The sequence below is a fragment of the Hippopotamus amphibius genome, chromosome 6 (assembly GCF_030028045.1).
Source record: "Hippopotamus amphibius kiboko isolate mHipAmp2 chromosome 6, mHipAmp2.hap2, whole genome shotgun sequence".
Classification (NCBI taxonomy): Eukaryota; Metazoa; Chordata; class Mammalia; order Artiodactyla; family Hippopotamidae; genus Hippopotamus; species Hippopotamus amphibius.
This window is the reverse complement of record NC_080191.1, coordinates 137,946,421-138,018,509: the sequence shown is the minus strand read 5'-3', so window position 1 is coordinate 138,018,509 and position 72,089 is coordinate 137,946,421.

Genomic DNA, 72,089 nt, shown 5'->3' with positions numbered 1-72,089 from the left:
AGGGATGAATCTGACAGATGGAGGTCGGGACATCAGTATGGTGTGTGGTGATGGGTGGTGGTAGATTTGACTAATCAGTGAGGGGGAAAGGGCAATAATTCAGGCCAGAGGTGAGAAGAACCTAAATACGGCAGTGGCAGTGAAGATACATCCATTGGGCTTGGTGATGGAGGGGATAAGGAAGGGTTAGTGAGCAGGGAGGATCTTGGATCACTCCTGGGATTCTGCTTCAGGTGAATTTATAGATGGTGTCTCTTCACTGTAAATTCAGGCTGGTTGGGGGGAAGATATAAAAGGTAATGGCTTATATGGGACGTGAAGACATTTACTAAAGAAGCAGTGAGACAAATAGTGGCTGGATCCTCATACCAATACCACAATGCTTATTTAACCAGGATGTAGCCAAGGAGGCTCAACTCTGAGTCCCAGACGAATTCCTTGAACCCCATCAATCCCTGAACTATTGAGACAAATGCCATATGGTGCCTTGGATCCCCCTGTCTCTTGAAGACTTCAAAATCCTCAGTGAGAAGAGGAATGAAGAAGAAAAAAAGGAAACTAGATGGGAGATGGAGCAGCTGGGTGTGAGAAGCTGGGAGGTAGGGTTGAGATGAAAGTGGGAATCAAGCGGTGATTTATCTGGTAAGAGGAAAGGACATGGAGAATAAGGAAGAGCGGGAACTCTGGAGGAAGGATCAACAGTTGGGCAGGACCTGTGGACGTAAACGAAAGCCTGTAATGGAAGAGGAAAACATGGCAGTGGCTATGCTAAAGTCACATTAAGGGTTTGGTAGCGGAGAATGACTTAAGAGTGGGAACATTTAACAAGGTTCACTTTGCTGTGGGTCCTTTTCAGACCTCCATTCAAGACACTTAAGACAGGGTAATCACAGGGCCTATAGTGCCCACTGCAGCCCCTTGCCAATGGTAGGCACTCTACAAAAATTTGTTGGATGTATTCATAAATGAACACCAAAGTTGCAAATGATGGTTTCCTTTAGGAGGAATTCTTGTCATGGAAAACTGTGAAGCAAGAAGCTCTAGAATTGTTGAGATGGACCTTGTCTTTCACGGTGGAGACAAGTCTTCTAAATAAACTGGTGGCCTCTTAATTGTACTACACAGCAATCAGTCAAGCACTGGGGCCTGCTGTGATAGATACATTTAGCCCAATCGACCAATCTATCAAGAATCACAAAGCAATTGAGGAGCTCAGCTGGAAGGGACTGAAGTGCTGTTGAGTGAACCCCAGATACCTGGTTTCAAGGAAAATTGAGCTGAAATATCCCCTTATTCTATGAGCCTCATTTCTGGGATTAGCAGTGGGCTCAAAAGAAGACTCCTTTCTTGAATCAGTGACAAGTCTCTTGTTCAGTTGTAAATTTAACAGATGGGGGTTATTCAAACATATGATCATTTATTTTTTTAAAAAATATGCAGTAGGTCATAATTCTCTTTACAAAAGTATTTTACTACAATGCCTGGGAAGTGAAAGCCCTGCAAAGGCCCTGTTGATTCCAAGCTTAAAGGTTAAGTATATATCATGACATGATGAAAAGGAAAACGTAGGTCTTATAGAAAAAGCCTTATCTATACATAGGTGTGCGTGAGTGTCTATAGTCACCTACTTGTATTCACCATGCACCTGAATTTACTAGCACAGCCTGAATAAAGCACAGAGTGAGGAGTCAAGTGAGAGCTGTAGTTGCTGTGGAAACCATTGCACTGATCTTCATGACACACGTACCCTGAGCTCTAACACTCCGTAAATGACTTAATAATGGATGGATTCATGTTTAGAAAACAATCTCTAAAACTTATTAAACTGACATCTTAAAAACCGGAAGGTTCTATAGTTTTGTTTTTGTAAATTTCAGCTCTAGGTGAATCTTTCTTTTTGTAGGTAAATCTCTGAAAATGGGAGGATTTTGTTGTTGTTTACTTTAAATGCAGTTGTACAGAATAGAAGCTGATTCCATAGGACTGATGCGGGCTCTATCAGTAGTTACAATCAGAGACATGTTAACAAAATCATGGATATTTCAGTGTATTCTTAATGTGTTTTCCAGTTGGTCTTCGGGAACATTTCAGCTGTAGATGAAAGAGGCACTGTACTCCCTAGTCTAAAACATTAATGGTCAGCATACCAAAAGTGGCAGCTCAATTATGTATGTTGGGACCCAATTAATTCTTTCTGATGACTTTATCTACTTGGTTTATATCCAAGACTGCTGGCAGGAAAATCATCTCTGTATTTCTTTCCAAATATAAAGTTGGCAGATTTCACCTACTTTATGTATATTTTTATCCTCAAAGGAAAGAAAGATCTTAGAATTTGTGTGGAAAAACAGTTTCTGCTTCAATGAAACCCAAATTATTTTTAATAATGTTAAATGTTGTAATAGTTTTAGGTGATGAGCAGAGTCATTTTTGAACTGTTAATTTATGGCGTGAATTCTCATTAAAAAACAAAACCCTCTCTACTGACATTTAGGCGTGACATAATCATGGTAACACTATAGCCTTTTTAATTTTGAGATTAAAAGAAAATGGGACTTTAAAAAAAAACAAATTTATTTATTTATTTATTTATTTATTGGCTGCTTTGGGTCTTCTTTGCTGTGCGTGGGCTTTCTCCAGTTGCGGCGAGCAGGGGCTACTCTTGGTTGTGGTGCGCAGGCTTCTCATTGCAGTGGCTTCTCTTGTTGCGGAGCATGGGCTCTAGGGGTGCAGGCTTCAGTAGTTGTAGCACACAGGCTCCAGTAGTTGTGGCACACGGGCTTAGTTGCTCGGCGGCATGTGGGATCTTCCCAGACCAGGGCTTGAACCCATGTCTCCTGCATTGGCAGGCGGATTCTTAACCACTGAGCCACCAGGGAAGTCCAGAAAATGGGATTCTGTCTTCATAGCTACCAGCCGAAGTAAAATATCTTTGTTCCAAATCTTCAGTTACGTCAATAACACTATTTTTGACCTGTGTTGTGAGAAATGCATGTTAAATTAATACAATTTACCAGTGGCCTGTTCTTGAAACCTATGGGCTGATCGAATCCCTATATAACAAAACTCTATGGCCCACATATTTTTGCCGCAGGATACTTTTGTTACAACAAGTGAATTGTTAAACACGTTTTCTTTTTGTAGAGACTGGATCAGAAAAGTTGTTGATGCAGCAGAATAACATTTTGAAGTATTACTGACTGTCTTTTTCCTTCTCAGTAACTTCCCTTTACTCTCAGCCTGAGAGAAATCTATATCTTAGAGAAGGGAGAACACAAAGAAGCTGCGGAAAACAGAGTCATACTCTTAGCTTTGAGTTTTCAAAGACAGTCTCCAAAGCCAGAGCTTTCAACTTTGACAGCAAGATTCTTGATAACAGAAACATTTTTATTGTTATTATTTCTTTATGGTTTTCATTTCACAAGTTTGACTATCAAGACAAAACATAGAGTTGATACAATAAACATAAAACAGGAAGAATTTTTCAATAAGCACAGAAGAGTTTCCTGCAATGTGAGCGGAGACAGAAGCATGTCTGGGGTGGATGAGAGGCTTGGCGGAGAAGGAGTGGAGAAAAGAGAACTCCCTTTCCCGTTCTGCTTGAGTCTGGGTAGGGAGGGGAGTGGGGTCGTGAAAGACAAAATGTCCAGAAAAGGTTGGACCTGACCGAGAGGAGATTTTTGCCCACTTCCTATCCAGGAAAATAGAGCTCCCTAGGTGAGGTGTCAGGCAGAGAGGACCTGAGGCTGTCCCATGGAGATCATATGGCCCCAGAGGGTGGCTCAGCAGCTGGGAATTTTCCATGTTTTCTAGACGCGCAGGCCAGGACTTATAATGGGGACGAACAAGAGTTATCTGAGGGAACAGAGTGCAGAAGTGAGTGCTGGGGCTGCAAGAGTAGGCACACTGAGGGAGAGAGGCCAGTGGTGCCTCAGCAGGGGAGAGAGCAGGATTAGAATCCGGAAGAGGACAGAATACCTCACAGACCAAACCACCGTCCAAGGACATACAAAGCCCTGGAACTTACATAGTTCTGAGTTACTGAGTACTGATTACTGAATATTTACCCCAAAGAGACTAAGTGTAACCTGGAAATGTCATCAATACATTTGAAATTCCCACATCAGCAGAAATAAGGGCTCAGGAGCTAAGTTCCATTATGAAGAAAAAGACATTGATCTTTTTACATTAATTATTGTATTTTTTAATCTCCAGAGATTCTATTTGACCCTTTTTAGAATCTGCTTTGACAATGTTTATACATTCATGTGCCTTTCAGATATTTTCAAGCTTTAAAAACTTCTTTAACTATACAAGCATTTTCTTTTAATAATCTGAGTATGATAATTCCAATATCTGAAGTTTCTGAGTGCCTGATTCTGCTGTCTGTTCTTCCTACTGGTTCTTGCACCTGCTGCCTTGTTTCTTTGTGTGCTTGGTTACCTTTGATTCTGTGCTGTTCCTACTACTTGAGAAAGTATATGTTGAGGACTCTCAAAGGCCCAATTAGATAAAGTAAGCTTCCTCTGGAGAAGGTCTGCACTTGCTTCTTTTGGGACCTTGGGTAGACAGTCCGGTACCATTTTAAACTAGACTTGGGGCAGTGATACAAATTTGGGGCTGCACATCTTAGGCTTCAAATATTCCTATGATTACAGCCTCTTGGGGCCTGGGTTTCCTCTTCTTTTCTTCCTGCTCTGCTCTGTGCTGGGCTAAAGCAACTCTTTCCATGCCTCTCTGAGGGGGGTGAGAGGGGATGAGCTAACCTCTGGGGTAGCCCATTGTGTTCCACTTTAATATGGCATCCTCCTATTACACTCTCCACATTTGGTGGGCCCTGGGATCTGATTTCCATTCCTTTCACCCCAGGAATCCATTGAAGCCACAGCTCAGTTTCATAGTCCAAATAGGCAAATGCCCTTGGAACAAAAGCAGCTTCTAGTGCTTGGCCTACTTTTCTTTGTTCTCATCTATTCTGGGCCTGGTAATGCCTTACTACGTTTTGGCTTACTGATGTTTTTTAATAAAGATGAAAGCATATTTTATTCAGTACTTTTAGTAATTTTCAATGGGAGGATTGGTGTGAATAAATTAGCTCAGCATTGCTGGACATCAGAAGTCATGCCTGAGTTATGTGAGTGTGAAATTCACACGCACTAGATCTATGGTGAGGTAAGAAAAAAAATGTTCTCAATTCTGGAATGGATCAAGAGAACTGATAGAATAGTACGTTCACTTTTTAAAAGCTCCTTGTAGTTTGGCAAATAAAGCAAATTGGCTGGGTAAGTTTGGGAATTTAAGCAAGCTCTTTTTGCAAGGGTAGTAGAGCTACTTAAGAAAAAAATATGAGAAATATTTAATGGTATCATGATGATTACAGAATTAAAGAATTGCAAATAATTGTCATTTACTTTTCCCCTTAAATTTTGGGCCTTTGATTCTAAACAGAATCTGGAACATAAGTAGGGAACAAATTATTATTCAGAATTAATTTTTAAGTAACTAGAAAATAAAACCCTGAGATTTGGACTTTAAGACATGAAATAGCTTTGTCATGAATTTTGTGTCATGTTTGCTGCAATGGCTTTAATTGAATTATTTTTACTGAGACCAAGTTCCTATTGCAGAACTTGGAATCTGTTTGGGGAGGACATGCACATAAAAATGTAAGCTACACAAGGGGCAGGGACTTTTGTCTGTTTTGTTCACTACTGAATTTCCAGGGCTGAGCACAGATCCTGCTATGTAGCAGTGCCTTGATAAATATTTGTTGAATGAAGGAAATAACAGAGATGTAATTAACAACGAGAAGGAAACTGACCCCACTTGCAGTGAGCCGACCTGAGCTCTGGATGATAGGAACCACCCTGAGGCCGGAAGGTTAGGTGAGACCCAGCTGCATCTTGAGGAAGCTTTTGAAATTTGATAGACCATGGACTGTTGAAAAGGAACTCTGAAGTGGGTGAGATGAGAATGGGTTTTACACAAGAAAGTAAAGTGTTTGCAGACAGGAAAGGGATGTAGTAGATTTAATCTAGGAGGTTTTTTTTTTTTTTAATTTATTCTATCTACCAGAGTCTTATCTCCAAATAAATTCTACGAGGATGCACAAGTGGAGCTCTGGTTGGAGTGGAGATGAAGAGCCCGCGAGCCAATGTTCCACTCTGCCATCCCCTCCCCTCCCCTCCCCCGGAAATGGCAGCCCCTATAGTTCTCGACGGAACTTTGAGAGCTTTGCTGAGTAGTTTGAAGAAAGCTTATTTTGGACCAAGTGGACAACAGGACTGGGGAGGAGGAGTTGGGGACAAGGCCAGTGAGAAGGCACTGGGGAGGCAGAAGGAAGGCCTTTCATCATCAAGGGACAGTTCTAAATATAATGAGGTGATCCAAAGGAACCATGCTACATTCGTGGTAGCATGGTAAATGTAGACCTTTAGGAATGTTCCAAAAATGATCGAAGGAAAACACAGGGCAGGACACCAGCTAAGAGACACCTGCAGTGACCCAGTGTGAGGCTCTGAACTTTAATGTTCGTGTAAATTACCTAGGTAGCTTATTTAAAATGTAGATTCCTAATTCCTACTTCCAGAAATTCTAAATCAATAGGTTTGAGGTGGGGCTCAGAAATATGAATGTTAACAAGCATCCTTGATAATTCTGATGCAAGATCAAACTCAGAGAAATACAGTTATAAGTGATATTCCTCATTTCTACTTTCCTCCTTTCTGTTAATTTTATTGTTAAAAGTATATTAGGGACCTAGGAATTATCATACTGAGTGAAGAAGTCAGACAGAGAATGACAAATATCATCTGAGATCACTTACATGTGGAATCTAAAAACATGATACAAATGAACTTATTTACAAAACAGGAATAGACTCACAGACATAGAAAACAAACTTATGGTTACCAAAATGGAAAAGGGGTGTTGGGACAAATTAGGAGTTTGGGATTAACAGTTACACACTACTATATATAAAATAGATAAACAACAAGGACCTACTGTATAGCACAGGGAACTATATTCAATATCTTATAATAACCTATAATGCAAAAGAATCTGAAAGAGAATATATATACATATATATATGCATATATCTGAATCACTTTGCTGTACACCTGAAACTAACACAACATTGTAAATCAACTATATTTCAATAAAAAAGGTATATTAGGAAAAAGGAGGAAGGAACAACTTAAGTCAGCACCATCTTAAATTGAAGGCATCAATGGAATATACAAATGAAACCATGGTTTGAATGTCAGTTGTGAAACTGAGCCCAAAGGGAATTTTATAAGGATTGTGTTGGTAGAAATAACGCCAGTAGCCAACGGACCCAGCTCCAGTAGGATCATGCTCGGATTCCGTGCTTTGTCTGGTGCGCTTAGATCACCATATGGTCAGTCCATTCCACTCATTTTTCTGTGATAATGTCCTCTGGGGATGTCTAGAAGTACATACTTTCCTTCTAAGATCTAGAGTTGCAAAGATTTAGTATGTATCCCAGCCGTCTATTGTTTTGAATCTATAATCCACAAATTCATTTAAACTCCTCTTGATTTTTTTTTTTTGGTAGTTCATTGACATCACTGTAACCCAGATGTAAACGGGCATGAAGAAATCAAGCAGCTGAGCTCTGTCGAGATGCACCAGCCACTTTCTCATGTTTCTGAGCTGGAGCTGAGGTCTCTCCTGAAGGCATTTCATGCTCAACTGGCTTCCCTGGCAATTATTCAACCTTAGCAGTGTCTTCTTCAGATACTCAGTATTCACTTAAAATGTAAAGGAAAGGCAATAATATTTATTGAGTGCTTCCTAAGTACCAGGTCTTTTAAATATGTCATTGATAGTTTGGATTATTTTTGTTTTAAAGATGAGGAAACTGAGACTCAGAAAGGATAAGTAACTGAAGTTTAGAGACGTGAAGTGAGTTGCTTAAGATCCCTCGCAGCAAGACAACAGAGGAAATTAAGTAGAAAAGGGAATAGAAAAGAGAAAGGTTTGATCACTGGTGGCCATTGAGGATGTCCCTGGCTACTGTGAATAATGTGGTGCGCTCTGCTGGAGGGCTTGGGCTCCTGTGCAAGCTTCTCTGTGAGAGCTCCAGCATCCCCTTCCTGGAGGCTCCATGGGACGCTCAGAGGAGAACGCTTCAAGCTCCTCCCTATCTTCCCACTATTTCCCCAGGCACATGTGCAGACTGTGGGAACTGGCTTCAGCCTTACCCTTCCAAAAACTATCTAGTCTAGACCCTCTCTGAGGATTGAGCAGCAGGACAGAGGTGGTGGTGATTTGCCCAAAGTCACAGAGAAAGATCGTAACGAAGTTGGGAGTAGGAGCCAGACCTCTTAGCCCCTGAGCACCTCCCTGTGCTAAACCAAGACAACGTGGGCTTCCATTTGCTCCTTTGAAAGTCTAGCTATGAAATCAATGGGGAGCATAGAGATGCTTTTGAGCAAGAAAGATGAGGGACATGTCCCCGGAGTAGCAGAACTCTAGATAAAGAGCCGCTGGAGCAGCACTTCTGCACCAGGTTCTAGGGAAGCTGAATGCTCGCTCCCTTAGATGGTCACCTTGTGCTCCAGGAAGAGTTCTTGATGGTCAAAGTTTGGGAAAGCCAGATTAAAGTTAAATAAGTGTCTTTTCTAAGAATACATGCGCGCGCACAAACACACACAGGAATCACTTTGATGTACACCTGAAACTAACACAACATGGTAAATCAACTGTCCTTCCAAAAAAAGTGCTTTTCCTGAAAGATCTCTCAGAGCCTTTAATATATTAATGTGATACTCAAACTCCAAGATACGTCTTGGAGTTTGAGTATCAACACACAATACACAACACATTTGTGGACCGGCTCCCCTTCTCACAGTCTCCCCACCTCCTTTCCCAGCCGCAGCACAGAACACCTATTAGTTGCACATGGCAAGGTCTGTGGAACATGGCTTGACCAAGTTATGCCAAGTCAAGTAACTAAATTGGAAGATATTTTCAAAATCCAGCTGACAAGAGGTCCAGTGAAAAGAAGAGATGAGGAAAGTAGCCCAGAAAGAAGGGAAACTTCCCCTGAACAAGTAAACTGTGGTACATCAGTGACAACGCAATATTCTTCAGGCACAAAAATATGATAATTCTGAGAATGCTAAGATAATGTGGGTAATGTTTACAGACTATAGTTAAGCAGGAAAAAAAACCTAAAAATACAAAATTTTACCTATGTTACGATTGCAACTGTATGAGAAATTACATGTGCTTGTGATCAGGAATTGGAAGAAAATATGAAATAATGAAATCAATCTTTATTAGGGCCATAGACTCACCAAAGGCTTAAAAACATTCTATTTCTTGTGATGATGTTAGTTTTACAATAAGAAGTAAAATAAAGAAACATCTCCTGAGATTTAATTTTCCCCTTCTTTTTCATTAAAAATTTTTTTTCTCCTCCTCATTCTCTGCAAACCGAAATCTTCTGCAGGATTATAGGAAGTTTGGGAAAATGCTGTTATGCTTGCTTCTCCCACCACAGTTAAAATGAAAGTAAGGAAGAAAGTTCTCATTAAATTGTGCAACTTTTGCTTGCTGCAAGGAGGCTATTAACCCCGAGCGCCCAGACCTCGTGTGGCATATGGTTAACATGGCACCCGCAGATCAGGAGATACTGAGGGATCAGTAGCTGTTTCTTAATGTACACAGAACTTTGCCCCTTTCTTTCAGATAAATTAGACAAGTGAGTTATGAGGCCAGAATTCCAAAGTTGATATTTGGAACATACATAGCTATATACTAGCTTCAGGATCTTTAGTTATAATGATAAGAAAATTTTAAAAGATTTCAAAACACATATTTTTAGACTGGACATTTGTGAGAGAACCAGAATGCTATTCCTCCCAGGTCATGGTATTCCTGTTATACTGTGTAAGACCCCAAAGAACATTTACCATTGTAACGAACAGCTTTACTAAGAATAGGAGGCAAGGCAAAGCGTGCACTAAGTATTTTTTTAAATTAATTAATTAATTTTATTTTTTATTTATTAGCTGCATTGGGTCTTCGTTGCAGTGTGTGGGCTTCTTATTGCGGTAGCTTCTCTTGTTGTGGAGCACGGGCTCTAGGTGTGCGGGCTTCAGTAGTTGTGGCGCATGGGCTTCGTTGCTCCACGGCATGTAGGATCTTCTCGGACCAGGGCTGGAACCTGTGTCCCCTGCATTGGCAGATGGATTCTTAACCACCAAGCCACCAGGGAAGCCCTGCACTAAGTGTTTTACCATATCTCATCACAAACATTCATTGCAAGCCTACTACCTGCCAGGTGCTGGGGATACAGTGGTGAAAAATCCCGGTTCTCATGGAGTTTATATTCTAATGAGAAGGCATACAATAAAGTAGGTAAATCAGTAAAGTATTCCGTGCATTCCACAAGGTGAAAAATAAAGAAGAGAGATAGGCAATGTGAGAGGGAAGGTCTCAAAGAAAATGTGGAATTTCAGCAAAATATCTGAAGGAGAATGGCTGGTGGTGGAACACTGCAGGCAGAGGCCAGCAAGGGCAGAGGCCCCTGAGTGAGAGTGGGCGCGGTGTGAGGAAAGAGAGTGAGGCTGGTGAGGGGCGGAGTGAGTGCAAGGATAGGTAGGAAATAGGACAGCAGTGCATTAAGAAAATGCACACCTCTGTAAATGGATGGACAATGTTGAACTTCCCCTGAGCCCTGTACTCCTGAAAAATGGTGACAGTTAAGAAATCTCCCTCCCCTTTTGTGTTCCCAGAAATGGCTCACTGCAAAGGACCAACTTCCCCCATGTGACTTAGACAAGACACATGGATGACTCCCTTGTCTACCTATAACAGGGACAGACACAGATTCTCCCAATGCCCATCTTTGTTTCATAATTGATTAGCCATACTGTTTGCCTCCCTGTTCCTGGCTGATGGAGATTTTCTAATGATAGAACCATCCCAACTGGAAAATCACTCCCTCTGTAACTTGTCTACTCCTCCCTATACAAGTCCAATTTAAAACCACAATGCCAAGATGCTCTGATTTTCAGATCTGGGGTGCTCTCCCGATTGCAGTTGGAAGAATAAAAGCATTTTCTTCCTTGCTCCATTTTTTTGATCTCTGACATGGTATTAGACATATTATAAAACCATAAGAGGGATTTTTTCCCCCCCTCATAACACGTTTGCCAACAAGCCCTTTCTAAATTTAAAATTAACTCTCTTGGGTTGGAATCACCTTCATGCAGGCTTGAAGAGCAGAGACAGTCATGATTCAAATTTAATTACTAAATTCTGAAGTCATACTCTGTGAGAATTAAATTGGGAGTTAGAGGAAATAGTTCATCAATAGAATCCTTTGGGCAATGTTCACTATTGAGAAAGTAAGTTTCTCCTCTGTCAGTCAGCGTTATTGATCCAATAACTAATTCAGTTTAAATTAGTTTATTTTCTTTTACTGGGCTATTTATTATATGGGATATTTTACCATATTGGTCTTAATTATAAATAATTTATAAAATTAAAAATATATTTTGTCACTGTTAATAACTTTTTGCTGATAAAAGGTGTTACCAATAAAAAGGCAAAAATTCTTATCTATGTTTTTCCTAAAATATGTCTATAATAGCTGGCAGCTGAAATTACTCACTTTGTTCAGTTAGAGTTTTTTGAAAGAGTCAGTTGCAATTGAAATGGTGAGAAGGAAACTATCAACCATTCATACTGTAGTATGAATTAGTGTCTGCAGACTCCTTTTCTTTCACTTGGATAAAATCATCTTCAATGAGAAAGTGGGACTTCATAACAAAGTTGTGGGTGAAGGGGATAATAGGACAATTTATGGGGATGCAGACTTGGGTGAGAATGCTGTTTTTCAGCAGAGATGTTGGGTAGGTAGAGACAGCACAAAAGGTATGGGTTCAAAAGAGGAGATGAAATTGACACAAAAGGCAGATAAGATATATTCAGTAATGTTCCTGCTCCAATTCCTAGAGCTTTCATGGGTTTTTGAAATAACTGGAATAACAGGAACACATCTGATAAAGGTCCTTCTTTCAAAGATGGACTTTGAGCAACGCCAGATGTACATACACATTGAGAATTCTCTGTGTTCAGTATAACTGAAGGACTGAGATGTGATTGGGAAGTAGATTAGCAGGGTGTGCAGACCCAGGTGACGCTGTAGAAAGAAGCTCCTCACCAGCACTGGTGATTTCCCTAAGCGCTCCCACTCTGCAGCACTGCTGGGCCCCAGGACAGGAGTACAGATGGAGGCCCACATACCATATGTCTAAATGTTGAGAAGTTGTCAATTAGGCTGGTAAACTGTTAAATAAATATGTTCCATCTTCCTATTTTAACAAATATACCTTCATAACTACCTGGAAGATTAGGTTCAAATGTAGGATTCTGTAGTACAGAAAGAGCTAGCTCACTGGTCCTCAGCCTGCAGTCTGACTCAACTGTTCCTGCCCTGCACCATGGGGCCTTGTGTGTATAACTGTGGACCTCCCCTGGCCTTCCCTCTTACCATACTATATGTACAAATTTTGTCCACATTCCATGTCAACAGCCCCCCTCCACGGGTCATTCCTTGGGCCTCTGAACACACACCCTGATGGCACAGTCAGCCCTTGGGGGAAGGACATGGGGTAAAGACCTGTGTAGGTCAGGGATGTAGGCTTGGAATCATTTGAGCAGGAAATTCTAGGGTCCTGAATACCTGAATCATTGCCTAGAAGGGAGGGCTAGGGTTCCAGGTGGATAAGACCCCTTGGTCCCTTGAATTTCTTGCTGTGGAGGTGGGGGATGTGGCAAGGAATGTGGCTAGAGGATGGACAGAGAAAGACCCTCTAAAGCATGTGGGTCAAAGGCCAATGCTGCTGGTACTGCAATAGACATGGTAGGCATGACCCCACTGCAGTCATGCCTCTACTGTGTGTGTAGTGTGTTTGTTTTATACTTAGTAACTGTTTAATAAATAGATTTCATTCCATCATGTAGATTTAGTTCTTCTCAAGGAATCCATATTATCGACTCTATAAAATCTTCAGTTAAAAGACTTGCTTCGGGTTTTAGGTAGGCTGGATGGCTGAAAGATTTTGGAGCTTGGAGTGCACGGCCCAGGTAGCAGTTGTCTCGGAGAGTGCTGCCTGGTCCTGGTTTATTCCAGCCAGCAGGTTACACCTTTCCATAAGCATCCCTTCTCCACTCCTAACCTCTTGACATGTGGTTTGAGAGTTTAACCACAGCTAGAGATACTGGCAAGGTCTTTCTGCTTTACCCAAGAAACTCCTTGTGCGAAAGAAATGTCTACTTAAAGAACTGAAGTTTCAAAAATGATTTGTATTGTTTATTTGTTTTAAGGGACATAAAAAAAAATCTTTGTCACGGATTTGGGCCAACTAGATAATATTCTACATAATAAAAAAAAGAAGGCTCCTCACCACGGGGGACCCCTAAAGCATTCATTCTGACAGTGAAATAGATATTTCTGAAGTACTCAATGAGTTTAATTTGCTAAATAGTAATTAGCCATGATTTAAATGGAAGATTATTTGAAGAACTGAAAAGAAGAACACTATTTATGTTCAGGATAATCTGAGTAATTGCCTGCTCGCGAACTTTGATGTAGATAGAAGAAACTAACATCTGTTTCCTTGGAAGATTATCTTTGAGAGGAAGAATGGTAAAGGGGAAGGCCTTCTAGAGCCTGGTATCCCCCACTTCCACAGAAGCACTTAGATTCCATATGTAAATATTAACTTACCCTTCTGGGCCCAGACCTGACTCCAAGTTTTCCGACAAGGGCGGGAGTGGGCAGGCCTCACTTCTCTTTGCATGAGTTTTAATTTCCAGATAGAAGGGATTTCTGCTTTCTGTTGGGTGTGCTGGGAAGGATTTTTGTGAAAGTAAAATTGGCACTAGCTCATAAGTGAAGATGTTTAGGGCTGTGAGCATCCCTGAACTGCTCTCAGCAGAGCTGTGAAAACTCATGGTATAGACTAAGTCCAGGCAGGCTCAAGGGAAGTTCCCTGGCTTTGGTGAGACAGTCCTCAAAGATTTCACAGTGATGCACGTTGTGTCCCTTTTACTTCAGGTAACTATTTTTAGAGTGTGAGAAACAAAGACCATGATCTGACATATACTCAAGCTAACGAACTCATCGTGCACAGCTGGGGATGGTGGCATCCTTTGTTATTTTCATATATATGAGTGATTCAGAGAAGCATTGGAATATATCTGCAGTTGTGCTTTTTCTTCACTTACAGACTGTGTAATTTAATATGTGCCATTTTCCCCCTCCCCATTATCATTGGCCATAACAAACACAGGATTTTGCAGAGCACAGAGAAGCTGTGCCCTGTAATCTCCACAGTCTTTCAATCTTGGAGAGGAGATATGCAAGCACGTCCAATCCACAAGTTCAACATTTCTGTCTCTACACATCTAAAGATGTATAAATCAAGCTGCCTCTCTGCTATCTCCTCCAGCTCGACCTCTGCCCTTCTTAAGCCCTGAAGCCAGGCCCTCTGAAGCACAGACTCCCTAAAGCCCAAACCCACATCTGCAGCTGGTCTCCGTTCTGGGCTCTCTGGTCTGATACGGGGTCGCATCAGTGGTGTCCTCCTATTCCCTCTGGCTGCTGCTGGGAAAAAACCGCTTCCACACTTGAGCTCTGCAGGCCATGCTACCACTGTGTGCTCTTCACCTTCTCTCCTGGATCCCTGCTGCCACTGCCTCACGAGTGTGAGTTATCATTGCCAACGAGACCTGGGCATGCCCCGGTGGGCCCAGGCACCCCTGTGGCATATCCTAATTGGAACCTGCCCAGCCTTTGGGACTGAGTCTTCTCCTAGGTTCTCATTTACTGATCTTGCTTGAATGCACCATCCCTCTCTCTCTATCCTGCTTTCAATTCAAATCCAATTTTGTAGAGATAGCTCTTCCCAATTCTTTCTGGAGGTTTGAATCCTGACCCCATACCTAAGGAGAGTGGGCCAGGTCCTGCTACGCATGGACAGGTCTCCTCCAGAGATAACTGCTATGAGTTTGGCCTTGACTTTCAAAGGTCGCCTGGATTCCCAGTTGTTATGTCTCGTTCACATGCTCGATTTGCTAATAGGCCCTGGGAACCAGGCCTGTGAGCACTCTACTTGGGCTGCCCCGCTGCCCTCTCAGGGGCACCGTCTATCACTGGGCCAGTCCTCCTGGGTGCCTCCCCAGCCGGTGAGCAGCTTAGCTCAGTGCCCCTCGCCTCCCCTTCCAGCCCCAGTTTACTAGGAGTCTATGGTTATGCCTTGTGCCAAACTTATGACAGAAAGAGACCAAATTTTACACGAATTTGCAGGTTACATTTAGTACGCATACGAAGGGGATGGCAAGGGGCTGATGAAGAGAGTTAAACTTTGTGGGAGCGTGGAGCATACGCACGACCTGGGGCAGGTTTTGCAAGGAGGTAGATTTGGAACAGACTTTGAAGGACCAAGAAAGCATTTTGATGAAAATATGTGACGAGGATATTTCAGGTAAGCTTGGATTGGTTCCTTGGAAAGGACGTGGCAAATAAGTTCACAGTCCCAGGCGCCAGGGTAGGAGGAACTTCGGGAGGAGCAAGAAGCTCAGCACGAGCATCCTGAGGGCAGGGATGTGGCTCGTGCCCTGCGGCATCCTGTGCCCAGCACAGCGCACTGAGCACGCTTGGCGTGGGGGAACAGACCTTCGCTGAGTGAATGCTAAATGAGACCTGAGCAGGATGTCTCCAATAGTAAAGCCATTTCCTGGTGGGAAACAGCGTATTAGACAGTAAGTAACTCTTCCCCTCAGCTTTCCCTTCTGATAAAGGCCAAGCTGGCTTATGTACTTCTGATGACACACCTTGTTCTCTTCAGGGGACCTAGGAGGATGTGCAGTAAGGTTCATTTGCCTCTCAGAGGAAAATCCTGCCCATGTGGCCTGTTTAGTTGCCCATACGAGAACTTTTTGAAGCTCTTCCCTGCAGGAACCCACAGTTGCCTGACATCACCCACAAGAGATCCAGAATCAGGTGGATACTTACCAAATCAGTCTTAGCGCTGCCTTTTGGATACATTTCATCAATAAAATAGAAAGCAGTGATAATATCTGCATCCTTAAGTTGGGAAATAATCTACAGCAGGATCGAGAAGTCACAGGGAGGTGTATTAGTCGGGAGGGTGGGGGCATGTAGCGTGTTCAGTGTTGAAGGGCTGGGACGGGACCTGGGGCAGGACCACACAGACCGCTCACGGAGGCTCAGCTCCACAGCCTGTGGATGCTTTGTGCCTTATTAATGCCCAGACAAATCATTTTCTCCCTGAAGGCATTACCTTAACTAAGGCAGAGAGACATGGTGTCAATGACAACTGAGTAGTAAATAACGGAACAGAAAAGGTGTTTCAAGTCCACATGGCTGGACTTTTGATCCACACGGGTGTGTGCTCGAGAAGGGAGGGAAAAGCATGAGCACAGAGGAGTGTTCTAGACACATCTAAATGGCTGAAACGAAAAGGAGAAGAGCAGATTCTTGTTACATTTTCCTTCTCTTGGTAATAAAAAAACCTAAATGGGTTCTGAGTCTCTCTCTCTTCTCCCAGGTGTTCGTGGAGAATGAACTGTCCTCATGTTGTACAGGAACCGACAGAACCTACCACCACTTCCACAACTACTGGCGTCAAGGCCAGGTGACTATGTGTCAGAGTTCCTACTGAGGCATTTTTCATTTATATTTATTTCTATTATTTTTAGCAACTGTGCAAGTAGGATGTTATTTCTTTTGTTTCCTGAAGATGAGGAAACTGAGGCTCGGAGAGATTAAATGTCCCACCAAGTTCTCTCACAGAGCAGAGCTGCTCAGCCTTGGCACTCCTGCCATTTGGGACCAGATAATTTTTTGTTGTGAGGGGAGGGGCTGTACTGAGCATTGCAGTTTGTTTAGAAGCATCCTTGGCCTCTATCTACTAAATGCCAGTAGCACCTCCCTGGTTTGTGATAACTAAAAATGCCAAGTGTCCCCTGGGGGGGTAAAATTGCCCCTGGATAAGAATCACTGTTCACAGAGAAACTAGTTAACCTGGGCTTTGAATCCAAACCTGACTCTTTCCTTAGCTAGAAACTAAATTAACATCTAAACATTAGCACTCAGTGAAGAAACTGCCTCGCACAGCAGCAGAATGAGCCGATGTACTCTGGTTGTCACAGCAATTAATGTCATTTCAAAATAAAGGAGCATATAAGAATAACAGCTAACATTTATTGAGTGCTTACTATGTTCCAAGAAGTATGCCAAGTATGCCAAGCACTTTATACACAATTGCCCATTTAATCATCTCCACAACCTTATGAGGAATGATATGCTCGCAGACTCAGCATATAATAAAATAGATTCAGAAAAGGAAATTTTGCCGTTGCAGCAGCATGAGAGAATTCTGCAATGGCTAATAACTTTCCAAAGTTCAACTCCCGAGTCCTTGTGAGATATTAGATTTTAGTGACATCTGCAGTTCCAATTATCTTCAACTATGGAAGGTACCTGGTCAAGCTTGAGCTGTCAAAAAAGGATTGTTTTGAACAATTTTCATGAAGCTGACCAATTAGCTGATAGGATCACACATCCTTTTTGGTACCAGGCACTCTCCTAGTGTGGAACTGCCTGTCACCTCCTCCGTCACCTCCTCCCAGGGAAATGAATGGAGCCTGTTCGGGAAAACGGAATCAGTTCAAAACTAGCCTCTTGCATTTCTTAGACTCTTGGTTCCTTAGCACTTCCTCTCCTAAAAAGCCATCGATTTTGAAAGTGTTTTCTATTTCAAAGTCACAGTCCCATTTGAGCTTCTCCTTGCCCTGGGTTTGTTTATTCCACTTACCTTAAGCAGACCTAATAATTTTAATACTTTGAATGTTCTAATCCAGCTGAAAAGCAGACAGATGCATCTATACAACCAAGATTTTGCCCTCAAGCAGAGCACAAAGTCCCTTCTCCAGATACAAGCTTTCCCTGCATCAGATCATTTTCGTGGAGTTTTGGTCGACATTCTCCCTCAAGGTGAATGCTTCTTTAGCTGTTCAGAATCTATGGCCTGAATAATCTCTCTTCCCCAGAGAGCTAGTTGCTCACAATAGACACTGACTCACACAGGTTCACTTAGGACAAGCTCAGGCACCAGCTTCCTCCCATATGCCTCTTACCAACTCTGACTTGAAAAGATTCACCCACTGGTTCCTCCCAGGGCTGGAGGATATAACGCAACGGGGTTCCTCTGAAAAGGGTCTCAGCATTTGTTCCTGACCCTCAGTCACCACGAATGCACTACTACATAACCTGGGCATCTGAGGCCGTGTCACAGGATTAACATTTGCATCTACCTACCTGACAGAGCTTTGCTAAATCCCTGCTATGTGCAGGGAGCAGAGCAAGGTGAGGGCTTGGGGAGAATCTGAAAACAAATGAAACCGAGGCTTTGACCTAAGGGGAGGTGAGAGGGCTCTTAATCTAGTAGAACAGAAAAGATCTGTGCATAAACATCACAGCTATACCAAGGACGCCAGTCGCCCAGTTCTTGCTTCCTGTGACCTACTCATTTCACGTCATTACACAGAACGTTATCACTTCATACCCGGGTCATCCAGCCTAAAGACCTTCCTATTGGATGGGTACTGGGTCTAACGGCTCTTTATAGAGTGATGTGAGCAGAGGCTGCTTCAGAAATACTCAACAGTGTAATGACGATAGTAAGGATCCATTTCCCTCTGATTTGGTTGTGGTCAAAACGAGCCTAGCTCTCTTTGGGTTCGTTTAAGAAGAAATGTAATACCTGTAGCAATGACAAAAACAACAGCAAAACTACAGCTGCTACCACTCCGAAACTACTTTTCAGTATCTCCATGTGGCTTGCACTATCCTTTGTTTTGCATACTTTGTTTCTTACCTTTATAACAACTCTGCAAGATAGTTTATTATTATCCTAGTTTCCCTGAGGAAGCAATGATATGTCAGAAAGTTGAGTCGCTTGCCCCAAGGGCTGAAGCTGGAGTTCGGGCACCGTTGCCCTTACGATACGCTACCACAGCCTTTCCTTCAGTGAGAACTCTGGTCTTCTGCAGCCCCTCTTCCCAACGGGGGCACCGAGGCAAGATTAAAGCTCAGGTCCTCTGGGAGCACTGAGGAAAAAGCCTGAGGGATGAGCTGGGACTGTCTTGCAAGGAATGGAAGTTGCACATGCTGGGGTAGAACCTATGGTCTCATCAATTTTTTTTTTTCTCTCTCAGGTAAGCATTAGCATTCTGGAACAGCCAAAGCACTTGCTTGCTTGTAAAAAAGCCTTGTAACTTTTTTATTTGAGAAGTCTAATGGCACAGAGGGAGGAAAAGGAAGAAAGAAGTTCTCTACTGCAGAAAGAGGAAATGGAGAAGGAACCAAAGGGAAAATATTCCTAGAAAATTCATTTCGTAGCCTGAACTATTTAAAATAGCTACTCAGCTCTTCTCGGCTGATGGGAACTGCTGGGCTCTGAAGGCCCTGAGGAGAGTATCTTCAGAGAAGGCCAGTGCTCCAGGCCCTCCAGGAGGAGCTGTCAGGTGCAAACTTGACGTCTCTGTTATCAAGGCCCTCGTGCAAGCCCAGGTGAGAAAGGATGTGGTTAAGGAAGATAATGGGACATGCCACCCACCCACACCTCCAGCTATTCCAAGTCCCACCAAGCTGCCAAGTCAGGTCATGAGACGGCTGTGTGCTTGAGGCAGCTACTTTCAGTTAAGACAGGTCAAGTGCGGTTAAGATAACTTTGCTGAAGTCCTGCTGTGTGCAAGGCAGGAGAGATTCAAAGAAGATCCAGTCTGGTGGTGTCTCCCTGATGTTCCCCCGGCAGCCCAACACTGGCAGCCGTACTGCAGCGTGAGGCCCTTTGTCCTCACTAAGCAGCTGTTCCAACGGACCCTCTCTCTCACTATCTTGGGCCCAAGGTCCCCTATAGGGCCCTTCTCTATCCTTTTCCTTAAAGCAGTGCTTTTGAAACTGAAATAAAGTAGCACTAAAAAAAAAAGATAATGGAAACGATAATATCAGAGTGCAGCGTACACGGTAAGAGTAAGAACTGTTTTGTGAAACTTTGTTCTGTTATTTGTGTTCGTGTGTCATGGGGTGTGATATAAAATACATTTCTCACTGTGGGTCATGGTCTGAAAAGTTAGGAAAGCGCTGCCTTATAGGAATCCTCCAATTTCCATCTCCCGCCCCTTCTCTACTTCTAGTCAGACCCCGTTATAGACTCTTCATTTTGAAGGTCACTGTGGCTTTGTGCTTGCCTCTAAGACTCAACATTTCAAACACTCCCTCCTTCCAGAAGGAAGGACTTCTGGAACGCATGACTCACGACTAGGACTTTGGTCCCTGTGTATCCCGTGCCCGCGACCTGTGCCAGCTCAGCCCCTCCCCCTCGGCCCACCACATACGAGGGTCTGTGGCCTCAGGCTCCAGCCTTGCCAGAACACGGGATGCCTTGACCATCCACGTAAGGGTGACTCAGGAACCCACCATATATACACATCCCTTCTGCATTTGCAGCAAAACTATTACTAACCTGATAGCTATTTCTTTCAAACGTCACTCACTGGTTACAAAGAGTCATGCTTTAAAGAAAAGCCAAGGCGTGCCTGAGGGGATGGAACCTGGGCCTTGCAGCAGGTCGACGGCACAAAGGCTGGACATCTTTCAGGATTTCTCCAGAAGGCTCCTCACCCTGGCTTCCCTGACCCCTTTCCTCATGCATCCTGCTTTGGGCATCAGGTATAGCTCTGGTATTTGATCCCAGCCACAAACTCCGGCTCCCCTCCTGGGCTTCAGTAATAACAACTAATATATTGAGGGCTTACTGTGAACCAGACACGGTGCTGAGGAAGCCCGCCATCACCTTATTCCATATACTCTCACAGCAGATCGTGGGTGGGTACGTTGTACCCCCATTTTTACAGGCAAGGAAACTGGAGCCATTCTAAGGGGATGGTCCAAAGTCAGCTGGCATTTGAACCTGGCCAGCAGCTGGCTTCTGTGCCTGCAAGCTCAAGCACTACATCATGCAGGTTTGCTTGTGGTATGTAGCTATCAAAGCACTGCCCTCCCACCCCAGTCTCACCATTGCTGCCTGGCCAACATAGCAAGATTAACTGACTTCATCATCACACATTTCTTTAAGGATTAAGATTCAGGAAAAGAGGTTTTTCTCCTAAATTTGAGGTATATTTTTATCCACCAGCTAAGAACAATGTAATTGTATGTCCCTATTTTGCCTTGGCTTCTAGGAGACTCAGAATTAAGTTTATATATAATATTTATAGTAAGTGTGCTAGTTCTATAGTTGGCATAAATCCTTTCTCTTTTTCACTGCTTTGCTCTTTCACTTCTGTTTATGTGAACATATGTACATGTATATTTGTGAACAGATGTACATGTAAATTTGTAACAAGGAAAGAAATAAACAAATAAGCATTCTATTCTTTCAGAAAAAAATTGAGCATTTGAATTACTTAGGATAAGATTTGATAATATCATTACAGAAAATTATGTATAAGAGGGTCTTGTACTCTAGTTTGCCTTGGAAAAAAATGGATGTACAGTATTATGCTTTACTATTTGCTTTGGCAAAACCTCAGGGATAGTTGGCAGGACTGCCACATAAGGCTGTGCAGATTAGGCATTGCCCAACTCCAGAGGATGCCATTCACATGGTCATCTATGGAGCTGCTCAGTGTGCAACCTGCACCTCTGTGTGTGGCAGCTCAAAGAGTCTAACTGGGTTCATACCACTCTCTGCTTTCCAGCAACTAACTACATACTGACTGGGATTGGGGTTGTTGGAAGAGGAGGTGGCTGCAGAGCAGGAAGGTATTCCACTGCTCCTGTTTGTCTTCCCAGGCGAAGCTATTCCTCTCTGCTTTGGGGTGAAGTCTCAGGAAATGTGGGCAATGAGGAAAGCTCCCTGCTCCCTCTGTGCAATAGCAGGGAGGCGGGGAGGCGGGGGAGGAGAAGAATGGGCCCAGGGAGACGCTAAACTGAGCAGGCAATCAATCATCTCACCACCTCTCTCGAGTTTCTTCTGGCTTTACTTCGGGCACTAATTGGAAACGTCTGCCCCTTCACAGAGTCTGTTTTCTCACCAGAAAAGAAAGAAGGTTCCAGCTGAGCCTGGGGATGCTGAGAAGGATGTAATTCTCCAGTGCTTCTCCCTCCAGAGCCTCCCTTTGGTGCGCTTGTGTGTGTGGTCCGTCAACTACAAGGAAACTCCTTTCATCCTGGGCTCCCCTCTCTGGGGACTACCAAGCAGGGAGTGAAAGGGATTTTATTAGGGTGTCAAATATGTGACCTCTTTTTATTTATTTTTAATTTTAGAAAATATTTTTTTCAACCTTATTGAGGTATGATTGACAAAACTGTAAGATGTTTAAAGTATATACGGTGGTGATCTGATATGTGTATACATTGGGAAAGGATTTCCCCATCGAATTAATTACATATCTATCACCTCACATATTTCTCATCTTTTTTTTTTTTTTTTTAGTGAGAACATTAAAGTTTTGCTCTCTTAGGAAATTTCAATTATACAATACAGTGACATCAACTATAGTCACCGTGTTAGACATTAGATCCTTAGATCTCATACATCTTACAGCTTTTACTAACCTTTTACTAACCTTTCCCTACTTCCCTCACCCACCAGTCACTGGCAACCACTTTTTAATCTCTTTTTTTATGAATTTGACTTTTTTCTTTAGATTTCAGATATAAATGATACTGTGTAGTATTTGTCTTTGTTTGGGTTATTTCACTTACTATAACACCCTCAAGGTCCATCCATATTGTCACACATGGAAGGGTTTTCTTCCTTCTCATGACTGAATAATATCCACTATGTTTATATACCACATCTTCTTTATCCACTCATCCATTGATGGACACTTAGGTTTTTTCCGTATCTTGGCTACTATGAATTTTGCTACAATGAACATGGGAGTGCAGATATCTCTTTGAAATCTTGATTTCAATTTTTTGTATATATACCCGGAAGTGGGATTGCTGGATCATACGTTAATTCTATTTTTAATTTTTTGAGGAACCTCCATACTGTTTTCTACTGGCTGCACCAACTTACATTCCAACTAACAGTGCACGACAGTTCTCTTTGTGGGAGGGAAGGGGCTAGTTCTGCCTTGATCTTATAGCACTGGCCTCGCCAGTCTTGCAGGGATCATAACCAATTACTTATAAAAGGTTTGTTGTTATTGGAAATGATATGAAGGTAAGAAGACCCCATTAAAAGAAAAATAATTTTAAAATCAGCTCTGGTTTAGAGAAGCAGTGGATCTGAGTCCTCGAGTTGCACACACTGTATCCTAATCTGGGCTCCAATACTCTACCCTGGGCAATTTACTTAACTTTTCCAAATCTCAGTTTCTTCCTCTGTAAAATACGAAAAAGGGATAATAATAATAATTCTACACCATGGGACTGTAAGGAATATTTAAAGAGATAATGGGGGAGGGAGACACTCAAAACAAGCATGCAGTCCATGGGTGACAGAGAGAAAGAACCCATTTGGGGAGTTCTGAGGTATGTGAGATTGTAGTGACCAGTGGTCAGCTGGTCTCATGGAGACTGGATTCCTTTTTGCCTCTTCTATCTCAGCCATTAAGGGATGTTCACGGGCAATTTCGACTTTGTTTGATTTTCAACTTATATACTATCTTTAGAACCTAAACTGAAGATGTTATCCCACCATAAGTGCTCAATAAATGGTAGTTACCATTATTAAAGACTGCCCAGTGAGCCAGTGTCCAAGGATGCGTGATGAATGAAGATGATATTTGAACTTTAAGAAATAGCTGCCTGTTAGACAAAGGCAGTAGGGCTACTTTATTTCTTTAATTCAGAAACAAAGTATGAAAGTTTTATTTCTCTTCATAGATGCTTATTTGTATCCCTCTCTCTTCTACCACATCCCCCCTTCCTCTTGTTCACCCCCAACACTTTGTAAATGTAATCTTAAGGATGTTGTTACTTTGGATCCACTTCTCTGAATGTTTAGTTTGTGCTAAATGGAAGTTTACCACATGTCTGTGCAAAAAGACCTTTCTGTTAAAAGTCGTGGAGACATGGTTGCCAAGGGCATGGGCAATCTAGAATTGGCCATTAGAAGACAGATGACGTCAATTACAGAGCAATGTTACCACGGCCTAAACTAGAAGAGAGTTGGTTATCAATGAATTGCCTCTGAGAGTAAAACTTTCCCTTTGATTAGTATGTTACAGATGACAAAACGTTAGTCTACACCAGTGACTCTCAACCCTGGCCCCATGTTAGAAATATACCTGGCGAGCTTTCAGAAAATACCGCTGCCAGAGTCTGAGTCCCATTGAATTGGCTCGGGGTGGGGATCAGACATCTGTATTGAAAGCTTCCCAGATGATTCTGCTGTGCAGGCTAAACCTCTCAATATGGTCTATACGCCCTAAAATCACTGGAGGGCTTGTTAAAGCACGGATTTCTGGGTCCCACCTCAGAGTTTTCGATTCAGTAGGTCTGAGATGGGGCAGAGAATGTGCGTTTTTAACAAGTTCCCAGGTGACGCTGATGCTGTCGTTCCAGGCCACACTTTGAGGACCATCTGTACACACAGTTGCTGAAAATCCACACTTAGGTGTCCTCGACAGCCTTGTAGTGGTCAGGGTTCTCCAGAGAAAGAACCAATAGGATATACAGAGAGATAGACAGAAAAGGAAATTTGTTATAGGAATTGGCTCACGCACTTATGGAGGTGAAGCCCCACACTTGCCATCTGCAAGCTGGGGAACCAGGAAAGCTGATGGCGTAATTCTGTCTGAGGCCAAAGGTCTGAAAATAAGGGGCTAACGGTGTAAGTTCCTGAAACCTCAGGCCCGAGAACTAGGAGCCCCATTTCTGAGGGCAGGAGAAGATGAATGTCCCAGCTTAAAAACAGATAGAGAATTCATCCATCCATCCTTGGCCTTCCTGTTCTATTCAGGCCTTCAACAGATTGGATGATACCCACCCACATTGGTGACAGCCATCTCTTCACTCAGTCTATTGAATCAAACGCTAATCTCTTCCAGAAACACCCTTGCAGACACACCCAGAAATAACGTTTTAACAGCTTTCCGGGCATCCCTCAGGCCAGTCAGCTTGACACACAAAATTAACCATCACAAGCCTTATTTTTGCCTCTCACTGTTTTCACACTCTTTACCACCCCCCGGGACTCATTATGTTCCTCGAATAAATACACATGCTCCCTCTAACCCTATGCCTTCCCTGTCCTAAAACACACTTCCCTGCGAAAAGGCTGTAATTCAATTTTCATTGACTTGGCATTAGGTTTCGTTCAGCAAACGTAAATTGTAGAACTTCTACTGAATTTGTTAATGGTAATATACACACTTTTACAACATGTAGTTTTTCATTAAATAAGGTTTTATTTCCTACACTGAGGTGAATCCAAAAATAAACTATGGCTGCACCTTTTTTTTTTCCAGCACTTGGGATGTTTTAATACACTTTATGTCATTATACGTCTTTTTTGTTAAAATCCATAATTTGTAAGGAACAAATAAGGAAACAGAACTGCTATATTATGAACAGTGGAATCACAGATGTGACATGGAGTGAGAATATATCAGTATAAGTAAATACAAAGTAGATTGTGGGTCTCTCCAGCCTCTGCCCACAGCAGCCAGAGCCTCGTTGTTCTTGCAGTGACTTTGCCTCTAGGAAAAGGGTGCTATGCTGAGTGGGGAAGAGGTGAGTGAAGTGCCTCTTTCTCCTGCAGTTTCCCCAGCAAGTTTTCCTGGTCCGTTAGCACCTCATGACCCCTTCCCATTGCTCCCACTAAATCCTGTCACAAGGACCAAATGAAACAAGAGAGGCAAATAAACCTCAAATGATGGACTAGCAGAGAGTGCCCAATTTAAACTTTGCTTTTTCACACCGAGTTAGTGATTTTAAAAGTAGGCAGAACTCTTATAAGTTCTGTCAAAATTGAGGTCTAAAGCAATTACTTCTGCACCTTATATCCCACTATAGCTTGTTGAAATGAATAATTTTGATGTGCTTTTTGTGAGCAAGCAACGGCTGGAAAAATATTATTAAAGCATTCTTTCTATTATCACTCTCTCTCATCTATCATATATATCCCTCCTGTGGCGATGAAACTGGCTTCAATTTTCCTGACCCAGGGTTTGTCCATCTAGAAACAATCTGAAGTGGAGAATTAATATCTGAGTAAGTATAAAGACTGTCCAGACGCTCAAAACTGCTACTGCATATTGTAGTTATTAATGTGCCAGTCATTGTTCTAAGTGATATATGTGTTTGTGTATCATACACACATGTATTACCCTACTTAAGCTTCAAAAAATACTGTGAAGTAGGTTCTGTTATTATGCTGTTATTATCTCCATTTTATATGTGAGGAAATTGAGGTACCTGGAGGGTTAGCCACATACCCAAGGTCAAGGAGCTAAGAAAAGGCAGAGTTGAGATATGAACTCCGTCTAGAATCTATGTGCTAAATTAAACTACTACCATTCTACACTATTTGGTTATCTCAATCTATTTAACTAAATGGTCATTCAATGAAAAGGAAAATAGTAGAATAACTTGGACAATAGAATTTTCACTTTTCCTGGAATTGTGCTGCTTTTATCTAGACCAGCATGAGCTGGTCTTCTTTCTGCCTTTAGCTAGGAAAACAATGGAGCAGTGCTGTGGGGGATGTGTTTCTTGGGTAAGAAGGTTATAACAGGGGGAGAAGAAAGATGGCAGCAGAGTAGGATGTGAAGTTCGTTTCTCTCTACAGATGAATCAGAAATACATCAACAGATGCAACAGTTCTCACAGAAAACCAGCTGAACACTAGCAGAAGACCTTCGACACTGGAAAGGACTATAAAGATCCCTGCATAACTGGCTGGCTTTTCTGTTGTGCTGTGTTCTTTTCCCCTATCTTTTTTCCTTATTTTTACTTAATACTTTTTTATTTTATTATTTTTTCTTTTTCTTTTCATATTTCCATTTGTGCTTTGCTTTTCTGTTGTCTGTGTTTTATCCCATTTTATTTTATCTTATCTTATTTTATTTATCATTATTATCAACCTGTTCTGTTTCCTTGCTTTATCCTTCAGTTGACACACTGATTTGGTTTTTGTTTTTAAGTTTTGTCTTTAACTTAGAACTCTCTCTCTTTCTTTTTTTTTACTTTATTTAATTTTATTTATTTATTTATTTTTAATCATTCTTGTTGGTTTGTTTTGTTTCTTTGCATTAGTCTTTAGTTGGCACTCTGCTTTGGTTTTTTTCTTTTTTGGTTTTGAGTTTCTGTTGGTAGTCTTTTTAATTGTCTTATTTCATCCTGGGGTTCTTTTGTCTGGTTGTTCTAGTGTTTTGTGTTTTATTTGGTTCTGTTTTTGTTTCTCTTGTGCGTCTACATGTTTCCTTGTTTCCGTATTTGTTTGTTTGATTTAACTTTTTACCATTAGTCTGGGGCTTGGTTAGTCGTTTTTAATCCCCTTTATTGCTGGGATGAGTGATCTGCAGAGTCTTGATTCCTCAACCAGAAGTCGGGCCTGAGGCTCTGGGATGGGAGCACCGATTTCAGGATGCTGGACCACTAGAGAAACCCTGGCCACGGGGAAGGTTAATTGCTAAAAGCTCTCACAGAGGCCTCTATCAGAATCTAAGATCTGGCTCCACCTGACTGCCTGCAGCTCCCAGTGCTGGATGCCTCACCCCAAACAACAAACAACACAGGAACACAAACCCACCCATCAGCCCATAGACTACCTACAGTCATACTAAGCTCACAGACACCTCAAAACACAACACCTGACATGGCCCTGCTCATCAGAGGGAAAAGACTGAACTCCACCCACCAGAACAAAGGCACCAGTTCCTCCTATCAGGAAGCCTGCTCAAGACACTGGACCAACCCCACCACAGAGGGCAGAGAACAGAAGCAAGAGGAACTACAACTAGGCAGCGTAGGGAAAGCAGACCTCAAATACTGTAAATTAGACAAAATGAGAAAACAGAGAAACATCTTGCAGGCAAGGGAGCAAGATAAAAACCCACAAGACTGAATAAGTAAAGATGAAATAGGCAAGTTGCCTGAAAAAGAATTCAGAGTAATGATAGTAAAGATGACCAAAAATCTTGGAAACAGAATAGAGAAAACACATGAAACATTTAACAAGGACCTAGAAGAACTAAAGAGCAAACAAACTAATGAACAACACAATAACCGAAATTAAAAATACTCTAGATGGAATCAATAACAGAATAACTGAGGCAGAAGAACAAGTAAGTGAGCTGGAAGATAGAATGGGGGAAATAACTGCCACAGAGCAGAATAAAGAAAAAAGAATTAAAAAAAGGAAGACAGCCTCAGAGACCTTGGGGACAAAATCAAGCACACCAACATTCGAATTATAGGTGTCCCAGAAGAAGAAAAAGAAGAAAAAGGGCCTGAGAAAATATTTGAAGAGATTATAGTTGAAAACTTCCCCAACATGGGAAAGGAAATAGTCAATCAAGTCCAAGAAGCACAGAGAGTCCCATATAGAATAAACCCAAGGTAATCAAACTAACAAAAATTAAACACAAAGAATATTAAAAGCAGCAAGAGAAAAGCAACAAATAACATATAAGGGAACCCCCATAAGGTAACAGCTGATCTTTCTGCAGAAACTCAGCAGACCAGAAGGATATATTTAAAGTACTGAAAGGGAAAAACCTACAGCTAAGAATACTCTACTCAGCAAGACTCTCATTCAGATTCGATGGAGAAACCAAAATCTTTACAGACAGGAAAAAGTTAAGAGAATTCAGAACCACCAAACCAGCTTTAAAACAATTGCTAAAGGAACTTCTCTAAGGAGGAAACACAAGAGAAGGAAAAGACACAGAAAACAAACCCAAAACGATTAAGAAAATGGAAATAGGAATATACATATCAACAATTACCTAAAATGTAAATGGGTTAAATGCTCCAACCAAGACACAGGCTGGCTGAATGGATACAAAAACAAGACCCGTATATATGCTGTCTACAAGAAAACCACTTGAGACCTAGGGAAACATACAGACTGAAAGGGAGGGGATGGAAAAAGATATCCCATGCAAATGGAAGTCAAAAGAAAGCTGGAGTAGCAATACTCATATCAGATAAATTAGACCTAAAAGTAAAGACTATTATAAGAAACAAGGAAGGATACTACATAATGATCAAGCGATCAATCCAAGAAGAAGATATAACAGTTGTAAATATCTATGCACCCAACATAGGAGCATCTCAATACATAAGGCAAATGCTAACAGCCATAAAAGGGGAAATCGACAGGAACACAATAATAGTAGGAGACTTTAACACCCCACTTACACCAATGGACAGATCATCCAGACAGAAAATAAATAAGGACACACAAGCTTTAAATGACACATTAGACCATCTCGACTTAATTGATATTTATACGACATTTCATCCAAAAACTATAGAATACACTTTCTTCTCAAGTACACACAGAACATTCTCCAAGACAGATCACATCTTGGGTCACAAATCAAGTCTTTGTAAATTCCAGAAAATTGAAATCATATCAAGCATCTTCTCCAACCACAATGCCATGAGACTAGATATCAATTATAGGAAAAAAAACTAAAAAATACAAACACACGGAGGCTAAACAATGTGTTATTAAACAATCAAGAAATCACTGAAGAAATCAAAGAGGAAATAAAAAAAATACCTAGAAACAAATGACAATGAAAACACAACAACCCAAAACCTATGGGACACAGCAAAAGCAGTTCTAAGAGAGAAGTTTATAGCAATACAGTCCTACCTCAAGAAACAAGAAAAATATCGAATAAACAACCTAACCTTACACCTAAAACAATTAGAGAAAGAAGAACAAAAAAACCCCAAAGTGAGCAGAAGGAAAGAAATCATGAAAATCAGATCAGAAATAAATGAAAAAGAAACGAAGGAAACAATAGCAAAGATCAATGAAACTAAAAGCTGGTTCTTTATGAACATAAACAAGATTGATAAACCATTAGCCAGGCTTATCAGGAAAAAAAGGGAGAGGATGCAAATCAACAGAATTAGAAATGAAAAAGGAGAAGTAACAACTGACACCACAGAAATACAAAAGATCATGAGAGACTACTACAAACAACTATATGCCAATAAATTGGATAACCAAAAGTACAATCTTCCAAGACTGAACCAGGAAGAAACAGAAAATATGAACAGACCAGTCACAAATACTGAAATTGAGACTGTGATTAAAAATCTCCCAAGAAACAAAAGTCCAAGGCCAGATGGCTTCACAGACAAATTCTATCAAACATTTAGAGAAGAGCTAACACCTATCTTTCTCAAATGCTTCCAAAATATAGCAGAAGGAGGAACACTCCCAAACTCATTCTACAAGACCACCATCACCCTAATAACAAAACCAGGCAAGGATGTCACAAAAAGAGAAAATTACAGGCCAATATCACTGATGAATATAGAAGCAAAAATCCTCAACAAAACACTAGCAAACAGAATCCAATAGCACATTAAAAAGATCATACACCATGATCAAGTGGGGTTTATCCCAGGAATGCAAGGATTCTTCAATATATGCAAATCAGGACTTTCCTGGTGGCGCAGTGGTTAAGGATCCACCTGCCAATGCAGAGCACACGGGTTTGGTCCCTGGTCCAGGAAGATCCCACATATCGCTGAGCAACTAAGTCTGTGCCACAACTACTGAGCCTGTGCTCTAGAGTCCATGAGCCACAGCTATTGAGCCCATGTGCCACAACTACTGAAGCCTGTGCACCTATAGGCCATGCTCCACAAGAAGAGAAGCTACCACAGTGAGAAGCCTGTGCACCACAATGAAGAGTAGCCCCCAGTTAATGCAACTAGAGAAAGCCCGCATGCAGCCACAAAGACCCAATACAGAGAATAAATAAATAAATAAATATTAAAAAATATATACGCAATGTGATACACCATATTAACAAATCAAAGAATAAAAATCATATGATAATCTCAACAGATACAGAAAAAGCTTTTGACAAAATTCAACAGCCACATACAATAAAAACTCTCCAGAAAGAGAAAAAAGAATGAAACTACTTCAACATAATAAAAGCCATATACGACAAACCAACAGCCAACATCATTCTCAATGGTGAAAAACTGAAAGCATTCCCTCTAAGAACAGAAACAAGATAAGCATGCACTCTCACCACTATTATTTAACATAGTTTTGGAAGTTTTAGCTACAGCCATCAGAGAAGAGAAAGAAATAAAAGGAATTGAAATTGGAAAGAAGAATTAAAATTGTCACTCTTTGCAGATGACATGATATTATATATAGAAAATCCTAAAGATGCTATCAGAAAACTACTAGAGCTAATCAATGAATTTAGTAAAGTAGCAGGATATAAAATTAATGCACAGAAATCTCTTGCATTCTTAGACACTAACAATGAAAAATCAGAAAGAGAAATTAAGAAGATACTCCCATTTACCACTGCAATGAAAAGAATAAAATACCTAGGAATAAACCTACCTAAGGAGGCAAAAGACCTGTAGGAAGAAAACTATAAGACACTGGTGAAAGAAATCAAAGATAATACAAATAGATAGACATACCATGTTCTTGGATAGGAAGAACCAACATTATGAAAATGACTATATTACCCAAAGCAATTTACAGATTCAATGCAATCCCTATCAAATTACCAATGGCATTTTTCACAGAACTAGAACAAGAAATTTTACAATTTGTATGGAAACACTAAAGACCCCAAATAGCCAAAGCAATCTTGAGAAGGAGACGGAGTTGGAGGAATCAAGCTCTCTGACTTCAGACTATTCTACAAGGCTACAGTGATCAAGACAGTATGGTACTGGCATAAAAACAGAAATATAGATCAATGGAACAGGATAGAGAGCCCAGAGATAAACCCATGCATATATGGGCACCTTATCTTTGACAAAGGAGGCAAGAATATACAATGGAGAAAAGACAGCCTCTTTAAAAAGTGGTGCTGGGAAAATTGGACAGCTACATGTAAAAGAATGAAATTAGAACAATTCCTAACACCATACACAAAAATAAGCTCAAAATGGATTAAAGACCTAAATGTAAGGCCAGACACTATAAAACTCTTAGAGGAAAACATAGGCAGAACACTCTATGACATAAATGAGAGCAAAATCCTTCTGACCCACCTCCTAGAATAATGGAAATAGAAACAAAAATAAACAAATGGGACCTAATGAAACTTAAAAGCTTTTGCACAGCAAAAGAAACCATAAACAAGACAGGAAGACAGCCTCAGAATGGGAGAAAATATTTGCCAATGAACCAACGGACAAAGGATTAATCTCCAAAATATACAAGCAGCTCATACGGCTCAATATCAAAAAAACAAACAACCCAATCCAAAAATGGGTGGAAGACCTAAATAGACATTTCTCCAAAGAAGACATGCAGATGGCTAACAAGCACATGAAAAGATGCTCAACATCACTAATCATTAGAGAAATGCAAATCAAAGCCACAATGAGGTGTCACCTCACACAGGTCAGAATGGCCATCAACAAAAAAATCTAGAGAGGGTGTGGAAAAAAGGGAACCCTCTTGTACTGTTGGTAGGAATGTAAACTGGTACAGCCACTATGGAAAAAATATGGAGGTTCCTTGAAAAACTAAAAATAGCACTACCATATAATCCAGCAATCCCACTCCTGGGCATACACCCTGAGAAAACCATAATGTGAAAAGATACATGTACCACAATGTTCATTGCAGCACTATTTACAATAGCCAGGACATGGAAGCAACCTAAATGCCCATCAACAGATGAATGGATACAGAAGATGTGGCATATATATACAATGGAATATTACTCAGCCATAAAAAGGAATGAAATTGAGTTATTTGTAGTGAGGTGGGTGGACCTAGAGTCTGTCATACGAGTGAAGTAAGCCAGAAAGAGGAAAACAAATACTATATGCTAATGAGTATATATGGAATCTTAAAAATGGTGCTGATGAACCCAGTTGCAAGGCAAGAATAAAGATGCAGATGTAGAGAACAGACTTGAGGACACGTGGTGGAGGGGGGGCGAAGGGGAACCTGGGACGAAGTGAGACAGTAGCATTGACATATATACACTACCAAATATAAAATAGATAGCTAGTGGGAAGCTGCTGCATTCAATGAGGGAGATCAACTCGACGACGGGTGATGACCTAGAGGGGTGGGATAGGGAGGGTAGGAGGGAGGCTCCAGAGGGAGGGGATGTGGGGATATAAGTATAAATACAGCTGATTCACTTTGCTGTACAGTGGAAACTGACACAACAGTGTAAATCAATTATGCTCCAATAAAGATTGAAAAAAACAAACAAACAAAAACCCCCAAAAACCAAAGGTTATAACACCCTCTTGGATAAGCCCTCCCTGGGATCTACTGGAAAGTGGGGACTGGGAGTGTGATCCTTGCCCCTGTGATGTTCTTGGTCAGAAATACCCTATCGGACGTGCGCAAGCTCAGGACCTAATCCAGGGAGATGGCCCATCTTGGTGTGGGTATACATTAATACTCTTGTGGGTAAAATTATTCACTTTAACTCAGTTGGATTTGAGGTAAGATTCTGAAGGTAAGAAGAGAGGGGAAAGCTTGACTTTTCCTACTTAGGCGTGTGTATGTGAGTGTGTGTTGTGTGGATAGGACAGGTGAAGAGAGGTTCGGGGGAAGCTCCAAGGTGGGCTCTGACAGGAAGTAGAGGGCAGCTGAGTGAGAGGAAGCCCCCCTTCTGCAACCTCTACTTCCCAAGTCTATTTTTTATGTGGTTGAGGAAAACACTTTCCACACCTGGATCCACCTCCCGGATCCCTTGTGTATCCAACTCCTGAACAATCTGTAAGTTCCAATTTAGTATCTTCTCCAGGAAGCACCCTCTGACTACCCTCATCCCCGCCCTCCCTGATCACCACTGAGGGTCACTCACCAGTGTCTCCAGCTGGGTTACACTGAACTCCCACAAGAGATTCTCTGCAAGTCCAGATCCTCTGTTCCAGCCCCAGATGCTCTGACTCTGTAGGTCTGGGATGGGCCCCACACTTTAAGAGCCTCCCCAAATGAGTGTTATCTTTATAGGCAGTGGTGTGCTGGTAAACTGGTTTGCCAAAAATATACATAAGTCAATAAAAATTAGAAGACTGTGTTTCGTGGTATAAACACTCCCACCATGGCTGATCTCAAGTTACACACAATTTAATAACTGTCTCAAGAGATTCTTGAATACTGGACAATTGGCAAGCTGGTACAGGCTGTTTCTAGGACACCAATATCAGGCAATACAGAAAAATCTGTCATTTTTTTTAAATAAACTTTATTATTTTATTGTCTGTGTTGGGTCTTTTTTTTGCTGTGTGCGGGCTTTCTTTTTAGTTGCGGTGAGTAGGGGCTTCTCTTTGTTGCAGTGCACGGGCTCCTCGTTGCTGTGGCTTCTCTTGTTGTGGACCATGGGCTCTAGGCACATGGGCTTCAATGGTTGCAGCACGTGGGCTCAATAGCTGTGGCTCATGGGCTCCAAAGCGCAGGCTCAATAGTTGTGGTGCATGGGCTTAGTTGCTCCAGAGCATGTGGGATCTTCCTGGAACAGGGATCGAACCCGTGTCCCCTGCGTTGGCAGGCAGATTCTCAACCACTGCACCACCTAGGAAGCCCCTGTCATATTTTTTTTAAAAATCATATTTCCTTTGACTAAGAAATTCTAACATTCTATCCTATGGATACGTTTACTTACATAGGCAAAGATCTATTACAAAGGTATTTGTAATAACGAAATACAGGAAATAACCTAAATGTTCATCAATAGGAGATTGATGAAATACATTATGGAAATTCTAATCAATGAACGTACTATGCAGTCATTAAAAAGAGTAAGATTAATCCATATGTATGGCCATGGAAACATGACTAGTCACATGGCACAGTAAATGAAAGAAGAAAAGCACTGTGGGTGTTATTTCTCCTCAAAGAAGCAGGGGGAAACCTACACACATATTTATTTTTTTGTGTGTGGAAAATTTTCAGAGGGATGCAGAATAATTATTAACAGTTTTAGCCTAAAGGGTAGAAGGCTAGAATTTTGATTATATACCATTTTGAATGATTTGATTCTTTTAAAACAAGTGCATATATTATTTTTTCCCAATAAAAAGCAAACAGAGTACCTTCTTATTTTCTTTCTTTTTTAAATCAGAAAACAAACAAAACTGCTCAGGTGATTCTGACGCGTGCTGTGTTCAGAGCCCAACAGGGTTGCCTAGATGTGGTTTTTGGTGCGCTTCATTTAAGTTAGGTTATCTCCACATCTAGATGCCAAAGTCTTCAAGCAAGGGCCATTGCGCCATCGAGCGCTGTGACTCTGGGAAGTGACCTTGGCATTATTCTCCTCACTTGTACCAGCTTTCAGGACCAGGCTGTGATTGGGCGCCCTGGAAAACTGCAGAAGTGCAGACCGACTGTGCTATCCTACCCCTCATACCTAAGAGCAGTATTCAAATTTGAATTAAACAAACACTATGCTGGCTCTCAAACACATTTCACTTGCAGATCACCATAAATTAGAAAATCTTTAATGTCTTTCTAGACTAATAACACTTGCCATGGGTATTATTATGTTGCAAGCTATCAATGACTAAAATATATAGCTGTAATATACATTATGGTATATGTGATAATGGTAGGATATTAATTATGACAATAATGATAAAAATAATAAAAGCTCAACTTTAAATCAGAAGCTCTGAGTCAAGCCTTAATCTTCCTTCCAAGGAGACATATGATATCTCATCGTATCTCTCACAATCATATGTGTATATGATTTATCACAATACATATACATATATTATATGTATACATATATGTATTATATGTGTAGATACATATATAACATATAATATATAGATTATATATTATTATATTTATATTATATTATAGGTGTATACATACATATCACAATCATATATATGACTTACCAAAATATATATATCATATTATATGTATATATATATTTTTTGTAAATCAGGATCACAATATTTTCTTCACTGGATTTTTGCAATATGACTGTGAAACTTTCTAGTACAGGCTTGGCACGTAGTAGGTACTTAATTTAGAACTCTGAAAATGTTATTTGATTATGGGCACAGTCTATTTTTAAACAATATGTAAGATGGTTAACACAATTTATTCCTGTAATTTACACATAGCTGGGCATGAGCTTGAAAAAATATTTATGTCAGTTCTTAATACGTGGAGAGACACCTAGATGGAAAGTGCCTCTAAAATGCATAAAAACCATGATATAAATTATCTAGTGTAAATAAGGAAATAAAATAGGAAATTCAGCTTTCACACACTTTAATCCTTACAGAAAGGTGTTCTGACTCTTGAAATCTGAAATCTCAGATGACTTCTTGATGAAAAATAGTTGCCCCCTCTCTATATATGCAAGAGCCCCCTACTGCCGCCTTGTCATAGCTCAGCAGGTGGCAACCAGCGTCTGGGTTTCCTTGTTTCTCTCACCCACTGGGCTGAGAGCTCAGTGAAGTGAGGGGGGTCTGGGTTTTATTTCACGTCCACAGCACTCCGCACAGTGCCGCACATCAGCACACACTCCCCGTATGAATGGATACCTGGCTGAATGTGTGGGTGGATGGGTGGGTGGGTGGGTGGGTGAGTGGATGGATGGGTGGAGCTCCCTTTTCCCAGCTGCAGACTGCTGCCTTATTCTGTGGGCTGATTTCTCTAGTGTTCCCTTTCTTTGAATCCTTTCGGGCCAATTTCTCAGACAACCTGCGTCAGATAACGTATGGGTTGACTCAAGCACCTATTGATTTATCTGCTCTGCAGTTTCTGAAAGAAAACTGTAATTTCATGGCCTTCCTGAAATTTAGTCTTGCCCTAATCTCTTCAAACCTCATTCTTCATTAATTTGTGCCTTGAGCATACCCACAAAAGATTTCCTTTAAAATATTTTCTCCTGCACTGTCAAAATGTATTTATTATGTGTATGTGTATGTGTTACACACATATGTGCATGTGTGTGTGTGTATGTATATATACACACATATACATATACATGAAATGTACATCATATAGATCTAACAGAAATTCAGTCGTATCTGTATTAAGTCATGACAATCTACGCACAGCTGACATAGACGGCTCCTCTTCAGCATCTGACAGCTATGATTTCAAAAGTAGTTTAAGGAAAAAAGACAATGGAGAAAAGGTAGTAAAGCAAAAAGGTAGCTGTGTCGGCTTTTATTCCAGGTCTCCTCCCAGTCATTGTCCATAGTCCGAGCTTCCTTTGAGACCATTTCATATCCAATTCCCATCTTCGTTTGCGCGGTGGAGATAAGGACAGAATACACTAAACCAGCTGCCCTCAGTGCTGGTTCCTGCTTTCCTTTCTTCTCCGTGACCCTTCCTTCAGGATTTGGAGATTTGAGTTCAAAAATAGACTTTCATTCACTGGGCATCAAACATTCAGTCTTAACTCTCCCCAGCAGCTGCCAGAGTCAGAAGGAACTAAATGTGGTGTCAAAAGATTTCAATATAATCCCCTCAAAATGACTAGATGGTGTCCTATGTTGCCTGAACTTGTGTTAACCCTCCAAACACAAGGCGATCCTAGACAACACAGTATGTAATCCCATCTTTCCAGAGGCCCCTCTCCCCCGTTTTTCATGCTTCAACATTTTGCAAGAAGTAAAATAAAAAATTGGTGTCTTATTTGAATTATTCATGCCACTTTCTGTTCCGCCAATTCCAGCACACATTTGAAATCATTCATATGTCATGACTTTCCTTCATCTAGCCTTCTCAGATTTTTTAAAATCATGAAGCACCACAAAAAGGCATCATGATTCGTTAACAGGATATTATTTTTATATTTTTAGTTCACCATTTTCAGTCTTCTTAGCACGATTTTAGAAGTACTGAATGTTCAGTGAGGTAGGCCCTGAAAACTGTACCTGTTTAGGGGGCTGTTGTGAACATTCCTACTAGGAATATGACGGAAAGGAAGCCAAGCGCTTTGACAGTGCTTGGAGCAGTGCCGCGTGGGTAAATATCTCATCCACTTACTATAGTCTCATAACCATTAAGAAAAAGAGGCACCATTTGGATATGCTGAGAACCCAGACTCATCCCGAGGATCCTTTCACTCATCACCAGAGATCTCCCTCCTCTGATGAGCTTCCTACGTGCCCATTCTGTGCCAGGTCTTGCGCTGGCACAAAATAGAGAGCAGGGCAGACGGGGCTCTGTCCTCATGGAGCTCTTTACTACGATCAACTGGATTACCACAGCATAAGGGACCCTAAACCCAGCCCAAAGGCATGAGGTAGCAGGGAAGAGCAACCAGGAACGGCTAGGTATTCGGCTCATGCAACCAAAATGGAATTATTTAGTGAGATGGGGCCAACTGTAGGAAGAACAAGTTTGCAGGGGAAAGATTAGAAATTTGGTTTGGGGTTTGCTTGATATGCCAGGTAAACACTGAATGGAGGTGTTGATTAAGCAGCTGGATGTGTGACTGTGGGGTTGGGAGGAACTGTCTGAGGGGTTAAAGATGTCTGTTTGAAAGCAGTCAGCACATGGATGGGTTTAAAGCCACAAGACTGGATCAGATTCCCAAGAGAGTGAGCGTGGACAGATAAGCACAGAGACTCAAGGACTTAACCGGGGACAGGTGAACTTATAAACATCAGGGAGATGGGAAGAAACCAGCAGGCCCATTAGGAGTGAGGCGTTCTGGAAGCAAGTAAACTCAGGGCATCATTCCTTCCTTTAATCTGTCTCAGGCACTCTCCCAGTTTAATATGATAAGACTATCTGAACAAAATATATAAAAACTGGTGTACTTGGTTTGCAATTTAAGGGATTTTTCAACAGTTATTTTTAACGTCTGCCATTCTCTACCTTTCTCATTGACTTGAGAATCTAACCCCTGCTCCTCAGACTGATTTGGAGGGACTCCACCATGTTGTCATATGGGCATCATAGACATAGGAGGGAGACTATGAAAAAGGCAGATATCATGTCTTCTCTCTGGATCAGAAAGAATGTCAGTATTAGGAGTTGCAGAGCTTTTATGAAACAATTCACACATCTCCCATTAGGACATCAGGACTCTTGTTCACCTCTTCTCTACATCGCGATAGGCAATTTGCTGCCCCTTCTAGGTAACTAACTGTGGGAGGTAGTGGGCCAGGCACCACTCTTGGAATATTTGCCAGACTTTGGTGGCATTAGCCCAGAAGTCACTGGTTCTGCTAGGACAATGCTGGAAGCAAAAGGGCCTCTGATGGGACCTCCTGATTCCACATGCCTGTCCTGGGTTCCAGCTTCTGTCTCCTGGAGAACAAACCCATCAGCATAGTAACTGTATCCACATAATGTGCCTCCAAGTGTTCCTGGAATCCTTTCAGTTGCTTCTTTCCCATTGATGACACATTAATTTAAAATCAGATCTCATAATTAGCTTGTCTTCAGGAGGTCAGTATCGCTCTCTTTTTAAAGTTTGGAATAGTTTATTTTGCAGCAAAACAATAACCACTTCGCCATCTAATCCATAGTAAACCATCTCAGAAGGCTAATATCTCTTTTAATCCCCACAGTTGCACTGATGACTGAGAGGTTCAGGACCCCCAGCACTGCTTCCTGAAGAGTTAAATGACATTCAGGCAGCAGGAAACTTCTGCCAATAAAATCAAAATCTAAACCGGTTGCCTTTTATTATCACTTAAATTATTCTCTCCACTTGACGTGGATTTATTGGTCAGTTTAGACTCTGTGACAGATTTGGTTGTCGTCACACAGAGCATGACTAATGGCCTTAACTACAAGCCTGTAAACGGAGGATGATGTACGTGTACATTATCACCATCTAATAATATCTGTGGGCTAATTATATAAAGGCTAAAGTAAATGCACACCACAGCGGCTGCCACGCACCAGCCCAGCGAGAGCCATTAATGTGCTTCCGCGGCTGACCTGGGCTGTCAGGCAGGGCTGGGGTAGTGGTGGAGGTCATTGATCTGTGTCTCGCACCGTTTATTAGCACCATCTTCATTTGAGGATGGTCACTTGTATCTCTTTCTTAGTGATTCCTAATTTCCTCAAAGTTTATTTCAGCCAAAATAATTGATGTAATGTTTCTGGCTCTTTAAATATGTGTAGGCTTATGTGGTTATACAGGGGAAACCCATTATGTTTCTAGTGGTTTATTTGGTGTGTACACTGGAGACGGGCAGTGTGCTCAAGGAAGGACCCTCCCCCAACACACGTGCTATGAGCACAGTAGGGTAGGCCACGTGACTCAAAAGTCCCCAGATGTCACTGGAAGGAGGCAGGAGAACACATGGGGATGCATGGGCTGCGTGGAGGCGAGGCAGCTCTGGAGGCAGAAGACCTCGCTTGGAATCCTGACCTTGACTCTCTGAAGCTGTGTGACTTTACAAATTTCTCTGAGTTTTAAAATTTTATAAAATGCAGAGTTTTCTTGTCTGCAACGTGGAGACATTCCCTTACATGGACTTGAACAAGCTAATAAAAATAGTTTTATGACAGATGTTTTACAGTCAATTTTCACAAAACCTATGAAACAGACATCATTATCATTCCCATCTTAAAGATGAGGAAGCTCAGGTTCTGAGAACTGAAATCACTTGTGCGAGGTCATACAGTACATAAGTGGTAGAGTCAGCATTTGAACCCAGAACCCATCTTCTTACCTACTACATTGCACTGCCCTGAGCAGGTAGTACATGTGACTGGCAGCACAGTCTTCCTGTTTTGTGAATGGAGGCAGTTAGTGGGTACTGACGTGACATAAAGGACAGAAGGACGTGGCTGGGCCCACCATTTCTGGTCAGCACTACTGTCACTGGTGACAAATCAATGTGTCACTTTGAATGTGTGCAGATTGTCTTTGCATGATTTATGAGGAATTCTGTTGCTTGAAAGAAAGTCATAGACCATGTTGCAAAGTAGCTTCATTTTTTGAGAGGACAGTAATTGAAATTGAAGTGTCCTATAACTCCATCCATGCCCACATTCCAACCCAGACAGACCCTACTTCTTCCCCTTACCTCCCTGGAACTCACGTGCACTCAGCCCCACCTTCCACCTGCTTCCCTTTCCCCTCTTCACGCAGACCTGTATCCTCGGGTTACAGGCACACGGACCCATACAGGCCCATGCCCTCAGAGAGGAAGGAGGCTCAGCTGACCATTGGGGCGGGGGGAGACAGGGAACGGCAGACCATAAACTGTAAGATAATCTGGGCCAACCACCTAATTTCATAGATGAGGAAACTGAGGTCCAAGGTGACCCAGCAAGTTCAGTGGGTCTGCAGAGCCGAATGGCCCATGAAAACTGGGGGCTGAATCTGAGGGAGCAGAGACAGTGCACCAGTGAAGGGGAGCGGGTTCCTGAGGCCACAGTGGGGAAGAACACGGTGGCAGATAGAAAAAGGTGGTTTGTTACTCGCTCCTGTTAATATTCCCTAACTCAGAAGGTAGCTCGGTAGCTGAAGTGAGGAGATTCTCTGACATCTTTAGTCATTTGATTAGGACTATCTTCGTAATTATTTATGTTAGCAATTTAAAGAACCAATTCCTATAATTTAAGAGAGATAAAACCAGGAAATAGTGACTGACACCAAGTATTAAAAATAATTTCCCAAGAGCATATGATGGTATGTTTTAGACTTCTTCAACAAAATTTGAAACTAGACTCTAACTGATCATTTTTGTAGAGGTAAGAATTAATGATCATTAGAAACTAACCCTCAATAATCAGTTTTTAAGATCACACCCCACAGCCGGCTTGTTTTTGCTGTGACTTCAGGCTTCAGCTCAGATGTCATTTCCTCTGAAAGGTCTCCTGGCTACCATCAATGCAAACCTCACCCCCCATTCCTGCGGTTGCTTTCCTTCACGTCACCCCTAGTATGTCCTTCATGACACTCATAGGCTGCAATGGGCTTGTTTATGTATCTGCGTCCTCATTTTTCCCTTATTAGGATATGAGCTTCCTGGGGCCAGGGACCACCCCTGGCAGACACCCTGTGAAAAAAGCACAGAGCAGGTTTCTAAAACTGAAAACTAGTAGCGACTTTGTTGGTTGTATTTCCTTGTAAGTGCACGTACTTCTTTTTATTTATTTATTTTTTTTGGGGGGGGTACACCAAGTTCAATCATCTGTTTTTATACACATATCCCCGTATTCCCTACCTTCCTTGACTCCCCCCGCCTCGCGTCCCCCCCACCCTCCCTGCCCCAGTCCTCTAAGGCATCTTCCTTCTTAACAGGGCTATCACTACATTAAATGTATTAAAGACCACCTATAACTGCCTCAGCAAAAAATAATAAATGCAAATAAAATTTTTCCTCCAATAATGCTCAATGAATTTCTTGAGGATTCTAACAGATGCTAATGAAGATGGTAGCCTGAATAATGAATGAATTGCTTCTATTAAATCAGGGCCAACTTTACAAGGAAGCAGCTAAAACACATTTTACCTAGTCTCTTCAAGTTAACTTGTAACAGGTATACTTTTCCTTTACTTATGGCAACATTTTAACAGTTTAACAATAAAATGCTTTAGGCTCTCAAACTTACTTTATGGTATAGTTTTTAAAATAAAAGTTTGCCTACTAAAAAGTAATAGAAAATAACAAGGAAAATTGCGTCTAATGCTTTCATAATTATACAATTTGTCTTTTACTCTGCAACTGCTTTTCAGAAAGGTGCTAATGGAAATTGTTAAACCTTTCGTGCACTTACAGAAACAAAAATGCATTTTAATATGGTTGAGGCAATAACCAAACCAGTATGTTGTTAGTAATAATGGTAGTGAAACTGCTTAGGACATTGTCTTCTTAAAAATAGAAGAAATGATGGTCTTTGTTCTAAAAAGCTTCCCGGAGGTTGGCTGTCTACATTATTCACCTATTGAAGACTCAAATGTATGCTGACATTTCTAGATTCACGGATACACTTTATTAAAAACATTCTTCCCGTTTTTAAAAAATGTTTCAGTCATTTGAATTGCAAAAGTAGCACATATTTATTGCAATAGTTCAAATAGAAGACAGGTACCTATATAAAATTTATAGTCTTAACTTCTTCCCCTAATTCTATTCTGCATATAATAGATGCTACATATTTAGGTTAAATTCCATCTTTTCTTCTTTGCTTATATAAATGTGAACATTAACTATAATAATAAAAATAATAGCAAGTAACACTCTTGTAGTGCTTAGAATATGTTAAGTATTTTTTAAAGGACTGGATATATATTATGCTATATATGTAACTCTATGAGATAAGTATAAGTTATTAGCCCCATTTTATAGATTAGGAAGCTGAGGCACAGAGAGGTCAAGTAATCGTCAAAGGTCACACAGCTGGTGTGTGGTAGACATAACATTCAAACTCAGGTCTCTTCATTAGTAAGCTACACTTAGTTTTTCAGGTTGTTCTGTGTAAAGGGGATTGTACCACATGTATCCTATAACTTTTCCACCTCCCTAACCAATGTCACTGACCTTTTTCCAGTGCAATGAAGACAGACTTAAGCTATTCTGGTGGATGGTGGCATTGTTTTCTGTCATGTGAATGAATCACTTTATACAACTACTCTCCTGTGATGAATATTTAGATTGCTTCCATTTTTTGCCATTATAAACAATAAACAGCCTTGAACATAAATCTCTATGCACTAGCACTTTTATTTTTCTCAGAATTGGACTTTTGAGAGTCAACGAATATGCGCGTTTTAAATCCTAATAAATACTACCTGTTTATCTTCCCCGAGGGTTGTGAAAATTTATGGCTGTACCAAGAGTGAATCAGGACATTTCTCATTACCTACTACTTTAAATAAAAGTTATTTTATGAGTATATAACTTTTATAACAAATTTTTTATTTTATAGTTTTTGGTATTATGTCCTATTTCTGAGAAGACATTGGTGGGTTAGTCATAAAATGATGATATAAACACAAGTAAAATAATTAAATGGTGTAATTATGAATGGCAGTTTAGAAGTTCCCCCTTTTTTCCTGATTTCAAGTGTACAGTTTTTGTTTTCTCCTGCCAACAGTGTTCATTTCTTATTATTCATTCTCTTCCATCTCTACCATGCTCCAGGGAGGACTGAGGGGGGATGGACCACCATCTGTCCTGGATAGTTTACACCAGATAATTTCTCAAAGTCCCTTCCAGCTCAGTGATTCTCTGAGAATATGAATTTTTTAAAAATTGAGTCACAAACTCCAGGATGATGGCTTGTGATTTTATAGGGCTTGTGCATGGTTCTATTAAAAAAAAAGTGTAGCCATGCTAATAAAATAAGTAGAGTATACCCGTGTCTTGGGAAAATGAAATTTCTGGAAACATGACAGCAACCAGAACTATCTGGAGGTTGTATATTTACGGTTGTTTTAGGTGACACAGGATTCTTGGGCCCTTTCCCACTTTGGTCTTACTGTTTTGACTCAATGGACACTTTGAATATAAATACTTTAATTAGAACTATAACAACAATGATCAATTTTCACTGAGGAATGTATTCCTGAAATGGACTATCAATAAGCCCAATGTGAATCTCTTAATCAATTTTCCACATGATGTTGTTACAACATCTCTATTTTGTCTAATTTTTATTTTATTTAACTGAAGTTGTTTGTATTGGATTCAATTCCTTTCCATTTAAATTGAACAGATTTGATTTATCAATTAGTTTTTTTTGTCTGTATAAAATTGTACTCATGCTATCTTCTGTCATTTTTTGATGGCCATAATTTCTGCAAAGTTCTTTTTTTGAGTCTATATTTGCAGGTCTAAATTTTGTGATGAACATTTGGTTCTTTTGTCATTTTTATTCAATATTAATTTCACAGTTTTAGCCATTGTCAGTTTTGGGTTAATTTTTCAACCATCAACATTTATTGTATTATGAATTTGAATAAAAGGTTGGTTGTTTGCATTTATCTCCTAGCTAATCCATGATAAAATTGTGAACACTGTGATAAGAGCAAAATAGAAAACAGAGACTGAGAGAGACAGACAACAGAGACCAACTCAGTCCTAAGGAATCATTGCTGAGTTCTTGAATGCACAGAGGAGCTAAAACATCTTGCAGGTATACGTGACAGAGACAAATGCCCTTGGGTCAAATGGCTGAGTCAAACCCTCCTGTTTGATTGTTGCTGAAGTGAATGCAGGTATCTAAATCTCTAACTTCTCTCCTTGGAATCTTCTCATCAGGGTTCTTGACCTGTACAGTCAAGTCCCATTCTGTCTGTCTTCTATCTCCAAGAAGTAAAGAAGATGGAGCTGGGGCATTTAATTAGGATTAGTTTCATGTCCCAGTGACAGAAGATCCAAAGTTACCATACAGAACTTCTTCTCTCACCTACAAGAAATCTAGAGGGAGGCAGTGAGGAGAGTATTACTTGGACCCTGAGAACGAGCTGGGGAAGGGCTGCTGTCTGAAAGAGGGACCCAGCCTCAGCTACAAGCAGCTGCCAACACTGACAGGAAGGGAGGGGAGCAAGATTCTGACCTTGCTCTGCTAGTGTGTTCTACTGGCAGAATGTTGGTGTAACTATGCCGGAGATCCAGGGAGCCCGGCAGGAGCTGTCCATAGGGGTCAGCTCCCGGGGAACAGAGAAGGGCAGGGCATGAATTTGGATGTGTATGTGCAAATCCAGCATAAGGAAAGTAGACAGAAACTGACAATGAGAAGAGACAGTGTTCAATGAGTACCACAGGAAAAGTACCAGTTTCTATGATAATACGATTAGCTACGGTTGATTGAGTAGTTCTGTGCTAAACATGTTCCAGGCAGTATCCCATTTGGTCCTCATGACCATCTTTTGAAGTAGGCATATCGTTCTTATTTTTAAAAATGGGAAACGGAAGTGGAGAGAGATAAAGAATTTGCTGACGATAACACAGGAGTGGTACACACAGGGCTGTCAGCTGGTCTGCTTGGCCCCACCGTCATGCTCTCAACGATGATTTGATTTCCGGCCTGCAGGGCGGCAGGAGCACGTGACTTCCGGTGAAGGCGTGCACTCTAACTTCCTGTCAAGGGCGAGGCCAGCCTTATTTCCTCCCATTTTTCAGAGAAGGGACGTTGGGGGCTGGAAGTGGAGAGGAGTGTGCCTGGGATTCTATGGCAGTTCTAGTTTCCCACCTTCCATTCCTGTTTCCTCCAGGAAGCTCTTGCAGTTCCCTCAGCGCAGGCTTGTCTTGGCAGTCACTTTCTGAAAAGACTGAGCCCTGGGCAGGTCCATCTCCTTGGCCTGGTGGGATTTAGGGGAAGAGTGGTTTGCCTCTTATCTGCTTCATTAGCTTTCTTCTGAGCAGAGATCTCAGGATAAATCAGTTTTTCACGGTGACCCTGAGGAAGGAGAGCCTATTTTTTGGCCCCGGGTAGGGGGTGGGGCAGAGGGAGGAGGGGGTTTTGAAGATAAGGAAATTTAAAACAGTGCAGTCTTTCCTGCTTTGCAAAGAAACTGAATTGGAAGAGATTGGGATTTAGTTCTAGTGGTTTTCCATTTTTGTTTCTGTCAGTGACTACATCAATCGAGCTTCTGGACAGGGTATAGGAAAATGAACAGTGCTGAACAATTGTATTATCTCAGACCAGTCCAGTGGGTAAAAGTAGTAAAAATCATTGGAACATTAGCTATAATGGCTTTCCAGGGTAAAGTGCAATGGCTATGAAGACACACAATTAGCAAAGTCATTTGTTCTGATAGACGCTGCTGGCCAGCACGTGGAACAGGGACAGAGCTATCATGCTTCATATGCTTCCCCATATGAAGTTTACTGTTCTTGCTGAAAATTCTCACAAGCACATGTCCCTCCAACCCCAAAGAACCTGAGAAGGACCTCCATTCCTTTCCCCCACAGCTCTGTCTCTCTCTTTCAATTCAATGACAAGGTTCCTGAAAGAGCACTGGGCACTTTGGGTCCCCACCTCATTTTTCCATCCAACTTTCAACTCCCCGGCAGGTTGACCATCTCCTCCTCCAGCTTCCCCATCCTCACCATTGAACTCATTTCCCTCATGACCTTGCTTGACCTTGGAAGCATTTGCCATTGTCCACCACTCCCTTATGTCTTTCCTCTTGACTTTCCCTGACAACACCCTCTTCTGATTTTCCTCTGTCTTTCTGTTTTTTCCCCTCTCGCTAACCTCTTTTCTCTCTGCCTGCCCTTTAAATATTGACTTACTTCCTGGTTCTTTCTTTGGCTGTCGTCTATCTTCCTTTAACACCCTCTATATATTCAGTCTTGGTGACCTTGTCTTCTAGTCTTCACCCAATAGCCACACTTTAATAGCTTCCAATCTCTAGCCCAGATCTCTCTCTGGTGTTCCAGACCTATATAGATAGCTAACTTCCTTCTGGATGCAGCAGACGATGCTGGTGGTCTGCCCAGTCCCCAGCGGTCCCTTTTAGTATTGGTGTGTATCACAGCCTCACTCCCAAAGCCAGTCCTTGTCCTTCTTTTTTTCAGAGAGATGTCCTTAATTACCAGAGCAGCTTTGTGTACATGCATGGAGAGTTTATGTGTGCCCCCTGCCTCCACCCCAATCTGCCCCACTTCAGCTCTTAACCAATGACTGTTGGGTCTGGAGTAAGAAAGCCCAGGTCCCTTGTATTAAGTAGTATGTTGAGTCTGCCAGAAAGCAGATGTGAGGATGGAGCTAGCAGTGCAAGTAATGACTGGAAGGTAATGCCTATGAAAGGTAAAGAACAGAGAGAGCAAGAGTAGGCAGAGAAAGCCTTTAGACCAAGAATTGACCTGACACCTGTGGAAGGAGAGAGAGGAGGAAGGAAGATTGGGTAGAATGAGCCTCAGACTGCCATGCAGTGCTCACAAAGTCTCCGCTAGTCCAGCTGGGTTCTCTAGTGCAAAGATTGTTTGTAGAGGAATCCCAGCAATGGCAAACCACTGTAATTATACCTCTGTGCTCAACAGTTGGCTAGAGGCTGCCTGGGGGGCACGTTGTCTCAGCTGGAAAGCTGAGGCTGAAAGCACCAATAGCTGATTGCTAACAGCTAATTGAATTCCTTGTGGAAGTTTCTCTCTTGAAGATGGGCCTGAGTTGCTCACTGGATTCCATGCTGCCACAGGTGGGGGAGTTTGAGCTGTACCTTCCCCATCAGAATTCCCCCGTGGGTCAGGCTAAAGCCTGAGCTCTATAGAACTTTTGCCTGAGATCACATCCTTGTTTGACTCCCTCCCCTTCCCCCACTTCCTTACTAGTTGCCTCTGGGAGAACTTTCAGAAATCACTGAATTCTGGACTCATAATGAATATGAATTCTTCAATATGAGTTCTTGACTCATAATCTGTTTGGGAGAACCCACCCCAAGACGTGAACAAATCCATTTTGATATTCTACAGAATTTCTATCATCTTATCAGAAGAACACATCATCTTCTCACTCAGACTTTCCCTTCTGCAGAGCAAGTGGTACCTCCACTCACCCAATCACCCAACCCTGAGCTCTGGGCACTGCTTTTCGATCCCTATCCTCATTCTGCACATCCAATACGCATCCAAATCTTCCTTCTTTTCACTCATTAACATTTCTCAGATCCATACCCCCTCTCCAGTCCTACTGACATGGATACTACATCATCTTTTTGCTGGATTATGACAGTGGGTCCCCTCCAGGATACCCCACCCTAATCCACCCTCCACACTGCAGCCAGGATGAGCTAGCAAAACATACAGGGGGTGCCTGGTGGAGGCAGAATCTATAGATTGTTGGAAGGGCAAAATGGTTATTCCAGAGGTTGCAAGCAGTCCTTCCACTCTAGAGCGTGAAACGGAATTGACACTGAGAACAGTGCATCACTGTGTTCTGGGAAGAACCTTTTGAGTTGTGTTTTTGTTTTTTGACAATGTAGATATAAGGAAAGAGTCAATCTACCATTTTTGTAGATGTCAATGGGGTGGGCACTTTTTGACTCACCAAAGTTCTAGGGCTTAGATTTTTTGGTGAATGTATTAGGCAGCTTTCCTTGTTTCAGATAAATCTAATCAGAGGGCCAAGCTTGGGGGTGAGGTTGGGGGGGGGGTATTAATTGGAGGGAAGGATCTTTCTCAAGTTTGTGCTTGAGTCATGGCTTCTCCACTTCTGGCCTATGTGGACTGTCTTGTCCTCTTAAGAATTTCTGAAAATGGAAACAACTATCTCAGTCTTTTCCCCCATTAGAATTGTGATTTATTACGTAAAACACAAAAAAAGATCAAGGCAATATTTGGTTAAGGTGGACATTCTCTACCTCAAACCTTTGGGGGTTGCTGGCCTACCTATGCTTTGAGGACCAGTCAGTCAGAGAGGTGTCAAGATTCAGTTCAATAGCCTCCTTACAGTCTTTTGTTCCAACTAGGGTGTTAGCCCCTTGGGGGCAGGATCTTTGCTTCAGTTTTTATTCCCCAGGGTTTTTTGCATATGGTAGGTGTTCAATATTTTTGTCTGGCTGATAACCTGAGTCTTGCTATCTCATGTTTCAGAATGCTTGTATTTCAAGTGCCACAAGATAAGCACCGAACTCGAAAAAGTAAGTAAAACAGGAATATAATCTTGTGATTTTGTAAAATAATGAAGCTAGCTTTTAATGTGAATGTAGTGGGCATTTTTCAATTTGCAGAATTGTGTTCTACCTTGTTTACTTTTGAAGCAGTAAGTACCTTTGCAGACCTATTTATTGATTAGTGTGAGGTGAGCCTTTTAGCTAATCTTGTTTCAATCCTTCTGTGGTCACAAGTGCAAAAAAAAAAAAACAAAAGGCTCATGCAAAATTCCAAATGGACAAAGAGAAAAAGATCAAAAAGGAATGTGGCTGGTACATTCATGCACAAGCATTACAGACAGTCTGAACAAAGTAGAGAAAAGAATCACTTGTAGAAGTTTAGTCTATAATGTGTGCCCAGGTATTTTATAGTTCCTGATCAGTGATAAACCAGTTTTAACATGTTTGTAGGCTGTAGTGATGGGTCAAAGCATGCAAAATGAAATTTAATGGGAACAGATGAAAAATACCACTCAAAAGCCAGGGAGATGTAGGTTAACTTAACAAGACAACTTAAGAGATTTAGTTTATTTGAAGCTCATGATAAACCAACAATGCAATTTTGCTGCTGAGAAAACAAATTTTATCTTAGGGTTCATTCCTAGAAGTATGTTGCCTGAGAAAAATGAGTGGATGGGTGGTAGTTTCTGGGAGCACATCAAACCATACCTGGAATACTGTGTTTGAACCTGGAAATGTTCTTATGTTGAGAGGGGAAACTGAAGAGTGTGTTCAAAATCACCGTGACGGCTATGAGGAAATGGGGGCTGTGGTGAGGTTCTCCCTCTGCCCTGTTCACTCCCCTAGATAGAGAAGGTAGGAAAATAAGATAGGTCTCTTAGGGTCAAATCATAATAGTCAACACCTATTGAATGAGAAGAGAGAAATCCTAGGCCTCTATGAAATAGGATATAAAGGGCTACGTATATGTATTAATAGGCACTAAACAAACCTAAGGAAGAAAGCATCGGTTAGAGAGGCGGAACATGGGGACATAATGAGTCAGAGAAAATGATCAGAAAACCAGTCAATCCCAGTCTAGGGTAGAAGGAGTCTCAAGTTATAGAGTTTTGCAGATAGTCAAGGGCATTTCTGTTATGATGGAAGAATACAACCAGCTTTTACAGTCTGATGCCATTAAACATTCAAATCATCTATTTCTTTGTGTCCTGATTCTGTGCTCACCACACTACCTCCTGATTACAAACTGACTTCCTACGTAGACTCGCCTACAGGGCGAGGATGTGCCCGTGTGCCATCTGAGTATTCTGGGGAGTGTGACAGTAACAGCTCTCATTGTAAAGAAGTCTGTTGGCACTCTGTATCTCATGGGCTGGGCTAATGGGAGTCTGCCCCAGAGGGTCAGAGCCACTCTTGATGTGCTTACAGATTCTGGTTTTAGAAATTGGAAAGCTGAGCCACAGATTCTCGATCACAGCAAATTCGCCAAGGTAACAAATTTCATTTCTCTGGGAGTTCTTAGGAAACAGGAAATTCTGCTGGAAATCAGAACAGTAACCTTCTTGTGAAAACCTGCAGCAAGTATTGTCCTTTGATTCTGAGACATTGCTCCACTAAATCATGACTTTGCTCCTTGAAGGGGCTGAATTTGATTCACTTTTGTATGACAGTTGCCCCTGTACCCACAGTTTCTGCATCTGCGGATTAAAACAAGCACAGATGGAAACTTTCGATCCACAGTTGGTTGAAGCCACGGATAACAAGGGCCGATGGTAAGGGACTTGAGCATCCCAAGATTTCAGTCTCCTCAGGGAAATCCAGGAACCAACCCCTCGCACATTCCGAGGGATATCTGTGTTTACAATACTCAGCACATACAATTTCACCAACCAAGAGCCCGTCGCTGACCACCCTAGACCTGACTGACTACCACTCTTCTTCACGCTCGGTGCTTACTCACCTTCACATCCTGCTACCCCACTGACACAAGCAGGACCAGCCCCTTCCTCAGCAGTCTCCCCACCCCAACCCAAGAGCCATCGTCTACTGAGTGCTCCAGCCATCTCTCCAGTCTCCTCCTAAGTCTACACGGCACACCTCACCCTCTCCCCCGTTTCTGCTCCTGGGAACAGTCTCCCATCTGTCAAGTACCTTTGGCTTGCTGACTTCTAGAAGATGGTCCAAGATACTCTCTCTCTCGGCACAATTTGTAACCCATGGATGAGTCGTCCTCCGTCCTGGTGCCCTACTCAATATTTTACATCCTCAGATATTACATTTGGTTTTTATTTTCACTGACACCTTAGAGCTTCTGAACCTCTGTTTGTCTGGGATAGGTTATTGGGCAGTGCCCTCCACAGAGCCCTGCGCGTGGTAACACTTCACCTAACGTTTGTTCACTGACTGAATATATTAACTATACTATGATCTACAAACTTTTTGGAGACAGTTAAACAGAGCTGAGAAGGTGAAGGAAGGTGTAGTTGACGTCTTCTTGTATTGAGTGCTATGCTGTGTGAATAAGAAATTACACCTGTCATGCAGTGAACCTGAGGGAGGAGTGGATGGACTTTTCACGGAGGCAGAGGTGGGTGTATATCAGGCGTAGGGGGATGTGGATGAGGTTCAGCCATAGAACATGGCAATGCAAAGGCCTCGGGACCAGTATTTCTATTATCATTATTCATAGGAATATTACCACATCGACATCAATGTTTGTTTAGCACTTTACAGTATGAGCAGGGCTATTTATATGTATTATCTCATTTAATCTCCCTAATAAACCATGAGATAATTTTATTGTGCTTTACCATTTTACATATGGGGAAACAGAAGCTCTGAAAAGCTAAAAGTTACTGATCACAGTCAGTAAATGGCAGAGACGGGATTCAAAACCAGGTCCTCTAAATCGCCGCCTCCACGTTTCCCCTCAGCTGTACTGCTTACATGAGAAAGCTACAAAAATGAACTCTATTTGGAGGCCCGGCTCACGTTCAGATTGTGATACAAATCATTTATTGTAAACTTACAACAAAATCATCTCCTTCTGGTTTAATGTGGACTTCCTTTGTCCCACAATAAAATGTCCACAAAGAATTTAGCACCAGTGTTTTCTTTTCTTGGAGACGGTCATTTGTTTTCCTTCCTTGGCAGGCTATCCACCGTGGAGAGTGGGCCTTGGGGTATTTCCCAGTGTGTGGCACTAGCACACATGCCACCCATTTGGGTGAATTACACTCGCTTAGGAGCCAAGGCAAATGTCAGACACTCGTTCTATAATCTATACTTGCAATTTTTCTGATTTTCCTTTGAAACACGGCCCTATTTGGGCGTCATTTCTGAGACAGGTTATGGGATGTGGTTGCCATTTTCAAATGAAGATTTGAAAATAAAAAGCCCAATTCATATCCAGCCACAGAAAACCATTTAAACCCATCTCCATGAAATTAACGTTAAAATTTAAGAGCATAACTGTACTAACTCTTGAGCAAAGGAGAAGATAGGCAGGAAAACCTTTTGCAGAGCATAGCTTTATGCAAATATGAGGGGGATATTACAATGATTAAAACTCGTGCAGAGGTAAAGCTTCAAAATCTATCTTTGCTGCAGCAAAAATCATTAATGCTGAATAATTAATCATCCAAAGAATACAAGTCTAAATAAATGATAAATGGTTCTAAAAGCAGAAGAAAAAAGTTTCAAAATTCTAGTTTGGAGGGATGAGATAGTTACAGGAATATAAACCATAACAGAAAACTTCATTTCATTATTTGATAGTGATTCAACAACAACTATTAAAGGGCTACTATGTGCCAGGTACCATCTAGGCATTTTTCATACTTGCTCTCTCAATCACTTCTCCCAACAAATCTATGAGGTAGGTATTATTTTCCCCATTTTATGTATAAGAAAGTCAGAGGTCATATTTTGGCCTCTTTTTCAAGGACACATAAATAGAAAAACACCTGATTCTGATTCTGTCCACACTGACATGCCACTTTCCAAACAGACCTTGCAGATTTAACCACTGTCTTTCTAATGTTGGCAAGAACTGCTTCAGAACTGATCAACCTTGTGTGTATTTCTGTGGGGGTCTACCAGCTGGAGAGGCTGATCTTTTCAGTGTGTATCAGTCTCCACAGAGGCTTGGACTGTGGGTCTCCCTGGTCATTCAGTGGCGATGCAGCCAATGGCCAGGGTTGTGTGTCTTGGGGAGATAGCTTCTCTGCATTTCCGATAGCAAGACTGTACCTCCTTTCTGTCTGACATTTTTGAGGAAGCTGTTTTGTTGTGTTGGGGCTAAAGATTAATTCAGTCCCAGGTTTCTTATAAATTAAGGCAGAAAGTTGTAGAAATGATAGTTGACCATCTCTGCTTTTCTTTCATGTACACATACACACTCTCACACAGAGTCTAATCTGGCCATATATGGGTAGAAACACTAACGTTCTTGGCTTCCCTCTGAGGGATAAGATAAGATTTATCCCCAAAGATGGAGGCCAGAGGATTACCCAAAACACCCAATGGAGAATATTAGACTTGACCCCCCAGATGCAAAGATGTGCATTGTGGAATTGACCCTGAGAAAGGATTTGCAGATCTGTCATACACAGTGGCTGGTAGAATGAGGATTAGAGCACCTCAATTTCTCATTTCTCCCTCAGAGCTCAGATAACTTCAGACCCTGGGAATCGATGTTGCATATGCTGGAAAGGCAGACAGGACTGCACAGTTTTTGTTGTTATTGTTACATTGTTGTCAAACTGTTTTATCTTTAATCTCCAAAATATAAGAAGCATCAGAGCATCATTTACTTCTATGAAGTTAAATAAAATTATGAAAATGCAGGAGATTACCTGTATTAGTCAATGAAAACATATTGAACATGAACTCAGAGATGATAATGGGGAAAAAAAAGAAGATACAAATTGTAATCTTTGAGAATTGAAAAAAGTAGCAAAAATATTTTCCATTTAATAGTAGCTGCAATGTTCTGGGCACTGTACTAAGACATTTATAAACATTCTATCTTCACAACAAGATGAAGAGGTAGGTAATGTCCTATTTTGCAGAATAGGAAGCCGACTCAAAGATTAAGCAAGTCAATTGTTCAAGGTCACAGCCAGTTAATGATGGGGTGGAGACTGGAACTCTGGTTTTAAAGTCCTCTGAAGGCTCTGTCCAGCACTCCACTGCCCTCCAACCTACTTGGAGAGACTAACGTCTCTAAGAAAGGACTGTGATGAAATAAAACAGATTTTTAAAAACTATAAGCTCATGTTTTCTTTTAATATATACATTATTCATACACTGATTATAATCCTGTTTGGATTTACTGCCAGAATTCTAGGACACATTGTTTTAAATAGCCTCAGGGATGATAAATCTTTGTTCTCTTATCTTTAGACAAAAAAATTCACCTTTTATATGGGTTTGATTTTGGGTTATAATGGCTCAATCCAGTGAATGAATTGAGTGACTAAGCTGGGTAATAGAATTAAAAAGAAAAAAAAAAAGGAAAGAAAATAAAGTGTGATCATAAAGTACTTCCTAGAGTGTTTGATTCTGAACCAGTGTCACTATCTTATTGTCTTATTTCATATGCATGCATGCATGCAAAAAAAAAAAAAACAGATTTACCAATAAGAAGGAGATCCTATTTAAGATCCAATGAATTGTAGAGAAAACGAGCCATGAGGGAGAGATTTTAGAGGGCTTGGATGGGTCGGGGATCTTACTGAAAACAATAACTTGATCTGATATTACTTGCCTTCTTAACGTGTCCCTCAGTTACCTCTTTTGTTCAGAAAAAAGACAAACTTGATTGCTTGGAACAAAAATATTGAAACTCAGGATTTTTTAAAAATTCAAATATTTTAAGATTTTGAATAAGAAGCTATTAGGAATCATAAAAGTTTAGAAGGGGATAGATTAATAGTGTAAATATCTGGGTCATTCAGAAGAGTCAGAACTTTAAATCAGTGATCTCGGGACTTCCCTGTGGCTCAGTGGTTAAGAATCTGCCTGTCAATTCAGGGGACATGGGTTCGATCCCTCATCCAGGAAGATCCCACATGCCTCGAAGCAACTAAGCCCATGTGCCACAGCTACTAAGCCTGCACTCTAGAGCCCATGAACCACAACTACTGAAGCCCGCGTGCCTAGAGCCCATGCTCTGCAACAAGAGAAGCTGCCACCGTGAAAAGCCCGCACACTGCAATGAAGAGTAGCTCCCCCACTGGCTGCAACAAGAGAAAGCCTGCATGCAGCAACGAAGACCCAGGGCAGCCAATAAATAAATAAATAGATAGATAAATATAAAAAAAGAAAAACACACTTTAAAAAAATCAACCAATCAATCAATGGTCTCAAAGTAGAGAACGCAAGATAATCCACAAGCGCTCAGGACGAATACTGCAACTTCCACTTCTATTTATTAATTTTTAAAAATCTCATCCTTTTAAAGTTTCTATTTTTGTATATACTTTATAATCTATATAACCTATTAGTTCAATATAACATGAATATAATACATAAATAGGCACGCACAATCTATAAATATAGGAATATATCTGTACATTAATTGCTGAGGTACCACATGATCAAAAAACTCTGGTACCCCTGCTCCAAACAGTCAGGAGAGACTGAGTGGGACAGGCTCAATATGCACAATATAATGCTGCCAACTGGCGCCCCTTTAGGTGATTATTTGTTTCTGTAACGGAGCCATAGGGATTGTCTGGAGAAGGATTTTTAGTGCTTTGATTGTTTACCACATTGGAGTCTTTCATATTCTTTCTGCACTGTGATTTGGACTTAGGCTGATTTAGTTGAATCAGCCATCCTTGTTGGTCTCTGTCTAAGGTGCTCCACTTGGGGGTAGAGAAATACGATTATGACCTAAGTTAGATGGACAAAGCAGGCTACAGTTAATAAGATCCTTGATCTCCCTAGCTGAGACTCATGCTAAAGAAGTGGTTTCATTGACTGGTGCTGGGAAAGTCATTAGGCTGCCAGGTGTGCCATGCCAAGCAGGAAATAAAAAAGTTGTAGACTGACTGTTAGAGCTGAAAGACCTTAGAGGTCATCTGGTCCACACTCTCATTTTACAGTGAGGAAACTGAGGTCCACAGAGTTAGAACTTTATCTAATGTTACATGAGACTCTGTTTTTAATACAGGAGGCAAGCACAGTCCAATGTCTTCCAGGCCAGTCCAACTTTTAGCTGGGCTCAGAAAGAGGACTTGGTACCTGAGAGCAGGAAAACGTTCATAAGGAATGCAAATTCTACATGATTCACATTAGCATAATTTTCCTCCATTTACGTAGGGAAATTATGTTATAAAGAGACAATTTTGAAGAGTCCTTATAGTGATATATGACTAATGTGATTCTTCAAAGAATATTCAAAAATAGCAAATTTTGGCCTTACTCTGTGAGTGTGAGCCATTTAGCACTTTATCCATCCTCTCAGGGACAGAACTACTAAGTATTATAGAAGTGTCTTATAATGGCCAATGTTTAAATTTTCCCAAGCATTTTAATGGCTAATCCTTGGGAAGTTTTCCATATATTTTTTATTGAAAGCAACTGAGAACGTAATGCAATGATAATTCTCAAAAGGAAAATGTTAATTATTTTACTCTGTATGACTTTTCTGGAAGGAGTGCTTTTGCCTCTGTGTGTCCCATTAATTTATACACTAGATTTCCTCTAAGGAAATCCAGTCTGATTTTATGCCTCTGAAATACCACAAGCATATCCCAGGTTTCCATTCCCCCTGTCTGGAATGTCCTTCCTGCCTGGCTAATGTCTCTATTTCCTTACAGACTTAGCTCAGGGGTTGCCGTAGAGACCTTCCCTTGCTACTCCTGCCTCTCATCCTTTGCAGAGAAAAGAAGTCTTCTTCTTTTGGGGTACTTCTCAGGCTTTGCTGAAATTATCTATGGAATTGTCTATTCTCTACATTGTCTTGAGTTCCAGGGTGACAGAGAGAATCTTCTTTATTTATTTCCACATTTCCAGTGCGTAGCCAGTGGTAGCTCCAGAAACATGTTATTAGAGAAACATAAATTATTTTCAGAATCTCATTAAAGAACAAGTAAAAATATCCCAAAGTCTAATGCAGACTAGTTATATAGCAATTTACTATTTACTTCATATAATCAACAGCTTTTGCATTAAATAATCCATTCAGTTGCTTCGAAAGAAACATCCTGCATTTGTTTCATATCAATAGTGTGATATCAGTAAGTTAACTCTGCTCAGAGCTTCAGCTGGAGCTGAGAGAATTCTAGGTAATTATCTTTTGAGAACACAAGTAGCTACAACTATAACTAATAAAGTACTGGAGAAGCAAGATGATACTCTGGCCTCAGTCTCTTCTTTGAAAATTGTTTATTTTGGTCTGTTTCTCTCATCTTACATTAATACCTATAGTTCAAAAGGAATTATTGCTTTAATATACTAGAATTCTTTTTTTGTCCTAGGCATCCACGTGACACATGCTTTAAAAATATACTCCCTTGATAAATTTATTTCATGTCAATTTCTTCCTGCATGAAAACTAAATGTTTTAACCTATGATTCCATGTTTTTGATTCTGCTGTGTTGGCACATTTTAGATGCCTATCACTTCTACATTTAAATTAAGGGAGGAAAACAGCTGCAAATTTTATGACCTAGATAAAAATCATATTCCTTTACAATCTCTTATCCTCAGAGTTTGATACTTTCTTAGGTTCTGAGAATTGATCTTAAAAAAAATCTAATTTCTTCCTTACTATTTATGGATTTCTCTCCCTTTCTATTCTTCAATTAGCTTCAGCAGGGAAAACAAAGACTTGCCAGTGTGATGCTTACAGCTTGATTCTCTTGTATTAATTTTAACCTAAACAACTATTGCAAGATTAAAACACTGCCAATGAAGTCTCCATTTTTTCCCCAAAGAACAAATTTTAGTATGAAGTCTGTTGCACTGTATTCCATATCCACCTACAGAACTAACAAATCATAACAAAGAATATACTTTCATCATTCTCCCAAACATCCATTATGCCAATGGCAACTTTTTCAAGAAAAAAAAAGGTAGTCTTATTCTTATGTGTTTATTTCTAAGTCCCATTATCCCCCGCTAAGGACTAGATTTGCGATTATGAAAAGTCCCTCCCTAAGTTTTGGCATTTTAAATTTCAACAGTGAATACGTTTAAAGTCAAGAATAAGGAAGTCAGACTTAGAAAGGAGAAGAAATAATTTGTCATTCATTTATTCATTCGTCCACTCATCCAGAGAAAGCACTGTGTTGTACATAGAGGAGAGGCTGATTCCCAGTCTCTTTTCAAGGAACGTATAAGGTAGTAGGGAAGGAGGGACATGTACATATGTAACTCTGTTTTAGACAGGAAGGGATATTTCAGTATGCACAGATAAGGCCCTGTCAGTTGTTCAAACATTTAAATACTCCGATACTGATTAGTAATTGCTACTTCCCCAGACTTGCAAGCATCCCTCTTGCCCCTCAGCCCCTGGCCAGACCCTCTTCCTGTCACCTCTCCCATGGTCCAGCAGCTAAAGGCAGAAAGCTTGTACCAACCAGGAGCTCCAGCTCTACTCCTGCCCTGATTCGCCATTGCCAGGGCAGTCCTGGTTGTAAAATAGTTAGCTTATCATCCTTGGATAAATGATACAAAGAGGAGAACAGATTCACTGGGAAACAGTCTCAGACTGGATCTCTACTACCTGCAAAATTAGAATTGTAAAACATGAAGTAAGAAGAAATAATTGAGACCCCATTTTGAGGCCCAGGTTTGGGGAACGTCTTCAGAAAATTCTGGCTTTTACTATACAAAAGTCAAGGTTGTATGCTGACTTACTACTAAAACGTGTACTTTTATAGATCAGGTGGAGCCTCTCAAAACACAGGCATGGAAGTTTAGTTCCTTTGTTTGCCACCCATAATTTTCAGCTTGTGTTGTCAAATTTGCATTTGAAGCCGCTATTAAACCACAGCATCAAAATAACGATGACAGTCCCTGCAAAATATAAGAAATCAAAAGAAAAGGAAAAGGAAAAAACTCAACCTCTTAAGAGAAGAATGGCTCCAAATGCGGTAATTATGCAGAGCCGTGAAGAGCCTCATTCACATGTAATGTATACTTCATGCGAGGGAGGAAGTGCTGTACAAACAAATCTGAGCAGAACCTACAATTCCTGTCCTCCCAACACTGTGCAGGAACCGCTCTTGCAGTCTAGACAAGAGTGACTCAGAAAAATAAGTAATTTGGAGTGGAGCACAGGCACTCAGGAAAATCTCTCAAAATCAGCATGGAAGTCATAACAAAAGGAAGATAAATTTGGTTTGTGTGTCTTTGTTAAACCAATGACTAAACTGAGAGACGTGGGTCTTTGCTTTTAACTGTTCAGCATTTCCTGTTGGTTTATTCTGGCTGGAAAAACTTTTTGATTCTTACAAACTTTGATGAAACCTGATAAACTAGTAAGTAAATAAATCTGTTTAAACCAAAGTAATACATTTATATAGGTTTTCTTTTTGCTCTTATTTTTACTGTACCAAATAGGATGAAAGCAAACCCATTCTCTTTCCATTCCTCATTTTTACCTCCCAGACGCAACACTTTTCAACTCTTTTCACCACCTTTTTTGTTTGGAATATATAGTCGCTCCACATTTCTAGCTAGCATGTTAATGACGCTATTGCTTGCTTGGCCAATTTTAAACATTATCTCTTTATTTTCTGTTATTGAGCCATCTAACCTACCACCCAAACCTTGTAAAACAAATCTCCCAAGCTTCCCCATATCCTGTCCTCTTCATATGTTGCAATATTTGGTTAAATCTACATAGTTAGTATTTACATTTTTGTGATTAAATATTACTCACTACTAAGCTAAGAAGTGTTCTAAGATTACAGACTTATTTTTTTCAGGAGCTGAGTTGCCATTTTCCCCACATTTATGCTTAGGTTTATATAAGTATTACTATTCTCCTCACTCCAAATTTTTCAAAAGATCTGTCAAATCACCTGTACCTAATATTTTCTAGATATTTAATCACATTAGATAATGTAATTGTTCTAAACCTCCCTCATTAATGGAACTCTTCTCCCATAACCCTCTATGTTGCTCTTCCAACCTTGACTGTTCTCTGTAAGCCTGCTGTGTGCTAATATTCAAGGCTTCCTTACAGCTCTTTTTTTGACCTGGATCCCCCATTTCTTGTGTCCCATATCCTCATCTGTTTTTGGTTTACTCCTTTATATTGCCCCAAATAAATTCTCAATATACTTCCTAAGCAAGAATGCAGGAGAAGTAACTTTCTTGGCCCTTGCATACGCGAAAAGTGTCTTTTTTTTGCCCTCACACTTGAGTTTTGGTATGCCTGGTTTGAAACTTCATGTTAAAGCAGCTTCCCTGGGACTTCTCTGGTGGTCAAGTGGTTAAGAATCCTCCTGCCAATGCAGGGGACACAGGTCTGGGAAGATTCCATATGCTGCAGAGCAACTAAACCCGTGCGCCACAACTACTGAGTCTGCGCTCTAGAGCCTGAGAGCCACAACTATTGAGCCCGTGTGTTGCAACTACTGAAGCCCATGCATCTAGAGCCTGTGCTCCACAACAAGAGACGCCCACGCACCACAAAGAAGAGTAGCCCCCACTCACCACAACTAGAGAAAACTAGTGCACAGCAATGAAGAGCCAATGCAGCCAATAAATAAATTAATTAATTAAAAACCATAAATAAATAAAACAGCTTTCCTCTGGATAGTGAAGGTTTTATTCCATTCCTTTCTAGCTTCCAGAGTTGCTATTGAGAAATTTGATGATTTTTTGCTTTTCATTCCTTTGTATCTGATCTATTTTTCCTTTCTGAAAACCATCAGGATTTCCTTTTCACTCCCAGTGTTCTGAAATTTCATGGGGGTATGCCTTATTGATGGGGTTCTTTTTTCCCCTCTCTCGCTTCCATTTATTGTGCTGGTCATCAGTGGCACCTTTCAATCTGAAGTCTCGTGTTGTCCACGTCTGGGAAATTTTTGTATGTTATATCTGTTTTTTTCATGTCTTATATCTGTTTTTTTTTTCTGTTTTCTCTTTTGGGATCTTTTACTAGACAGATATTGGGCCTCCTGAACTGGCTTTCTTACTTTTTTTTATTTTGTCTCCTATTTTTAATTTCCTTTTGTTGTTGTTGTTTCCTCTGGGAGATTTTCTCAACTTTATCTTCCAACTCTTCTATTTACTGCTATTATTTTTGGCTTTAAATTTTCAGGATCTTTCTTGTTCTCTGTTTCATTTCCATAGCAACCATGGCAGAGACACCTTAAGGTGATCCAATGAGTCACCCTTTAATATAATCTCCTCCCCTTGAACTTGGGCAGATCCCGTGACTTGCTCCTAGCAACAAAATATGGCAAAGGCAATGGGAGAGTCCCTCCCTTGCTTAGGTTATGTCATACTATAAGTGTAGAAGTTAGACTCCTAGAACTACATTGCACTATATAAGACTCTAACTTAGCAGAGAAGGTGCGAGATTCTCCCACTGGCCTTGAAGAGGGACACTGCCATTTGGAGAGGGCCTATGAGAGTACCACCTAGGAAGGAACTACAGTGGGCCTTTAGAAGCTAAGAGTAGTCCCCTGCTGTCAGCCAGCAAGAGAACAGGGACCTACAACCCCTTACACCCACAAGACACTGAATTCTGCCAACAACTACATGGGCTTGGAAGAGAATCTCAAGCTTCAAAAAGGAAGACAGCTCAGCTGACACACTGACTGCATCCCACTGGGACACTTTGCAGAGAACCCAGGTAAGCCATGTCTGGACACCTGACCCATGGAAACTGTGGAATAATAAATAGATGTTATTTTAAGCTGTTAAATTTTTGGTTATTTGTAATTCAGTAATAGCTAACTAACATAGCAACTTACTATTCTATCCTGTGGTTGCAATATCATCTCTTGTCTTTCTGAAGATTTCTTTGCTTTCCTAATTATTTATTTCCTCTATTTTTTAGAAAAGTTTTTATTGTTATCATATTGAGGGTTTCCACAAATTTCTGATAAAAATTGGATGAAAGTTCATAGTTAAAATAAGGAATTGTTGCTTGAAAGTCTTGTGGCACTTATTGACCAAGAGTGATACATCAGCTTTTTTTTGTTTGTTTGTTAAGGGATTCCAAGTTATCATAATTATAGGTCTTTAATTCTGGGACAATTTTTTTTTTTACCAGAGATAAACTTCTAATTTCCTGCCTGGTGGTGAATGTCTGGTTGCTGCATTCTGGGGGCTGGGAAAGGGGAAGAAGTTGGTTTGAGGGTTCTGCCATTAATATGTTGATTTAACTTAATCTTTTAATCTTTAGTTCTGAGCTTTACACTTCGCCACCAAAAACCGACAAACAAACAAGCAAAAAACTCACTTTTTACTTCTTGTTAATTTCTGTGTGTCAATACTCTTCCTTGGCTGTTTTAAGCTACCAATGTGATGTGGATGTATAAACAGAGTTGGAAAGAGATGTGTGCAATTGGCTCCCAAAAGTTATCATGCGCTGTCTCTACCACACCACTGGATCCCAGAGTCCGAAGAGTCTCCATTTCGGTTTCCCCAGAGAATAAACTTCTAAATACATTGTATGTGTGTAGGTTGCTGCAACAGAGAGTTGGATATCACAAGGAGAAAAATATATGGAAAATGAGGGTTTAGTGTTAAAATTTCCAGTGTCCCAACTCTTAGTTCAATTCTGAAATCACAAGACCTTAGAAAGCAAAAGAATGAAATGCCAGGCTGTTGTATCCATGAGCTTTCTTAGACATTCGAGAAGATTTTCACATTGGTACTTATTCTCTGGGGGCATATCGGATGACTGAACTAACTCCAGACTCAACCTTTTGGGCATAATCCCAGAAGAAAAGGCAACGTTCATCCTCAGCCCCTTATTTGGAAGTATCACCCACGTGCCCCTTAACAGTTAAGGCGCTTTCAAATTAAGGGTCGGCATCTCCCTAACTTGTAATTTAAACCGGGAGCTCTTCACACCTTTTTCCTTTCCTAGCAGCTCAGTTGGCTTCTCAGTCAAATCAGGTTGGAGCAAAACCCTCTGCAAACTAGCAGTGCCCCCAGGTCCTTGCCTGATGATCCAATTCTGAGGTAGGGCTCAATTCCAAAACTTTTGTTCCAAATTTGAGAGACATGGCTACAATACAACACAATACTGTTTGTGCTTTCTCTCTGACAAAGAGAAGGGCAGCAGGGGACCAGAGCCCAGTTTACTAAGATAACAAGACTAGCTTCTCTCCTTTCCTTAAAGTAAAAGGGGAGAAATCTTGGCAGCACCCTGAGGAGTAGGGAGTCCTGGGAAGAAACTGGCTGGTGTTTCCATTCCTCCTCCTCTCTATTAGAGGGTTTCTGTCTGATCCTTCTAATCTCTGCAGAGTCCACCAGGCCAGCTGGGCAGCTGCATTCCAAGGGGGGAGTGCCTCTTTGAAGTTGGAGGCCGAGGAAGTCTTGCTGCATGGGGGCTGCAGCACAGCGCTACAGCTCTGCAGAATGATCAGAGCAATCCAGACCAGGGCTGCATCCCTTCCAGGAGAGGTTTCCTAGAACAAGAGGACACAAGGCTGCATTTTACAAGCCCTCCAAACAAACCAGTTGCTAGATTGTTGCCAGGCCCAGGAAAATCCAGATGGTGTCCTTTGCATTCCCAAGGTATTTTGTACATAGAGAAAGCATAGATTTTTCTATCTTACCATACTGCTTTTATATGTTGCTTTTTTTTTTGAAAAGGGAAATTTAGAGTTTTTTAAAAAACTGTAGAATATGAGCGCATGAAGTAAAATATAGAGAATGCAAATGAGAGAGAGAGAGAGAGGAAGAGGACAGAGAGACCACTCAGGGAAAACCATTATTAAGATCTTAATATTTTTCCAACCACGTTTTCTCACTAATATTAAGGGTTTTTTTTTTATTGTGGTAAAATTCACATAACATAAACTTTATCATTTTAACCATATTTAAGTGTTAACATTCAGTGGCATTAAGGACATTCACACTTTTGTGCAACCATTATCACTATTTCTAGATTTTTTCCATCATCCTAAATAGAAACTCTGTAACCATTAGACCATAACCACTTATCTCCTGTTCCCTCCAGACCCTGGTAATCGCTCTTCTACTGTCCCTCTCTATGTATTTGCCTATTTTAAATAGCTCATGTAAGTGGAATCATATAATATTTGTCCTATTTTGTGTGTGTCTGGCCTATTTCACTTAGCATATTTTCAAATTTTATTTCATCTGTATATCCGAACTTCATTCTTTTTTATGGCTGAATAATATTCCATTGTAAGCATTTACAACATTTTACTTATCCGTTCATCTGCTGATGGATACTTGGGTTGATTCCACCTTTTGGCTATTGTAAATAATGCTGATATGAACATTTGTTTATAAGTATCTGTTTGAGTCCGTGTTTTCAGTCCTTTGGGTCTATACCCATGAGTAGAATGGTTGGGTCATATGGTAATTCCACATTTAACTTTCTGAGAAACCATGAAACTTTTTCCCGGACAGCTCCACCATGTTGTATTCCCACCAGCAATGCACAAAGGTTCATAATGGCTCCAATTTCTCCACATCCTTGCCACTACTTGCTCTTTCCCTTTGGTTTTTTACAGTAGCCATTCTAGTGGGAGTGAAGCAGTGTCCCATTGCGTCGTTTATCTGCATTTCCCTAATGACTGGTGATGTCGAGCAACTTTTCCTGTGCTTACTGGCCATTTGTGTATTTTTTCAGGGAAATGTCTGTTCAAGTCCTTTGCCTGTTTTTTAATTGGGCTGTTTTCCTTTCGTTTGTTCCCAGTCAACTTTATACGTGTTTTTCTTCCCTTAATTCCAGAGATGAGATCATATAGTATGTAATTTTGTATCCTGATTTTCCACAAAATCACCACTGTAACTGAGCAGGACCCTATGGGGCCTTCCTGGGACAGGCCTTCCCCCATATGCTCTGCTTTAGCTCTTCTCAGAAGTACCTGGATAGCACAATTTCCAAGTTGTTTTACAGATGTGAACCACCCCTCCCCCCGAATGAAAGATATTAACTACTTGATGACCATGAGCACGTAGCCCCAGGCCTCCTGGAGCCCAAGGACTGATCATATTAACCCCTGTGATACCACCCTGCTACCTCACCATCAGCCAGTCAGAGAACTGTGCACAAGCGGATCACATACCCTGCGATCCCCCTCCCTCATCTGGCTTTTTAAAATGAAACTCTCTGGGGAGCTCAGGGCTTTTAGGGCAGGAGCCACCAGTCTCCTTGCATGGTCCTGCAATAAACCTTTCTCTGCTCCAGACTCCGATGTTTTGGTGTGTTTGGCCTCACTGTGTGTAGGGCACACAAAATTGTACTAACATTAAGATTGCTTGTTTGTGTGTTTTTCTCTCCTATCACACTGAGCCCCTGAAGGACAGTGACCAGATTATGTCTCAACCTCATATTTTAATCAAAGGAAACTTGCAACGTGCAACGCTTTTTCATGCCTCTGGGTCTTTGCACATTCCCTCTGGCTTCCCAGATCTCTTCATCTGCCTAGTGGTCTACTTATCCATCAAAACTCAGCCTTCACTAACTTAAGGGATAGTTGATAACTCCCTTTTTTGTTCCATCACTTACCACGTGGTATTTAATACTTTGTTTACTTGACTGTCTTCCCTCGCAGTCTGTGAGATCCTTAAGGGCAAAGTGCATGCCTTATTGATCTTTGAGTCTTCAATACCTGTCAGGGATCCTGATGTTTAATAAAAGTATTGAATGTTGAGTGAAGGAAATGTGGAAATTTGTTTATAAAACCTATAGGATTTCTCTGCAAACATAAATGAGGCCCACTTATCCCCTTCTGTACAGCGATCAGGGAACAAAAGTAACTAACACTTTTAAAAGGTTTTATGGTTTACAAATTGCTTTCACATGTTCTATTTTGTTTAATCTCTACAACACCCTTGTTAAGGAAGTGGAACTGGCCTTGCTTTATATCAATAGATACAGAGGCTCAGGGAGGTTGTGTCTTGGCCAAGGTCAAACAACTGGTAAGTGTCATCCTGTAGCAAGCCACTTTCAATCTGGAAATCTCACTCTGTTGCTGACTGGAGATGCAAATAGGCATGCTCTACCCTTTAAGCTAACTGCCCAACCCCTGAACAAACAGGACTTGGTGAGAATAAAGTGTTAATTCAGAAGCTCAGAGATAAGCTGAGAGGTTTTGTAACAAAATGAGATAGAGTGAACCAATCTCTGGAAGAGCAAATCTCTGAAATAAGCAAATAGAGATGATTTTTCCAGAAAAGACAAATTCAGTATCTTCTTAAAGATAAAAACAATTTGAAAGACACTTATGATAGTCAGGTGCTGTTTTGATATTTTTAATGTTCAAATTTTATGGCCATGTTAGGTATTTACATGATTTGTTATTTTTGACCCTGTTTAATTGCCCTTGTTTTTGACATAGAAAATGCCATTGATAGCTGTGTCCATATGTTTTGTTGACTTTTCCTAACTTCTGGATTTAAATGAATCGGTGCACATTTTGGTTCACATACCTGTTACTTTCCATTCTTGTAGTTTTCCATTTCTAGAATTTTCATGTGATTCCTTTTTATAGAGTCTAGTTTTCTGGTGAGATTCTACATCTTATTATTTATGTTTCTGAATCTAATAATCATGTTTTTGAAAAGTCCGTGTCTGGAAAGTCCAAAATCTGCATCACCAGTGCATCAGCTTTAATTGTCCTTTTTTTTCCTCTCTTACTCTTGGCCCTAGTTTTTGGCATACATGGTAATTTTTTTTTTAAATGTTAGACATTATGATGAAAGCATTGTAGAAGCTCTGGATGGTGTTTTTTTCCTTCAGAAATCCTCTCTATACTCTGGCAGACAGGAGAAAATCTCCACATCCAATCACTCAAGTCAGGGTTTCAAAGTTTGTGAGTTTTTTTTCTTTTGGTCACCCACACTTCTTGAATATAGTTCTCTAGTTCTCCGTGTGCTTCTCTGTATTTAACAGGGCTCCTCCTCCTTGGTAAACCTTGAATTTTATTTTATTTTTCTCACCAGTATTATGAGACTGCCCCAAACTCCACTCAACTCCTCAGTTACTTTCTGTTTGATTTTTTAGCCTCTTGCTCTGCAAAACTTAAGAATTAGCAAATACCCTAAGATGAAAACTTGCATAGAATGTTGGATTCACTTTTAAGCATCATTCTTCTTTCTTGGGATCTTGGCTCCTGAAGTTCTGGCTGCTTAGTAAGCCCAAATTCTTTTTTCCAGCACCATAGGCTCTATGAGCTTATCTGCCTTTTAGCAGCTGCCTTCTGCCTTACACCTTTGAAGAATGGGCAAATGCCCTAGGGAGTATAGCAAAGCATACAGTATCAGGAGCCCTTCGATGCATTTCTCTTCTGTTCAGGATTTTGGCCAAGTCCTAGCAGCTCCAGAAGCCTTCCAACAGATTTTAAAAACAATTTTATTTAGCTTGTCAAGTTGTTCTTCGGTTGAGTATTGCTCTGCTACAAGTTATCCATAATAGTAGGAGCAGAAGTCCTGACTCACTTAGATTTTGACCACGTGCTAAGGCCAGCTTCCTCTCCACCATAGGCTCTACTTGACCAGGCCACCTCATTAGGAACTCTGTCTGATGAATTTTCAGACAGGCAGCACAGCACACCTTAGTGGGAAGAATATGGGTTTCTGTGCCGGATGGACCAAGGTGCAAGTCCTGACTTAACCACTAATCAGTTGTTAGTTCATGGGCAATTATTTCATGTCTTTGAGCCTTGATTTGTTTATCTGTAAAACAGGGATTATAATAGTTGTAATATTGTGATTTATAACGAGAAATGTGTATTTGGTCTTCATCCCAGCTCTGGCCCAGAGCGCTTAAAACCTTTGGAATTTCCTAAACAGTAAGAACATTGAAAGTGAAAGGAGTGGCTGTCTTTTGTTATTCATAAAAAGTCCCTTTCTACCACCCCAGAGTTTATGTTAATGAGGTGATTTTTGGAAAGCCCCAAAGGATGGGGCCTGGTTGCCTAGAGAACCTACCATGTGATTAGAGGGTTCCTCTGCCTAAGGCCATCCCTGTGGATTAAATCTATTTGCCTCACCATGTAGTTTAAGTTAAAAACAAAGAGACTTAAATAGATCTTTTAGAAGAACTTAGAAGATTCTTTTCTCCCACAGTGACTCTAAGAAGCCTATGGTGTGTAATTTCACTAATAATTACAAAAATCCCACTGTCAAATGACAGCTGACTGCCAGTGCTGTCTTGCCTGGGACACTTGCCAATCTCAAGGCATGTGCAAAAGGGAGGGTAGGAATGCAATCTAAGAGACCAGCTTTCCCAACGGAGAGAACTGCATGGCAGCCTGTAGAATACTAGCACTGGAAGACATCCTTTGCAGCTGGATGGTCTCATTGGTTTGGCCTGAGTGTGAAAAGGCAAACTACTATCTACACCCCCAGGCAAACTGTATTGCTTACTAAGCTTTGGTTGGTAGAGGAATTTTAACATTTTGGGTTTATTCCTGTATTGTACACTGGATCATTCAGACCCCAGATGAGCCCTGGTGGACCACAGAGAGTTGGTGAAATCCTGTCTGGTTAGACCTTCCAAGAAACATACGTAGGAACAAACGCCAGATTCCAGGTACTATCTGAGGACCAAAGAGCATGTGGCCCCTGAGGAGATGTAAAGGTGGACTCAGCAAAGTCTCATCTCCAAAATAAGTAAGTTGCTTCCTTTGATTTTTTTTTTTTAAGGTAGAAAACTCCAGAGTTGGGAGTCCTTCAGCCCTAGTTTTAGAAGGTGCTATAAGTTTGGTGTAGAGAAACCATGATCAGTGTTCATGTCTAGTCCTCCTGGAAGGTAGTTACTGTTAACCCAAGAGTGGTTCTGATAGCGTCTCTCCCCTGTTCCACCAAAGACAACCTTGCCTTTGCCAGCCCTGCTCTCCTCCATCCTCTGTGTCTGGAGAGAAGCGTGGTGGGTCTTTGTGTTAAAGTGCTGAGCAGAGGAGAGGCATGTGGCAGGAAGGAAGCTGTGAAGCTTGTGAGGGAGGATGAGTTTCTTCTGGGGGGTGGGTGGATAGGGAGGAGGTGAGACTTGAAGAGAAAGGCTTTGGAGCAGCTGTGGGGTTGGGGCATGGTATGCTGATAAACCAGCTCTCTGGAAACAAAAAAGGAGCCCTAATTCGTAGCATTTGCTGAGTCCTGTGGTGTAAATACTCCCACTATGGCTGCTTGCAAGCTGCCAATGTGAAGTCAACTAGCTAGAGAAACTCAGCACACCACTGGGTGGGAGGGAAGTAGAGAGGAAAGAAAAGCTTTAGTATTTTAATCACCTTTAAGGTTTTTTGAGAAACAGGGCTGAAGAATCCTGTTAACTTGGGCTCTTGAACCATGTGTTTGAAATATAAGGCTATTACGACAGGTCCAAATGAATCTCCTGGTTCATAAGGGCAACTGTCAGAAGGAAAGGGGGAAAGAGACCTAAATTTGTTGAGTACGTATTATGTGTCCAGTGTTTGGTGTACTTTATGGCATTCACACCTCACAAGAACACTAGGACCCAAGCATGATGGGTCTCATGTTACAGATAAGAAAATGTGGGTTGAGAGATTTGAAGTAACTTTCCTAAAGTCGTACCACTAGGAAGTGGGCTGTGTGAGACCTGAACCTGGTCTCTCGCGACGGCAGGCTTAGAGGTTGTTCGCCAGCCTGCTCAACCCCCTTTTCCTCTGTGATGCAGGGCGCAGGCCCAGCATCCAGAGGGGTCGTTGCACCATCGTCAGTTTCCCATTCATTGTGTCCACTCAGGGCACACGTTCTCTCAAAACCTCTGTTCCCACATATTTGCCTTCTCTGCCTCTTCTTCCCCTCTAGTCCTCCTTTTATCCCAAAGTCCAATACACACTGTTGTTCCAAGTGCACAGCTAACTGTCATCGTGTTGTGAGGGTTTTAGAAATACAAACCTTGCACTAGGCAGAAGGTGTTAATTTCGACTCAGGTTACTCAGGGAGCTTTACTAATGCCCCAAATCCTGAACATGGCCCTCAGCTGCTGTGGCCCGTAAGCTTTGGGTCTGAAGGCTCTTTTAGCCCTTCCTTGAGCCCTTCCTCAGTCCAACCTGAGCTATTATTTGTAGGAGTCTTTTCAAGCTCTGGGTGAGTAGATGCCTATCCTTCTGCTAACCCCCCAGTCTCCATGGCCTTAGGCATCACTTTTTCAGTGGGTGAGTCCACGGTCCATTGATTTTGGATGAAACACACATCCCTGTATCTGGCTAGTACCCTGTCCTCTGCCAGCTTTTTGTTCTCTGTGTGGTTTCTCTCGAATTATCCTGCAGGAGTTGTGTGCCCTGGATACAGATCACCTCCATGTTGGGAGGACCTGGATCCTGCGCTGCTGTGTCCCCAGGTCACGGTTCATATTACACACCTGCAAGTTAGAGGATATCACTGGCTTGTCTAGGGAATACCTCATGAACTTTAATCTTGTAAAAAGTTAAAAAGTAACCAGATGAATATTCAGCAAGGCAGAGAGCTTAGGTCTTTCACTGTATGGCTGTGCAGGCACAGGCTACTTAATTTTCATTCCATTTAACAGCTGATGAATCTTCAAATCTCACGTTCTTCATCTATAGTATGGGGCTATTAATGGAATGCAGCTTAGAGGGTTGCTGTGAAGGTCAAATGTGATAATGCATGCCTAATGCTTAGCACAATGCCTGGTCAGGTAGATACTAACCGTGATTACAACTGTTTCTTAGGATGTAGCCCATACATGATATTTCACAAGGTGTCTCTGACATATGAAATGATCAATAATCATTTGTGTTTGTATTCCCTAGAAACATCAAGTTTCTGCCTCACAGGAGCACCCTGACCCTCCTACAGCCGAGGTTTAGACCCAGGTGGAGGAAGGCAGGGGAAAGGGAAGACTTTTCTTATTGGCCTAGTGTCCCAAAGCTGTCTGTCTATGTGGGGGAGAGGGAGTGGGGTGTGGGTACAAGACATCTTTTTAAATCCAGGCAGAGCTTAGATGTGTCCGCAGTAGGGTTTTCTGGGATAGCAAATCATATTCTCTCTGCAGTGTTCTTTAACGGAAAACCTTCCAAATTTTGTACCTTTGAAAAAGCCAGAAGCTAACGGCACCCTACAGTGTGCACCTGAAATTTATATTTCCCACCGAAGATGAAGTAGCAGGCAGTTGCATGTAAAGTGGAAAGCTATTGTTTTTATGCTTCTTGCATGTAAAGTGGAAAGCTAT